This window comes from Carex rostrata, chromosome 5, assembly GCF_964058835.1.
Source record: "Carex rostrata chromosome 5, lpCarRost1.2, whole genome shotgun sequence".
In the NCBI taxonomy this organism is placed as follows: domain Eukaryota; kingdom Viridiplantae; phylum Streptophyta; class Magnoliopsida; order Poales; family Cyperaceae; genus Carex; species Carex rostrata.
The window spans coordinates 3,921,858-3,993,946 of record NC_135922.1 but is presented as its reverse complement, the minus strand read 5'-3'; the positions used below and the strand labels follow the sequence as shown (position 1 = coordinate 3,993,946).

General features: G+C 33.3%; 3 protein-coding genes, 2 long non-coding RNA genes and 1 pseudogene across 5 annotated transcripts; 2 read left to right on the top strand and 4 right to left on the bottom strand.

The window, feature by feature from the left end:
• The first annotated feature begins 21,156 nt into the window (after positions 1-21,156).
• LOC144554332 ((+)-piperitol/(+)-sesamin synthase CYP81Q2-like) lies at positions 21,157-22,863 on the top strand. The gene is made up of 2 exons (XM_078302659.1): positions 21,157-22,085; positions 22,231-22,863. The coding sequence occupies exons 1-2, from the start codon at positions 21,168-21,170 to the stop codon at positions 22,843-22,845; spliced, it is 1,533 nt and encodes a 510-aa protein (XP_078158785.1). The 5' UTR covers positions 21,157-21,167; the 3' UTR covers positions 22,846-22,863.
• Positions 22,864-23,324: 461 nt separating this feature from the next.
• LOC144553723 (3-hydroxyisobutyryl-CoA hydrolase 1-like) lies at positions 23,325-41,515 on the bottom strand. The gene is made up of 11 exons (XM_078301929.1): positions 41,479-41,515; positions 41,273-41,343; positions 27,126-27,194; positions 26,364-26,447; positions 26,143-26,220; positions 25,907-26,026; positions 25,694-25,815; positions 25,401-25,470; positions 25,204-25,302; positions 24,962-25,063; positions 23,325-23,330 (listed from the first exon to the last, which is right to left on the bottom strand). Exons 1-11 carry the CDS (start codon positions 41,513-41,515, stop codon positions 23,325-23,327), a joined length of 858 nt encoding a protein of 285 aa, XP_078158055.1.
• Positions 41,516-45,552: 4,037 nt separating this feature from the next.
• Positions 45,553-46,002, bottom strand: LOC144554651 (uncharacterized). Its single transcript, XR_013511692.1, has 2 exons — positions 45,865-46,002; positions 45,553-45,631 (listed from the first exon to the last, which is right to left on the bottom strand). It is a non-coding gene; the product is annotated as an uncharacterized LOC144554651 (long non-coding RNA).
• LOC144554650 (uncharacterized) lies at positions 45,620-46,171 on the top strand. The gene is made up of 2 exons (XR_013511691.1): positions 45,620-45,774; positions 45,875-46,171. It is a non-coding gene; the product is annotated as an uncharacterized LOC144554650 (long non-coding RNA).
• Positions 46,172-57,550: 11,379 nt separating this feature from the next.
• On the bottom strand, positions 57,551-58,759 carry LOC144554460 (proline-rich receptor-like protein kinase PERK3). The gene is made up of 4 exons (XM_078302778.1): positions 58,727-58,759; positions 58,369-58,528; positions 58,108-58,269; positions 57,551-57,789 (listed from the first exon to the last, which is right to left on the bottom strand). Exons 1-4 carry the CDS (start codon positions 58,738-58,740, stop codon positions 57,730-57,732), a joined length of 396 nt encoding a protein of 131 aa, XP_078158904.1. The 5' UTR covers positions 58,741-58,759; the 3' UTR covers positions 57,551-57,729.
• An 8,373-nt stretch (positions 58,760-67,132) lies between these two features.
• Positions 67,133-67,659, bottom strand: LOC144553722 (RING-H2 finger protein ATL2 pseudogene; annotated as a pseudogene).
• Between the last annotated feature and the right edge of the window lie 4,430 nt (positions 67,660-72,089).

The following is a 72,089-nucleotide window of genomic DNA, read 5'->3' as shown; positions in this document are numbered from 1 at the left end:
TTGTCTTTCTCTATCTCTGCCAGTTCCAGAAGCTGGTATAAATCCTGGCAAGGTAAAAACACAATATCCAAAGGCATAACCGCAAAAAGACTTTAACCTTTTATGGGATCATGGTTTCCCATATAGAATCAAACACATCATTAATCATTCCCCTATACTCTAACCACTGGTAGAAGGACTGGACTGAGAAGACGGAGTTAAGTGTAGAGGGATCAAGGTTAACATTCCTTGGTAGGCGCGGGAGAGCATTCCACTCTATTAAATAGACACCAGTAAGTTGTCTCATAAATGTAATAGATAAATCACAATTGTCAAAAGCCTCAATCACTAACAAATTAGAGCTTGTGAATGTTAAATAAGAAAGGATAAAGATTCTCAAGTGGACAAGCTGATAACCATTTCTCTTTCAAAAAAGAATAGTTTTACCACTTCCTAACTTCTTGCTTAGACCCAAATTCAATATATATATATATATATATATATATATATATATAGAATTGGGCTACGGTGAGTTGCGAAGTAAAGCGACTATTTTACTTCACGCTCACATTTTGCGATTTTGAAGTTTAAAATGTCGATTCAAACCGCTCAACATGATCTCCATATTAAAATGTGCTTGGAGACCAAATTTTACATTTTTTTGAATTTTTTTACTATTTATTAAGCCACTTTGAAAACAGCTGATCCAACTGTGGCTTCTAATTTTACTGTTTTGTTAAGCCACCGTTGGATCAACGATTTTCAAAATGGCTTAATAAATAGTAAAAAAATTCAAAAAAATGTAAAATTTGGTCTCCAAGAACAATTTAATATGGAGAATAACTTGAACGGTTCGGATCGACGTTTTGAACTTTAAAAATTAAAAAATAAATTGGTAGCACCAAAGCTTAGGAACTACCACTTTGATCTTAGCCAACCCCTCTCTCTCTCTCTATATATATATATGAGTAAAGCTAGGGTGTGATGTGCTTACCAAGAGAGTTTGGTGAGCACAACTCCAAAAGTTCATCGGATCGACTTCAAACGCCGAATCCAAACCGTTGAAATCCATGTGCTTCATGAGTGATGCATGTGCATGCAAAATTTTAAAAGTTTCGAGTTCATTTGCTACATGGTCAAGCGGTCAAAGAAATGAACATTTTATCAAGTTAATTTATAAGTTGTTTTATATAGCCAATTTTTATTATTTCTTTGACCGCTTGACTGTGTAGCAAATAAACTCAAAACTTTCAAAATTTTGCATGCACATGCATCACTCATGAAGCACATTGATTTCAATGGTTTTAATTTGCCATTTGAAATCGATCCGATGAACTTTTGGAGTTGTGCTCACCAAACTCTTTTGGTGAACACATCACACCCTAGCTTTACTCATATATATATATATATAAGAACACTCCTCCAAAAGAGTGAGCATTTAATGAAAAGGCCTGAATTTTCATACTTAACAATCAAGATTGTTCCACATCCCTATATGACTTGTGGGTCTTGAAATCTTATCTACCATTTAGTCAAAAAGGTTTGGTTCATTCTTGCTAGATCTAATAATACCCCCAACCCTACTTGGAATTTACTCCAGCAAACACTATTCATGAAACTTGTTAGAAATAATAGAACCGTAAAATATTCAAGATAAGAAATACCATAGTGAAAAGCAATTTTATCTTGGAGATTCCTTTCACGTCTAGTCCTGATAAGCCTTGTAGTTTGTCCAACCCATCCTCATCTTGTCTATAGAATACTAGTTGGAGACACGCCACAGTGATATACTGAACGCCTAATTCACAATAGAAGTACCTAGTACTTGAGATTCTCTTTTCTGAAATTTTTGTTATGTGTTTCTCTATATTCGAGATACTTCAAATGAGAAGTATGTCATTCTATTTATAGAATATGAAGTATGTCACATTGTTTCGCAAAAGGCCACATTCTTTCGCTAAATACCACATCCTTTCGCAAAAATAATCCTTTCGTGAAATGATGCTTCTTGAGACACATCTCTTCATCGAAAGGTCACATCGACATATATCTTTTTGTCACATTAAATAGTTTACATACCAAAAATTCCAACAAACTAAATAATATATATTTTTTTCTTTGTATAACCTTTTTCTCAATTTATCACATTTTTGAAAAAAGAAAGCCTAGGGACTTATTGTTAATATAGAATTTATAAGAGTCAATCTCCCTCCTATATATGAAAGTAATATGGCGATACCAAGGAGTCCCGAATATATGGTTCAAAGAAAAGAGTATTATTTATTCAGTTGAATCTTCGTAAGCCCAAATCACACTTCTCCACATAAGTATACTTTCAAGGTGAAGTTTAACAAAATTAACAAAAAACAATATCATTTAATATTTAAATGCTTCAATCAAGCAAACATAAATTTGATGAAGACTAACACAACGAAAATTAATACATGAGCTACTAGATTCAAATTGCCAAAATACCCCTATGCCGATTCGAATTGCCTTCTCTGAGGCAGTGCATTACAAATGCATTTAGCAAAATAAATAAATTAATAACTAACATTAGAATTAATCAAAACATTATTAATACGCTGTTGGTTTGGGTCAATATGGGCCCATTTATCAGATCAGGAGCTTTCAGATTTTATGCATACTTCTTTGGACCCTTTCAGAATTAGATTAGAAAATTGAGCCTTTTTGAGTAGGCTTTTCTCTAGATTTTGAATTCAAGATATACACAACAACATAAAATTGGTGAAGAAAACCAACACACATGTATGAATTACCAGATTCATTTTCATATAAAAGAAGTGATATTGCTTTCATGAGAGATTTATGAATGTGGGTATTACATATTTATAAGTATAATATTCTGTAACCTATCAATGAATTCATTTTATTAATTCCTCTAGTATTCTAAAAACAAAAACAAAAAAAACACTCAGATACTAATTAAAACGAGAAATCAGAGAAAATTTAGAAAATATATCCCATGGAATATTTTAATAGAAAGCTTAAGATATATAGCTATCGTTGTTAATACATCGTGGTCGAATTTAAATAAAGAAAATTATTTAATATTGCAGTCAAGAAAACCACAATGGAATGCATTGGCAAGACAAGTGCTTTTGAAGATAGCTCCATAGACATCTGAATAAATAACATATTTTTGTTTGCACCATTAGGGACTACATGATGTCACCTCCTTGTTGTTTTTTATTGGAGATTGTAATGATGAATATTGTTTTTCTACTTACTCTCGATTGATAGTTAACAAGCACTGTAATATATTATTAACAACATACCGATGAAAGAGAGTAAAAGAAGAGGAAGTAGAAAAGCAAGCTTCACCAAAGCAATCTTCATCATGCTTTAATTGATTTTTAAATGTCAATTTGGTTGAATATATAATTACTTAAGAACAATTTATTCTAGATTACCTAGAAGTGACTTTTGAACCGGGATCAATAACTCGGAATCTAAGCATTTTTATTTTTTTTCCAATAACACATAAAGAAATATATTAATTTTTCTTACAGCCGCGAAAAATTCGATTTGAAAAATATTGATCCGGGTTATTTGTTGCAGTCTTTCTAATAAAACAAATTATATTGTATTCCATCTATTTTCAAAGAAATATATTCAACATTTCTAATATTTTAATACAAAAAATAAAAACAAAAAAAAATTTTTGTTTTCAAAAAAAAAAAAAAAAAAAAAAAAAAAAAATGCACAAATCCGGTTAACCGTTAACCGGACCCAAACCAAATTTCCGGTTAACGGTTAACCAGACTATTTCAAAGGGTCCGGTTAACCGTTAACCGGAAATTTGGTCCGGTTAACCGTGAACCAGTTTGGGTAGATTTAAAATTTCACAACCGGTTCAGTTAGTTTTTAAAATTCAATTTTTTTTTTTTTGGATATAAATAAAAAAATCGGATCAATTTCTCTCTAATTAAAAATAATACGAGATGGGCCATTACAATCTTTACGGCCCAATTTCTCTTTCACACTCCATTAAATTTTTTCGGCCCAATTTCTTCAAGTTGGTAAACAAGAAAAGCCGTCTCTTGCTGTTATCTCTACGCTGAGTTACGCGGTTGGGTTAACGAACTCTTCAAGACTTCAAATAACTCGCCTCCTCCGTCTCCAGTTCTGGCGATGTGCTTCATGTCCAGTTCTGGCGCTGTGGGTCCCACCCTACAGTGATTCATAAATTTAGCTGCTTCGGTCAACATATTAATGAGTTAGGCTAATATGACACTAGTGTTATATCAAACTAAATAACACCACATCTTAAACCCTTAGATCTGCTTTAAGATTCGTACAAAATTAAGTGCTTGAACAGTAAAAGCGGATAGTACGAATCTTAAAGCAGATCTAAGGGTTTAAGATGTGGTGTTATTTAGTTAATTTGATATAACACTAGTGTCATATTAGCCTAACTCCATATTAATTGAGGGTCCCTCCTGCAGCGACCCGGCCTAGCTAGGTTGCCGCCTCCTTTCTTCTCCACTCCCAATATTTGACTTTTCAAAATTGAATTTAATAGCCCCTAAATTGCGCTGGGATCGTCTTCTCTCCTTCCAATTCTCCTCTCCGCAACTACCGCTGCAAGGTTAGTGCAAGCAATTTATTTTTGGGAAAATTTCTGGTGTACCCATCAAAACTTTCAAAATAGCCAAAATCTCCATCAAAACATCTTCATATCCAATTTACCCATAAAAATTTAACATCCTTTCTTCTATCCCCTTTTACTCATTAAATATAGTATTTAATTATTTAAAATATTAAATTGACAAATATACCCCTTCCTCTTAAATAGAGATGCTCCTTAAAGTTGAGAGCACCATTAATCTTAATAAAATTAGAGAACACTATTATTCTTATTGAATGACCACTGACCTGATTTATGATCTTGGTCCTTAAAAGATAAGGATTAGAAGAAAAATTAAATTAGTCTCCGTCTCTGTACGTCTATTCTTCCTCCTTGTATTGTACCCTCTCTATACTTTATGAATCAGGTCAACAGAGACAATGTCTCAAAAGAAATGGACTTTGAGAACTTACTGAGGGTAGTATCTGCACCTGTGAGTCCTTAGAAGTGACATAAAGAAACCTGAGATCTTTCGGATTCATTGCCAATTTCAAAAAGACTAAAAACAAAATATATAAAAATGAAGGATGTTCTACATGAAAAATTGTATAACACTTTGGGAATCAAATTGTGTGTGCTTTTCAGTGTTTTAAATAACTTTGTTACTGAAACAACTAGCATTAATTATAGAAGATTGACTAATATCGTGTACCAGTCAAGATATCTTTGATCCAGATAAAGAGACGGAAATAAAAGAACAACAAGACCCTCTGTATAGAACTTTTTTATTTTAATGAAAATGTCAGTAGTGAACTTGTTACCCGACCTTCAAAAAAAAAGAACAACAATACCGGGTTTAGGGATCAGGATTGTACCAGTCAAGAGCTTCTTATATTGCAAAAGAAACTATTGTCTCTCATCCTGCAGAGGTGGAGACAAATTTACATTTTCTTCTAATCCCTTTCATTTATGGTATGATTCTTAGCGATCAATCAATAAAAATAATGGTGCTCTTCGATTTTATTAAGATTAATGGTGTTCTCAACTTTTAAGTGACATCTCCGTTTAAGAGGAAGGGGTTATATTTGTCAATTTAATATTTAAAATTACTAAATAATAGATTTAATGAGTAAAAGGGGATAGAAGAAAGGATGCTAAATTTTTATGGGTAAATTGGATATTATGATGTTTTGATGGGAAAATTGGCTATTTTGAAAGTTTTGATGGTTACACCAGAAATTTTCCCTTTATTTTTATTTTTTATATGAGCTCAAGTTGCCTTGCGAAGTTGCAATATGATATTGTACTTGTTTTTATAAACAAGGAGATGCAAAGATGAGGAGAAAAATAGTATTTTGATATGTGTTTTTTTTGTTTGTTACAATTCTAAGGTCCTATATATATTACAAGGCATATAGCCGTTGGAATTTATTGCTACTTTTGGTATAGTGTACCGTTGAGTTATTTTCTAAGATGCCTATTGCACTTCTACAAAAATACTCTTCTATGATGAAATTTAATTTGAGATCATTCTTCAACACACTCTCCCAAGTTAGGATTATAAATGTTGGGTAATTCTTACTTGCTTGGGATTTCTTCAAATGACACTACTAGAATATGGATTATTAGCATGGGTAACTAAACATAATTCTATCTTTAAGTGAATCTCCATGCAATTGATATTTTTTGCATGGGTGCGCAAACTGAATTCTATGGGCTAAAATTTTCGGCCCATGCAATTAGTATTCTCATGCAATTGATATAATCACCCATTCTATTGATTACTGACATACCCATGTAAATATAATTAGTAGTTATTTTAATTTTAAAATTAAAAACTAAATTGTACGAAGAGCCGCCCCCTCGTTTCCTTCTCTTCTCATAATTCTCTCTCTGTGCGAACCCTAGATCTCCTCCTCGCTATTTCCCTCTCTCTCACTCACCTCTACATCGCGTCGCACAGCTCCATACCAGAGTCCCGAGCATGAGCCCATGCTCACGAACCGATGACACTGCTGTGACGCCATTCGAACCCTAGTCAAGTTGCTTCACCCTACCCCAGTCCGAGTCCCGCTCTACGTCGTTGTACCATACTGGTACTGGTTTGATTTGTTTAACCCTTATTACAGGTTCTTTTTTAATTTGTCCTTTCCTCTAATTTTTGTGTTTAATTTATCAATTTGCGGGTAAGAAGATAAATGACAGTAACTTTATACCAGATTGGATTAATATGATAAAATAGACTGGTAATTGAGGATGAATTGGTCTAATTTGTTAATGCTACGGGTAAATTATGGCCTCATAGATCAGCTCAACTTTTTATTCTCTCTTGGTCCTTTCAGATCTTGATTGAACTTAAATTAAATTAACGTAGATATGTTTAATGTTGGAATTTAGTTTAGGTTTATAGCTATTGATGTTCCAATGTGGTCAATATATTAAAGATTGCTTCATTGGTTTTCCCCCAATAATGATTTATTTAGCTTAACCCTAAACCCATGCAATTGATCAACTGCATCGGCCCCATGCAAATAAGGGTTATTACCATGGAGGTCAACTGTATGAACTCATTTGCATGGGATACCCATGCAATTGGCATCAATTACATGGGTAGCGCATGCAAATAAGCATTTTTTGTCCCATGCAAATAATCTAAATTCTAGTAGTGTGATTTTGGATCCAATCCATTAGTGAAAACATATGCTAGTTGATTCTCACTTCGAACAAACAGTGTGATACACCCTATCTCAGGGGAGTAGGCCGTATGTGTGAGATGGGCTTTGGATTGGACTCATCCTGCTCGAGGTTGCAGGCCGAGGTGGAATTAGATCTCCGAGTTGGTGGAGATTGTGGAGATATCAGACTCTAACCTGTAAGATATCTTCTTGCTTAAGCTTGAGTTGTTGAGAATCGACCCCCTTCTGTGGAAAGAAGGACCTTATATAGTTTGCCCTCTAACCTCTAACCGTACCATGTCGGGCGGTTAGAGGATCATGGGGACATGGAGCCGTAAAACCAACGTAGAGATGGTTATCCCATAAGGTGGCATTTAGCCGAATTAGGCTGTGTGAGCTCTGTTTTGGCTTAGCTCGTATTTGTGGAGGCTTTGTGAGGTCTTGTAATCCTGGGAATGGATCATGGGCTTTTTCATTGTTATTCTGGGTTGGTCACTTAACGAGATCCGAATCCTAGCTACATTCATGGCCCATGAACTAGTATTGAGGGCCTTAGGAACATGGCCCTATCAGAGTGTTTCTATTTTCTTTGCTTTATCATTTTATCTAATAAAATGACAATCAACTTATATGTATTTAGTTTGTTCATGAAATACGTGATTTAACATAATGTGACGTGACGAATTGTTATCACAATATATCATCATAGGTTAATCAAAGTTGATCCCGATGTCTTGGAGTAATTTCTTAAGCCGTATCAACTTGCTTTGTTGTAGATGCCATGCCCGATATCCCGTTTCTGCACTTGATTGTGCCACGACATTTTGTTTCTTGTTAATTCATGCGACTAGATTCTCATCTATGAACGTGCAAAAACTAGTGGCAAATTTAATTTCTATCAAAGCTCCCGGCCCAACATGCATCAGAATAGCCACACACGTCGTTAGATTTGTTAATTTTTCATGCAAATTCTCTTTCCGCGATTCCCTTTTAGATATCTCAAAATTATATTAATAGCTTCTAAGTGTTGTGTTTTTGGTAAGTGCATGAACTTCCTAATTTGACTTTTGAAAAAAGATATATCCGGATGGGTAACCGTTAGCTAGGTAGATCAATCTTCCTACAAGTCTTTGGAATTGGTTCACATCTTGTAAGGGTTTACCGTCTTCACTATTTAATTTATACTTTTTAACAATTGAGGTAGAGGTCGGTTTGCATCTTAATTTACCGGTTTATTTTAATATTGTTCGGGGTTATTTCCTTTGTGAAATAAATAGTCCTTTATTTGAAGAAACTACCTCTATTCTTAAAAAATAAATTTAGATATTCTAATTTTTTTATGTCAAAACTTTCTTTTAGTTGTCTTTTAAATTTTTGAATGTGTTCGGTAATTATGATGTTACCTAGATATACTAGAATGAGAGTTGTATTGGTTCCATCACAATTGCTAAATAAAAAATGGTTGGTATTACTAATTTTAAAATTGCAAAAAATAAAAAAAAAATACTAAGTTTGTCAAACCATGCCCATGGAGATCGATTCAATCCGTATATTGATTTATATAGCCTACAAATTAGGTAAGAAATATTTTTCATTTTATGATCGGGTGATAATGTCATGTACATTTCTTCTTCTAAGTGTTCATTGAAAAAAATATATTTTTAACATCTATTTGGTATATGTTCCAACCATTGTTTACGGAAATGAAAAATTCATTTTTACCACCGATGAAGAAGTTTCGTTATAATTTATGCCATAGATTTGTGTAAAACCTTTGGCTACTAATCTTGCATTATACCGTTTTACAATACCATCACAATTGTATTTGAATTTTTAAACTAATTTGCAACAAATGGGATTTTTTTTGGTAATGGAACAACAAGGTCTTGATTTGCAATATGTAGTATAAACTATGAACATTATGCATAGTTTAGAAAATGGAACAACAAATGGGATTTTTTTAGAAAATTGGACTTCAAACGCTTTCCCTTATCTACTCCATAATTTGAAAACTATTCTACTCTAATTTTTGGACTTACACAACTAAAATATGCACACTAAATCTTATTACAAGAGGGGTTTATGTAGTATTCCTAAGGGTATAGCCATGGTGGCTATTTTTAGCTTCACACTTCACAAATAACTCTCCATGAATAGATGGAGGCTATCTATAGCATTTCATGCTGTAAATAACTCACAACAAATAGACTTCCAATCTTAGCAAGCTTGCCACAGTAGTACATTCGTTCTTCTGAATTATTTCTGAGATTTACTCTTTGTATCATTACTTGACTTGGTTCGTTTTAAACTCGAAACATATGAAGATACACACTTCAAGGTATGCATATAAGGTTGATCAATAGGCATAAGATACAATTATCTTAGATATAAATAGAGAAATAGACGTAATTGTTGAACTCTTGTGATCCGAACTTAAGTTAAAAACCTATTGGAATATAGACTTGTAGACGAACATCACGTTCTATAAACTGATGGTGGAGTAATCTTAATTGTTATTATTATGAAAGACATATAGGAAGGACATAACTGTGAACTTGAACCTTTCTAGTCTTAACAATTGAGACTTATTATTAATCTTTGTGCAATTCCTTAGGGTTAGGATAAGGTATCATCAACTTACCAGTCCTACTCAATTAGGTGTTACAACGTAATAGTGACTAACACTAGAACATGATTAGCAACTCTCAGATTGCATTTGATACTAGTACAGGGCGTGTACTGTTCTGGCTAAACCATGTGTGATTTCGACTGGAGTTAAAATCAGCTATGTACAATTTATGCATTAGCATGTGGATGGTGACATAATCGCATGCGATTGATTAAATTTACTTGACAGGTTTACGCAGTAGCATGTGGATGGTGACAGAACCGTATGCAATTGTTCACTACCAGAACCTAGATTAAACGAGTTTGAACGATTTAATCCCTAGAAGTCCCATCTTCTAAACACTTAATCAATTACCTACTGCACTGTTGTAATTGAACATTATAACTAAACAAACAACCAACCAACCAATCAATCAAACAAACATCCAAATCAACCTAAAAGAATCAATAACCTAGACTTGATTTGCGATTAGATTTCTTAATACACCATCCCTGTGGATCGACACCCCGATTTATACTATACGAATTGATTCATGCGCTTGTGAATCGATAATAAAGTAGACAATTAGGCTATATATGTTCTATCATTTCTTAGTCGGTTTGATTATCTGTCAGATCAATTTTGTCTTTTCAAAATAGTGTGGCATTGATGCTCATTGCCCAAAATTCTGCTCATTTTCGAAAAATGACACATCAGCTAACTTGAATGCATAGTAGGAAATATCGGCCAATACCTATCCAGATCGGTCTCGACCGATCCGATACTGTCACAGCCCATAAAATTGACAACTTGCCGTGGCACCTAGGTCAAGTGACTCACAACAGTGCACCCAACTAGATGTCACAAGGCACTAGTACTTAAGGTTATGGCAATACCAATGCTCAACACTGCCAATATTCTATATAGTCTTTCAACATAGATATCATACACATGTTGAAAACAACACACACATATATATAAGTTTACAGTCTTTTCAATATTTAAGAAAGAAACTTCTCGTGAAAATCTGAATAAAAAATAAACTAAATGAGAAGTATCCAACATGCACTGACAAAATGACTGTATAACTAACATATACATATATGTAAAGACTACCAAAATCTGTACAATGTGGCAGCCAATGCTCCTGTCGTCTAGTCCCGATACTGCTACACTTCGCTCCTAAAACCTGAAACCCACAAAGTGGACATATGAGAGATTGTAAATTAACCTCACAGTGCGGTATTTAATTTCTGTCGTGAGATCCTCAGATCCAACAATCAAAACAACATCAAGTATAACAATAATGTAATAAAAGTATTTGACAATTAAATGAAACAATCACAATAAAGATTAGTCAACTATTATATGCTTAATACAACAATATGCCAAGGTTAGGTTCATGAGAAGACCACATAGGTTCAGTTCCAGCATTTTAAAGAATACATTTATGTTTACATACAAGACTTCATTATCTAAACCATACTTTTTATTATCACTTATCCAAAGTCGAGTAGAACCATTGTTCTATGGATGACTTTTCTGGTACATTAAATATGCATCATGAATCTACATGTTCAACTAACACAAAACATAAGTCATGTGCTACTCGAATAATGGCACCTATACAGCCCAGCTATGCGCTACCCGAATATGGCGCCTACACAGCCTTAGCCCAGCTATGCGCTACCCGAATGATGGCGCCTACACAGCCCAGCTATGCGCTACCCGAATGATGGCGCCTACACAGCCCAGCTATGCGCTACCCGAATGATGGCGCCTACACAGCCCAGCTATGCGCTACCCAAATAATGGCGCCTACACAGCCCAGCTATGCGCTACCCGAATATGGCCTTCTAATTTCATACTTCATTTTCAATCAAAGTACATACGAGACATTCCTTATCCAAGAAAATCAAGGTGTTCCATAAATGCAAGTCATATTCACAGTTCTATTACAGTTCCCTTTGATGCATATCTATCAAAAATTCAGCAATGTTCATGAAGAAATTTTAGGCTTCAATTCTAACCAAAGTACATAAAAGGCATTCTATATGCAACAAATCAAAGTGTGCAACCAATGCAATGCATATTCACATTCCTATTCGAGGTTCCATTGATGCAAAGCTAGCAAAATTTCAGCAAGGTTCCCGACAAGTGCATAGTTCAAATCAGGTCATATTATACCATGGACGAAATTTATACATTGAAAGAAGGGTTAGCACAATGATCAATTAAACATGCTTAAAATATAATTCTAAGAATATTGATAAGGCTCCTGCCTTGTAACACACATGCATGTCAGCAATTTAATAGATAACTCTATCAAAGCAAGCGCAAAAGCCCGAATCAGCAGTGATAGGCCAGATACAAGTGTTGAACAGAATCCTGTAACCAAAATAAAACAAAACCGAGTAAATCCGTACCTGACACGTGATCTATTTAATTACCCAGGGAATATCGTTGCTCTAATCAGGTTACTGCTCCTTCATCTTCTTTTATCCCTCTTTCTCCTCCTTGCTGTATTTTCTCCTAGTCACCTCCTTTCCGTTAATTTCCAGGACAAAATCCGTATTTAAGTTTTTGCTTCCCCACCCCCTTTTCAGTTAGCGGATTCCCCAAGAATTAAAGTAGAGGACCATTCTCCTCTTTTGCGTGCAAGCCCCCCCCTGGGATTTGTGGAGTTGGATGATAAAAATGGGTTGTCCCATGACCAACAGGTGTCTCCATGTCATGCTCCCAAAGAAATTAATTTATATATTATATTTTTATTATATAATTATTCTACTTAGTATTCTTATTTTCCATAAGAAGATTTGACTAGCTAAATGAGTTGTCCCATAGCCAACAGGTGTCGTCATCTCATGTTTTCAAATAAAGTATTTAAATATTCTACTTATTTATATAAATGTCCCGCTTATTTACTATTGTTACTTTTATAAAAAAAAAAATTTGACTAACTAATATAATATTCCAAACAAGATATAGCTGAAGAAAAAAAAAGGAATGTTTTTCACTAACCGTTGTTGAATGGATAATGATGAACTGTGTAGGTTAATTTATACTTAGTCCCTCTATTATTTTAAGATTGTAAAATTTGTATTTGGACATGTTATGTTTTTAATTACAAAAATAAATCACAATTTTTTTTTATAATTTTACACTTAAACCCCTCTTTTCATTTATAGTTAAAACTTGACTCCTTATGATTTTATATTTTAAATTTTTAGGATGTTACAGATACCTTGCCGATATTCACAGATTTTGTGTTTTTTGTTCAATTTTTGTCATTCTAGTCCGATTCTGGTCATTATTCGTCTGAAAACTTGAACCCATGATTGATTAAATAGAGTATAAACTATGCACATGCTGAAAACTCGTCACATTTATTGATTAAATAGAGTATGAAGTATCAACTATGCTAAAATAGAGAAAAATGAATTCGTGATTAAAGATGTTAACAATCTTTTATTTGGCTCTACAATGTCTTTTTTTTTTTTTTTTTGTTCTGGACAACAATATCTCCATTTTTATCATAATACAAATGACGATGAAGTGATCCAGCCAGCACGACATAGTTTATGGTAGTGAAATAGTGTGTTTATAGTTTTAAAACTTGTATTAAATTGTATTAATAAATTATTTGATTGTAGTCATTTATCTAAACATAAATTATTGACAAATTATTTTTTTTATGAATTTTTTTTTTTAGTGTAAAACAAGCTTCTAATCCGAATTGGCCGATATCGGCCAATTTGAAATTGTTAAAAATAGTCAAGACATGTATGCATGTGATGCTTTCATATGGAATACAATATATATGTCGTTGTCCCACGTCTATATCAAGTTCGTTTATTGTTGGACCGAAAACATTCAATTATTTCCCCTTTGAAAGAACAACAGAACTTAATTATGAAGTGACAGTATACCTAAAATACAAATGAGCAGTTGCCAATGAGTTTGATTGAAAATCCATTTGCACTTATTAAGATGTCAGGTATATATGAAAACAAAAAGGAAGAAGCAATAGATCATTGTAATTCCAAGTAAAATCCCTTAGTTGTAAATCTAGACGAATTTCACTGGGCTCCTCCAAATGCTTGGATTGGGCTACTGTACGTGGACATGCGTTAATTTCTTCAAAATCAGAATCTTAAATAGAAAGTAAAAAAAGGCGGAACAACGACTTTGAGAGTCCAAACTTGTCCGAGATTACTGTTTAGTTTGATTATAGAAACTAAACTAGTAATTTCTTTACTAATAATCATTCATTCGTGTATTTATGCTTTCAGTTGTATGTTGTCATGTGAGACCTTGTCTCACGTCTTCTCTTCTCCCAAATCAGATTATCTCAAACCTTTGCCGCTTCTATCAGATCAGATTCTCTCAAACTCTAGCAGCATCTCCTAATTTTGGTATTTCAAGAGCTTGGTAAAGGAAGTCGATTTAAGCGTCGGTTTTATAACTTACAAGGATTCTTTATCTATTTTTTTTCTTTCAAAATAGTGAGACATTGATATTAGTTGGTATAATAAAGGTAAGGCTATATATGTTCTATCATTTCTTATTTCTTAGTCGGTTTGATTATCTGTCAGATCAATTTTTTCTTTTCAAATAGTGTGGCATTGATGCTCATTGCCCAAAATTCTGCTCCTTTTCAAAAAATGACACATCAGCTAACTTGAATGATAACGTGAGTTTCAAAAGCATCTACCGGGTACGTCAAACCCGAACTGTCCGGGGGGGGGGGGGGGGGGGTACATATGAAACAAGAGGAGCTAGGGTTATAATACCCCAACAGTTTTTACCCCCAAACATATCCCATCATCTGAGTCGCACATCTAATTTTAGATCGACCCTCCAGATTATTTCTACTCCAGACCTTTCAACTTCTCAAATGTCTCTCTCCTCTACTGTTGCTACTGTTCGCTCCCCTCTTCTCTACTGAATGAAACTTGGCCCAAAGGAACTCAAACTCACTTTCTTCCCAACAGTGAACACGAGCGGCTCTTCCCTTTGAAAGTGAGTGAATTTGTTAAATCACTAATTGATCATGGAATTGGTTTATGAATTTGTCAAATCACTAATTGCTCATGGATTTGGTTTCGAATTTGGTATAGAATTAGTTTTGTATAGCTTGTATAATTGATTTCTGGCAGTACCAATTTGAGCATTTTACGTTAAATTGTCCATATAAGCTCATTATTTTCTCTGTATTTTCCAAGTTTATTGAAGCGTTCAATTAATGAGTAACGATGTAGCGATACTGTTTTCTTTAATCACTTTTGTTAACCTAATTCATACATATGCATGAGCTCTCTTGGGAAAAATTGATGTGGGGTTGGTTAACAAGCTAAATAATATTGAACTAATTCAAACTGAAACTGAATTTTTATTCAGTTTCAAGTTCCTTCTTTGCTCTTATACTTTCTTCCATCTCTCTATGGCCCCTAACTCTAGCTTGTAAATTGAACAAAGAATGATTTTGTGACTCAAGAATTAAAGGGGCGAATTTTTCTAAGATCGAAATCTAACTACTGAAAAGAATTTAGGAATCCTCCTGATTCTTGTTCATTTGAAATTTAAAAGTGGAAGTTTCTTGCAAATTTCAAAAAAATATTTTTTTCCAAAATTATGATATGAGTAGTAGTATTCTATTTGTTCTTTTTGATGATATATATATGATCATGTATTTTGTAGATACACTATGAAACAACTGGGCCCGAGATCTGGCAAGGAACAGCTGGTAAAATAGATATTCTTTTATCTGGCATCGGAACTGGTGGTACCATCATAGAAACCTTTGTCCAAGCACATGACGGTTATCTTGAACCATATATGTCACTGTTATCATTATTATCACTGGCGGGGGGGGGGGGGGGGGGGGGGGGGGGGGGAGGGGGGGTTTGCACATATGAAACAAAAGTTGGTTGGTGTGTCTATTAATAACAATAAAAACCAAGCCAAGCGCTTAGCACCAACTATTTCTTAAAACTTTATCTTCTTATGCCTTGTGATCTCCTGGTTCAGGAGCAGGTCGGCAAGGGATAAAATACTACGGTTACAAGAGGATCGGGTCCCATAAATGCCCTGTACCAATTTGAAAAATGTTAAAAAAAGTCCACACATGTATCATGCATTGGCATAGTAATAGAGGCAAGGGATAAAATACTACGGTTGCAAGAGGATCGGGTCCCATAAATGTGTTGTACCAATTTGAAAAATGTTAAAAATAGTCAACACATGTATGTATGTGATGCTTTCAGATGGAATACATTATATATGTCGTTGTCCCATGTCTGTATCAAGTTTGTTTATTGTTGGACCGAAAACATTCAATTATTTCTAGGGCTGTCAAAAAAGCTCGCGGCTCGCTCGTGGCTCGCCTCTAGCTCGCTCGGTAGTGGACCGAGCTGTTAACGAGCCAGCTTGGCTCAGGCTCGGGCCAGCTCGGCTAGTTAAGCTACAGTGAATTTAGGGTTTAGTCCCGTATAATTTTAAGTCCAGTCCCATTTTTAAAGGCGCAATTATGCAAAATTGATGTATTTTCGGTTTGGGAAAAAAGAATATGGCTTTAGTTGCTTGAAGATGTGCCTGCTGGACAATTTTTTAAATTTTTTGAATGAGATTTTTTATTTTTTTATTTTTGAATTTGTATAATAACAGCCCAATAAAGCCCAACGAGCCAGCTCATCAGCTCGTCAGGCTCGGGCTCGGGCTTGTCACAAGCTGAGCCAGGGGCGAAACATAGGTGTAGCTGGGGGGTGCTAAGCTACCCCAACTTAATTTTTTTTTTATTACCAAGTATATAGAAATTGTATTATATAGTTCATTTTACATGTATAAGCCCCCCCTATAAAAATATTTAAAATTAGAGGGACTCAATGTAAATTTAAAAAAATATAATTAAATTCATTTCTATTTGGACTAGTGGGCCTTCCGTCTTTGCGCATTGGAAGATGGCAAAAATAAAATCCTTTTCAAATTAGAAATTACAATAAACAAATGGTATTTTATTATAGCACCGACTAATCAGACAATTCCTAAATTGAAAACAACAATTTCATATTATAAATTATAGCATCGATTCCAAAAAATAATAATGATATTATTTAGCACCCCCTATACTCAAATTCTGGTTCCACCCCTGGTTTTGGCTCGGGTGACCTAGGTCCAGCTCGCTCGGTCTAGGCTTGGGCCAAAATAAACGAGCTGAGCTGAGGCCCAGCTCGGCCCGAGCCAGCTGGTTTACAGCCCTAATTATTTCCCCTTTGAAAGAACAACATAACTTAATTATGAAGTGACAGTATACCTAAAATACAAATGAACAGTTGCGAATGAGTTTGATTGAAAATCCATTTGCACTTATTAAGATGTCAGGTATATATGAAAACAAAAAGGAAGAAGCAATAGATCATTGTAATTCCAAGTAAAATCCCTTAGTTGTAAATCTAGACGAATTTCACTGGGCTCTTCCAAATGCTTGGATTGGGCTACTGTACGTGGACATGCGTTAATTTCTTCAAAATCAGAATCTTAAATAGAAAGTAAAAAAAGGCGGAACAACGACTTTGAGAGTCCAAACTTGTCCGAGATTATTGTTTAGTTTGATTATAGAAACTAAACTAGTAATTTCTTTACCAATAATCATTCATTTGAGTATTTATGCTTTCAGTTGTATGTTGTCATGTGACATCTTGTCTCGCGTCCTCTCCTTGCAAATCTGATTATCTCAAACCTTAGCCGCTTCTATCAGATCAGATTCTCTCAAACTCTAGTCGCATCTCCTAGATTTTGGTATTTCAAGAGCTTGGTAAAGGAAGTCGATTTAAGCGTCGGTTTTATAACTTACAAGGATTCTTTATCTATTTTTTTTCCTTTCAAAATAGTGAGACATTGATATTAGTTGGTATAATAAAGGTAAGGCTATGTATGTTCTATCATTTGTTAGTCGGTTTGAGCGTTGATTTTAAAACTTACAAGGAATACTGTCAGATGAATTTTGTCTTTTCAAATAGTGTGGCATTGATGCTCATTGCCCAAAATTCTTCTCCTTTTCGAAAAATGACACATCAGCTAACTTGAATGATAATGTGAAAGCATCTACCGTGTACGTCAAACACGATCCGTTTTTCGGGAACCTTTGTCCAAGCACATGACGGTTATCTTGATCCATCTATGATACTGTTATCATTATTGTCACTTGGTGGGTGGGTGGGTGGGTGGGGGGGGGGGGGGGGGGGGGGCGGGGTCACATATGAAACAAGAGCAGGTTGGTGTGTCTATTAATAACAATAAAAACAAGAGCAGGTTGGTGTGTCCACTCCGATTACTTATACCTTGTTTGGACAGAGAGTAGAGGAAGGAAGGTAGGGGTGCAAACGGATCGGATAGTGGTAAAACTATATCCGTATCCACTTTTAATTTTCGGATACAGATACGGATCGGATATTAAACGGATACATACGGATACGGATCGGATATCGGATATCCGTAGATATATACATAAATATTTTCATAATTTATGATAAACTATATGGAATACATCTATTATTCGGATACAAATAATTAAAATTCAAAACCATATCTATTATTCGGATATCGGATATCGGATATCCGTATCTAATTTTTGAATACGGATACGGATACGGTTGGATAATATCCGACTCGTTTGGGGGAGGTGAAGAATAGAAGGTAATGGAATGAAATATAAATGAAGATTAACATATTTAACTTATTCGTTTGGATGATTAATGAGAGAAAATAAATTTAATTTTTCTTTTCCCCTGATTTCTTGTTTGGAGATTAATGAGAAATTTTGTGATTGTTGTAGCTTTGCAATAAAAAACTTGTATGAGAATTATATTGGTAAGATATAGAGTTAGACATTTGTGTTATTTTTTCTAAAAATATTTGCTACAAAATTTCTTTCCATATGTTATACCCCAAATTGGGAGGAAAACCAATTCTATTGATTATAATAATATAAGGTTAAACCTTTCACCTTCCGTACTCTTCACCTCTGACATAATTTTGTCAACCAAACATGCATGATTTGACAGAAAGTTTTATTTTCTTTCCACTCCCTGCCTTCCTCTACTCTCCATCGAAACAAGGTGTTAAGGGTACAACTAGGAAATCCAATTGTTCTTTAACTTTACACGAATCTCAAAACGGACATTCTACACATAATTTCTTTTTGCCCATCATAGATTAAATCCAAACCGTTTATTTCCTATTTATACCTCCATTTAGCTGTGGATATATTATATAGATCTGAGATTCCGAACTAGGGCCGAGATTTTTATTAATACCCTAAAAAATAAAAAAATATCAAATATGCCTCGCATTGAAATTATTTTAAAAATGTCCTGACTCCAAACGTGGGACGGTCAGCTTTTTCTACCAAACCGTCCCGCATTGGATTGGCCAGCTTCTTTTTCTTTTTGACCAAACCACCTAGAGGCGGGGCGGTCTGATACAGTGTTTTTTTTTAGAATAATTAATTCTTAAATTAAGATAAAAATAAAAAAAATGGGAAAAAAAATTATCTCATATTTCACTTTTAAATCAAAAAATATTGTACCCTAAAATATTGCTAATTAGTCAATCCTGATAATTAGCAATTTTTAAAATATGCCTGGAGAATGCCAAACTACATAAATACTCTCCAAGATGAATAAGGAATGGCATATTAAAATTCATAGTATTATTCTACATGCTAAACTATGAATTTTGATATATTGCATGGTCAGAATCATGAAAGGACCAATATTCTATAACTTAAACAATTTATGGATGCAGTTCTGGGTGTAAACAGTGGGGGATACTTAGGAAATAAACCCTGCAAGTCGCTCTGGGTACAAGTTGGAGCCGCAAAGCAAAGCCCCGGTAATAGGGGCCCACTTGTCAGTGGTCCAGTACAAAATTTGCTGAACCTGAGACATGGATGGACCCGGTATATGGACTCAAGGCTGTGTGAACCAAACGGCCGGTGCCTCGGTCTACGCTAAATCCAGTCTACCCAGATCTTACGCTCGAATTAAAACCAGGCGCTCACTTTCAGCTTGCATACACCCGTATCACCATGAGCCATGTTGTAGGCTGTGCACGGCCCATGAAGCACCAAGCGCAATCGAAACGAAGTGAGTTTAAAACAGAATGCTGACGTCAGCTCTCTCTCTTCCTTCTCCAATCAGCCGCGCCAAGGAGGAGATGCCAAAGCCTTGGATGGTGTTCCAAGTGTTGAGTGATTATGACTACTAACAGGTTCGAGTCGCTAAATAATTTCTTTGAGTGCATCTCATCAGTCACTAGTTGCCAAATTTAGTCGATCACACATTTTACAATTGTGTCCAATAGTTGCCAAATTTTACAATTGGGCGAAGGTCAGATATGGTCGGCACGTATTCAGTTTACCTATGCTAATTTCACATGTTGTGTCATTAATAGAAGTGAAATAGACGTGGAATACAGATGCCAAAAACCCTTCTCTTCTCTTATATATCAACCAGAATAAGCATCCCTATTTGTTCTGGACAAACTTGGATTCAACTTGTTCTGGTTATGAATCACGACATCTGGACAATACTGTACAACCAAAAAATAAATTTTGGGGGATGGGTACAAGTGATGAGTCAAAATTGAATTACTACTTTTAAATATTTATAAGTCTTAATTTCTACTTACGTTAAGATCATAAGCATATGATCCTACCGTGTAATATGATTCGGGTGTCGATCCACATGGATAGTGTATTAGATTTTAAACAGTTTTTACTAGTCTGAGGATTCTCGTCTGATCTTCCTACAAAAATACTCATAGCCAACAGGTTGATGTAGGAGTTCTAGATGTCGAAATTGTCCACCTCTATGTCAAGCATCTTGACGCTATTTTGATCCTTCAGTTAACGTGGAAGGGCGAAGTCCTTTGATAGCGGTAAAACATATAGGATTTTTAGTACCTTGAACCTCAAAAACTAAGTCAAATTCCTCCTATATAATATATCTTATTTCATATTTTTATCTATTTTTATATTAAATTGTCAAGTTCTAAGTTACTGCTGAATTATGAACTTAAATACAGATTTGGAGCAAAAACAGTCTCTGTGCAGCCACACGGCTGAAGAAGAAAAGCTATTATGAATGTTATTATCTTTTAACAAATCCTGTAAAACACTTTTAACAGTCGAATTCCTCAGCCCAGTCTAGTCTCTTGCAACCATCATATTTTAAGCCGCCTATCATGTCCTATTTATAAGCCTCTCATGATGAATTAATCATTTGCTCAAAATCATACACTAGTCAATGTAACAATGATTTCCTTGTATTTACTGAGCATCCTCCTCTCCACTGCTCTTCTAATTGTCTTTGTAAAATTTGTTCTCTCTTATACCCACAAAAGGATACTGCCTCCTAGTCCTCCGGCACTGCCCTTCATCGGCCACCTCTATCTTTTCAAAAAGCCCCTCCACCATACTCTGGTACGCATATCCCAAAGATATGGCCCCATTACCTTTCTTCGTTTCAGCTCTCGGCCGGTCCTTGTCATCTCCTCTCAGTTATTGGCTGAAGAGTGCTTCACCACCCATGACTTGTGCTTCGCAAACAGACCCCAATTATTATCAGTTAAACGCAGTGACGGAAACATCGTTGGAATGGGTAATGCTAACTATGGTCCCTATTGGCGTAGTCTCAGGAAGATTGCAGCAGTTGAGCTCCTCTCTCCTCAACAGATAGATGCCTCGTCAGACGTTCGCGCGAGAGAGGTTGAAGACATGGCTCGCCTGATCTTCAAGTCTTGGAATAAGACTTGTTGTATCAGATCGAATCGCTCAGATGGCATGAACAAGTTGGAGTTGAAAACACGTATATTTGAACAGTCGCTTAATGTGTTGATGACAATGATTGCAGGTAAGAGGTTCTATGGAGATAAGATAGATGACATGGAGGAGACAAAGCAGTTTAGGGAAGCAGTGGGGGAGCACATGGCCTCGAGTGGGGCATCTAATATAGAAGATTTTGTACCAGTTCTTGGGTTGTTGGATCTAAATGGAGTGATAAAGAAAAGGGTACACTTGGTAAAGCAGATGTTAGAGATGATCCAAAAGCTAATTGATGAGCACAGGACAAATAGAGCTGAAATAAAGAAAACAATGATATCTCATTTGCTTGAATTGCAGAGAAAGGATCCAGAGGCATACAGTGACCAAATAATTCGACGCATCAGCCTGGTATGTTACATCTGAAGCTAATATAATATTACATGAATATTGGAAGCAAGTACAACCGAAAAATAAAATAAAATATAAGATTATATATATTTTTTCAATTAAAAGTGAGATATTGTTTTAATTATAATTCTCCTTTTAAATTCAGAACATCTTCCTAGCTGGAACAGATACCACGGCTAACACAATAGAATGGGCGATGGCACATCTACTCAACAATCCCCAAGTACTAAAGAAAGCGGCAGCTGAAATAGACAAGAGTGTTGGGAACGAGCGGTTGATAAATGAGTCGGACATGGATCAGGTACCCTACCTTGGTTGCATTATACGTGAGGTACTCCGACTTTACCCAGGCGCCCCACTTCTTTTGCCTCATGAGTCACGCGAAGATGTCACCATTGGGGGCTACAAAATCCCACACGGAACGATGCTGTTAGTGAATGTGTATCATATCCACAGAGATCCTGACATATGGGAGGAACCTGAGAAATTTATGCCGGAGAGATTCGACAATGGGAAGGCCGAGGGTAAGTTCATGATACCATTCGGGATGGGTAGGAGAAGATGCCCGGGAGAAGGACTCGCCATGAGAGAAGTCGGGTTGATATTAGGTACACTGATTCAATGTTTCGACTGGGAAAGAACAACGAATGATCTTGTTGATTTAACGGAAGGTTCCAGTCTTGCCCTTCCTAAAGTTGTTCCACTTGAAGCAATGTATCGGCCTAGAGAAGCTATGATGAAGATTCTTTCTGGGTTATAAATTTTTTATCGATCTCCTTGCGACTGCGTAGCTAGTCTTATTGTCCTTTAATTTTCTGAAATTTATTTTCCTTAGTGCGTGTAAAAAAATTAATAAATCATGATTTTCTTCATACATATTTCACAGAGCTGGATTTCCTCAGAAAAATCATGTATAATTAATACGTATAAGGCATTTCTCTGTTACTCTCTACTAGTAAAAGGCTGAACTAACCATTACTAATTTATACAATAATTAAGTCGCTGCATGGGGCATTATAGATTTCACTTTAGACCGATTTATGGGTCTGATAGTAACACCAATAAGACTAAACAATCCAATAAGAGCCCACGACTAAATCAACAACATTAGACCCGGAGAGATGAAACTGGGAAATTATTATGGGACTCAGAATTCAGTCAATAATGGGGCCTATTTTGTGAAGCATAGTTTCGGAGCCACATGTGGTTGTCATTTATTTTTTTAACAAAAGTAGGTAATTACACCTGTTTCAAAACATATTTTATTCCTAGTTAATCAAAATGTCCACGGAGTTGCAGCTCCAAGTAATTCTACTAAAAAAATGTCTTTATGTGGAATACAACAATCAAAGTATCATAAGTCTTCAATAGTTTCACAATTAAAATAGAATCCATTATCACATGTGGTTGTCATAATTTATCACAAATGCATTATTAGTAATGGCTCATGTTTGATTGTGACATAAGTCATGAAATAAGTGTCTTATTCGGTACTTATGCTCTCAAATTTGAATAAAGTTTGATCAAATATTATAAAATAAAAAGGCACTTATGCCGTTATATAAGTTAACCCACCTAAATTGGTGGATTGACTTATTGAGCAATGTTATTGTTGTTAGCATCATTATTGTAATTATTATCTTTGTTATCATCATCTTCATTATTTATTATTATTATTACTACTACTAATACTACTACTGTTGTTGTTGTTGCATACACGAATCTTTTGTGGAGACCGTGTAAATAACTCTTATTATTATACACAGTTTCTATGACTGTGTAAAATTCTCCTATGTCAACAATCTCTTTTTGGAAGATCTGACATGGTTCGCTTATACGAACTGTGTATGTTAATACTCCATAAATTTTATTCTGCAACCGTGTACAATGTATCTACCGTGTGTCATTAGCTTTCTTAACTATGCACGGTTGTATTTTCTCTAGTAGTGCGTGAATAAAGTACGCATTAATTTTGCTGCTGATCGAACAATTTAGATGGAACATCACACCAAACTATCTGACCGCCCCCACTGCAGTATCGATCTTTACCTATTCATCCTTGATAGGGGTGTCAATGACACCTGTTTACCCGTTTACCCTACCCGTATCGTATTCAATAAGACGGGTATGGGTAAGGTTATTTTTTCGTTAGTTTATTGGATATGGGTATGGGTAAAGATTTTTTTTCGTTATAAACGGGTATGGATACGGGTAAAGGTTATTTCGTACCCGTTGGATAACGGATAATTATATGAAATATATTATATATAAATATACCAATATTATATCCAATTTATTTATTTTTCTTCTTTTCATATTGTTGTATGCCTGTATCAACACTGGAGACATATATATTAACAAATTCATTTCCTTGTTTTCTTCCTTATTCATCGTTATTACATTTTTCTCAATTCTACAAATGAAAATATTTCATGTTTCAAAGAAAATATATCCTCACCTTATTTTCTGGCAATAATGTATTGTTTGGTCTAAATAAGTAATTCATTAATGTCAGCTCAGGTGTTAGCGTCTGAATTTTGTATCACATGTCAGCTTTCTCAAGGTTATACTATGAATAATTGTATTTAATAATTGAACGAGATAGAATGAAATGTTAAAATAAAGAATGTAACAAGTGACAAAATTGACCCTATGATGTCCAAACCATTATATTAGTATTTTCGTTATTTGCCACTACCGTTTCGTTACCCGTTAATCATAATGGGTATTTTCGTTATTCGCCCAGCTTTTGGGGATCCGGTTTTGTCAATTAATTTCGCTGCTACACTCTGCATGCAAAAAATAAATGTATGCATGTAACTATAAAATCCATGAGATATTAAACAAGCAGAGTGTTTGTGCCAAATTTTAATCACCTCAAATACATCTCCAGTAATTGTTCGTCTCATGGCATGCGAAAACATAACAAATTCCCGTTGTATGCATTCCTTATAGGTTTGGTTCCTGCCTTGTCTGATCTGTTCCATATGTATACAATGAAACATCAAACCAGTTTTAGTTAATAATTCATAAAAAGAAAAAACTGACCAATGCTGGGCTAAATTTTTTTTTTTTTTTTTTTTTTTTTTTTTTTTTTTTTGTGCATATGAGACTTTACCGATCTCAGAAATAGTTTGAGATTTGTTGGGGATCCCTGTTTCATTTTCTTAATTGCAGCAGAGATCCAATCTTTCTGGTCAACTGCAACCTTTTGTTCCTAATTAGAAATTTAGGCATATAAAACATTATAGACTGTCACATTTCGGAGGGAAAGAGAGAAACTTTGTGACGAGAAAACTTTTTGGTTGTGCTTACCAAAGAGGTTATGATTTCTTCAACTGATCCTTCTGAAAAGCATTTGTTGATTGTGTCTGACCTGTAATAACTAATTTTGTTTTTGTATCATAATCATAGTCTAACAAGCAATAATATTTTCACAAATATTCTTTTTTGCCCAATTTTAATAACTTATGGCTCAACAAGTGAATATTCAGTTTGTACTTTGTAATTGATATATATATATATATATTTTTGTGAAAAAAAGGCAATGTATGCCGGATATTCATTAGCAGTTGTAACTGATATGCTAAGCTTTAATAAAAACTTACTTCAGAAGAGAGCATCCTTCCCTCAATGATGGGTTCTCTGCATGCTGATTTATTGCCATGTTGATAATGCTTGGTTCATCCGTATTTATCTTGTTCAATGATTCTTCTAGCTCCCTTAAATTCTATGGAAGCAAAAAAAAAAAAAAAATTAAATACAATTTAACTGAAGTGGAAAAAAATTCATATACTTCTCGCCAAATATCGCTCCAATACCAATACAATGCAATGCTTCTTGTGAACAAGTTTCTCCGCATGTGCAACAGAAACATGTACCTTGGAGGAAACAAATTGTGTTGCCAATCCACAGGCTACCATCTCGATACCATACAATATCTTGTACCAGTTAAACCAATGTATTCGCCTAATTTGGAGATTTTATTATTGTTGATTCTTAACAAAATGTGTTGCGCAATTAGATTTTCCAAAAGTAGAAGTTAAATGAAGATTACCGTAAAAACCTGGAAGTCTGGAAAGAAAGTGCCAGCATCTGGAAAAAGGCCTATTTGTATTTCTGGCATCGCAAACACCTACATCATATCACATGATTGGATATAATAATATTATAATCGCAAATTATTTGATAATAAAATATGTTTTTTTCAAGTAAAAATAAGGAACTTCTAAAACAGAGATCTTGTGTGTTTTCTGCTACAATTTTTTTTTAACATACCGTATTTTCTGTTATGATACAGAACCTTCCATTCATGAGAAAACCAGCTCCCATTCCCATTAGAATTCCATTTGATATAAACACCTTTCACAAATTATAATCCATCAGTTAAATTTTTAAGCAATATAAATCCTGAAAATAGTTGATACTGCTGGAAAATATGTATTTGCAGAACTAACCGAAGGCAGTTTGTATGTTGACATGATATGATTTAACGTAACGTACTTCTTGTAGTAATAGCTTCCAAAACTCCAATCCCCTTTTATTTGAGAAAATTTTAGTCAAAAACTAAATTTATGAATTTTGACATGTATTTGATATATGCACCGCACATCTAATATAGTACATCTTTTGGTCTGGCAGCTTTTTCTGATTTGGTGTTTTCAGCATTTCTGTTGTTATATTTCCTATTTCAAAATGGTAAACATCGTGATATGGAACAAAAACTCCAGTGAACAAAGTGAATGCCGGTACCATTATTTGCGGGGTAGTCAAATACTGTGTACCAGAAAAGTTTATCAGACAAAACCGGCACTCATGTTATGCACATATATAGATATTCAATAGATCTTATCAATGGACTAATAAGAATTGTAGATATCTTTACTGTTTATTAAAATTTAAATTATCAATCCGATTGCTTTTGAAGAACTCTAGTAGGAATTCAGATGATTTATAAACCTTTACTAATTGCAGTTGTTGATGATTAGCATGGGTCAAAAGCATCTGAATCAACTAGAGATGAGTCTGAATAATTGTTACCTTTACAATTAAGATCTTGAAATTGGGTTTCTTCTCCAGTGCTAGGAGCTCATCTGTTAGCTGGGAAATCTAAATCCAAAAGTAATTAAACAATTTGTTTCAATGAATTTCTCAAGTAAGATATATAATTATGCTTTCATACATAAATAATACATATCTATTTTTGTTCCTTCCAAAACAATTAACCTTACTGATGACAAAATTGCTTATTAATTTGTAAATAATTTGATTAAAACACGTACCATTTGGTATCCCATAACATTTAATTTGGAGGCCCTGTTGAGTACTATAACTGTCCGTGCATGTGAATTTCCATCCGCAATAACCTGGCAAATCAGAAATGTATGCAACTTTGAATAATTAATTTTTTTTATAAATCTAATTTTTTATTTCATATTTTTCTTTTTCTTTTGGAAAAAAATGACCATGCATGGGGTCACTGTGTTGTGCTGTTCTGTTTCTCACTCTAAAATTTTCATCTACCTCATGGAGAATTATATTATACAAGTTACAAAATAGTAACAAGCTAACCTGGTGTTGCTCATCTAATACTCTTGAATAGCTTGGAGATATATGCCATATTTTTCTCTTTTTCTATTTCTCTCTCTCTCCGAAAATTTTTTGCAACCTCTATTGCAATACGGAAGGCTTCAGTAGAAAAAATTGGTAATCTATCTTCTGTAACGGATACTTATGAGTAAACCTTTTTTCTTAGAAGAACAATTTTTTGTTTGCCTTTTAGCAGCTGGATTCCTTATACATGTACATCGATTCCATCATTATTTTTTGTTAAGATCAAATTCCACCATTTTGACTTACTAGGTAGTGTTTATTGCATAATTTATTTGGCTGCACATTATGTCGTGTCAACATCTTCACTATTGTCATTAAATTGGTTGATGTGTTTCGTTATACGAACAAAAAAAAAATTACTATGATAAAATAATTTATATATATGAAAATATTTTGGGACAGACAAACAAAATGACACTATTTTTCTTAAATAACAAAGTCATAGATCAGGGGTGGAATCAGAAAATTTATATAGAGGGACTGCAACGTAAAAATGCCAAAATCTTTAAATTGTTATGAGCTAGATTTTACCTCAAGTCTTGGCAACTATATAATGTGAAATTCTAGTCATTAAACTACAAGCACAAATTTGATATTCATAAGGGGCTGAACTATATTAAAATTTTAATATATATAATTTAAAAAAATTAAAAAGATTGTTAAGAACCTTTAGGTTGCATTGATATTTGGATATAGATCTGGAGATTAATACATAATGGAGTGTCCTCCGTGTGAAAAATTGCATTTTAAAATCTAATGTACTTTATAGCTAGTATAGGTGAATTGAAAAGACTTTTATTATCATCTTATCATGTTAAAAAAAATGCACAATTACGACAAATTGGAAACAATTTATTGCAGTGTGCAAGTTAATAATTAAAAAATATTAAACGTACCTCAATCTCAAACGTGGATAATTAAATTTATGTGTTACTTCCCAAGTGTTATATTATTTGAGAAGATTCTAGGTCTAATTCCCACTTTATTATGTACATACTTTGCCAATGGTAGGACGAATGTCGGCATCAGCAATAATATATATTTATTATGTGTGTGTGTGGGTGCGCGCACATATATATATAGATATATAGAGATATACAAAGACTAACTAAGCTTAAAACGCTTGTTCCTAGCCTCTAGAACAAATGATTTGGTAGTTCAATTTTTATAATTCAAATAGCCGATCTAAGTCATTAGATGTTTAATCTATATTAAAATGTGCTTCGAGACCAAATTTTGCATTTTTTGAAATTTTTTATTATTTATTAAGATGGTTTGAAAATCGTTGTTTTAATTAAAATTCTGCACCATTAAATAACAACGATTTTGAAACCATCTTAATAAATAGTAAAAAATACCCAAAAAATAAAAAATTTGGTGTCCAAAAATATTTTAATATAGATTAAATATCTAACTGTTTGAATCGGCTGTTTGGACTTTAAAAATCGAAAAACCGAATTGTTTATTCCGGAGGCTAGGAACAAACGTTTTGAGCTTAATCATTCTCTCTCTCTATATATATATCAACTAAAATTATATTATTTATGTTTGTCAAAATTATATATATTGTTCAATATTCTAAAAATTATGTTTAATTTATGTTAATGTATAAAAATTTACGAGGATAATTATGCCACTGTTTTATGTAAAAGGAGAACTGAATTGATGTAAGTTGATCTGATGAAGAATAATTCTTGCGCTTCGCCAAAGTCATTATTATGAGTTTATGACGCAATCAAGAGATGTGGAATTTTATGTATTTCACAAAAAGAGTAAATTAAATACATCCAAAATAAATTTGCCTTGTTAACATAATAACCACTTACTTTTAAAAAAATAAAAATAAATAAGTTTCTTAAAAATGACAAAAGTCTCAAACTTCTCTTTCATAAAATAAACGCTAACTGGCATGGTGTTGATCATTTAATACTCTTGCAGAGCTGTAAATCATCCAAAATAAACGCTAACATGCTAAGTCTCTCTCTCTCTCTCTCTCTCTTTTAATCTTAACAAATTAAAGTTGCGATGTGGTGAGAAGGGTTTGATCTCTCAATCTTTGAAAATCCAACAATTTTAGAACTCTTTTCTAACCAACTATGCTACCGCCCCATTCTCAGAAGCCATCCTCTCTCTCTCTCTTGAATAATGTTAGCATAGCTATGCCACTCTCTCTTTCTCTCTTGAATAAGTCTTTGCAGAGGCTGCGAAGTGTCTCCCTTGTCTCAAGAGATCAACGCTTGCAAGCTCATAAAATAATATTCTTATTCTCTTGATAGGTGGTAGTACATCTGTACATGCATCATCTGGGTCCCTTAGATAGTGCATGGTCCTAAAATATGATCATATGATTCATGAGTTTGTTTTTTGTTCTTCTTTTTCTTTATTTATTGTGGTTCCCACTTGAAGCGTGCATCACACGTCTTATAAAAAATTATAGTACTGATATTAATGATAAACGTTTCCAATTGTCATTATGCAGGTTGATGGACCTTTTAAAGTTTTAAGCAGCAACAATATGGCTATGATAAATTAATGACAAAATGTAATTTAGTAAGTGGTAACAAATTCTGATAGAGAAAATTCTAAATGTAAGACAATTGTAAAAACTATAGAAGGCAAAATCGGCCGATACCAATTCGATTTCTAATCGAGTTACACAATAGGTGATTTTTCGTCAAATTTTGGCCAAAACGGTCCGATTTCAGTCAAATTTGAGTCGAAACGTCTCAAATTATGAAAAATATTCAAATTAGAGAGGTTGGCGTGAATTCAACCCAGCCGTCCAAGAAATAAAGATTTAGCACCAAACAAATAACCACTGTACTACACATTTCTTTATTTTATTTGAGCACATTTTGACATCTTAGCTGCGAACTTAGCAGTTGCTAGTTTTTTTTCTTTTTATTTTTCTTTCACCTCCTTGTCTCTTTTACCCATTCCGAACTTTTATTTTTATTTCTGATTTGTTTTTTTATTTTCTTCATATTTCTTCTTTGTTGTTACTTTTGTTAATTATTAATGTCATTAGATAAAAAATATCTCCTTTCTATTAATACAAACGATGACGAAGTAATTCAGCCATCGCGACATATTTTTTGGCAATAAAAGAGTGTTTTTAGTTGTAATGCTGTATTTTTAAATTATTTGAGTGTAATCATTTGTCTAAACATAAATTATCGACAAATTAATTATTTTTTTCTTTTTTTCTTTTTTTTAGTACATAACAAGCTTCCGATAAAAAATTCCGAGTTTCCGATATCTGATTCAACCAATTCCTACCAATTCACCCGATTCTGGTTCTACTGTCAAGTGACCGATTCCGATTCCGATTTTTCCTTCTATGATAAAAAGTACTTGATAATCTCCATGAGCCATAATTAATTACCAATTAATCATATAATCACTCCTAGAAGTAACAAGGTATCTAATTATAACATTTCCGTGGGCCACCGGACACTACTACAGAAAAGTACTTCACCATCGGTTCAACTCGCAATCCTCTGAGGAGAGTGGAATAGACGATACTTCTCTCAACAAGAGCAAGTGATACAAACACTAAAAAATGATACGGCACTCAAAATCCTGCTGCGAGGAGACTTTGCAAGTGCTTATAGTGCATTAATCTGTATACTATTTCCTATTAATTTAGTCAAAAACAATAGTTCAGGAGAACCACGTGCACCTGGTATTTGTAAAATATTTATCATAATTTAAACATATTGATTTTGTGATTTTAGAGATGGAAATGATGGATAAAAAATTGTAGTATCATTCTGATTCTATTGTTTACAGTGGAGCCTATTTATAATAATACGAAAAAGCATTGTTAAAGAGTAATTCCAACGGTTCTTTAATCGTTAAAGAACCGACGTGTTGATTAACTTAATTGCACGAGTGGTTCGACTTAACGACTAGATGGTGTTACTCATTTTCCTACTACCGTTAAAATGGTAATAACATATGTTATATTGAAAAGAACCGATGGCGTTGAGTGAGAATTTCGACGTTTGAATGAACCGTTGGCAAAAGTCGAAAATTCTATTATGATTTTTCTTTTTTGAGTAGGTGAATGATTTCCACCAGATCTGATCTGATCTGATCGTTTTTCACCTTTGTCCCCTTCCTTTCTTCTATTGATCGAGTTCTGATGCATATTCTAAATTTCTTAACACAGTCTTAATTAGTCTCTTAGCTAGATTTACAAGACTTCTTCAAGCATTAAGCAACAACCTGTGCCTAGATGAACCCTTAATCAATGTTAATTTAATATCTTCAATATTATTAATAATAATATCCAGCCCAATAAGACTGGAGCCCATAAACCGTACCTGGCCCAAAGCCTGGAGCACAAGGCTTCTTCTCGATTTATTTGGAAATGAAGTATTGCAAAATGCTCAATTAAAAATAATAGATAACCGATGGAGATCTCCAGTACTGATATTACTGGACAACATGACACACGAGATTAGTCAAGGCCTTAGATTCTGTTATAGAGATGTATATTGTTATGATTTAGTTAGTATGAGTTAGTTAGTGAGCTGTTAGTGGTAGAATTGTAATTAGACAAGACTCCATGTATAAAGCATAGTTGTAATCAAATTAAAGATGAATCGTACAATTTCATTTCTATTTTTCTTTCTAAAATCCATTATAAAAAAGATATAACTTGATAGTTTAATATAATATCATATTTCTTCAATGGTGTGCTTTATTTTATTTTATTTTAAATAAAGGTTGGACGTTAAGTCATTTAACTTATTAATATATATTAGATATTTTTCATTTGAATTTCGAACCGGTAACATTCCACACAATAAAAAAGTAGGTCCAATGGATTCGATGGGTAGTGCAATTGTCTGATTTATTTCAAGATTTATGTGCACTTGATCCTCACGAAAATTAAAGCAAGCGTGCAGAAATATTAAAGCGGTGTGCACGGATTTTGAATCAAATCGGACGAAGTGCTATCATTCGAATCAAAATTTGTCTCCGATGGACATTGGACTTGCTACTCCCATTTCCACACAGAGAGTCGGGTATTATCTTTGTTACTAGACAAAAAAAAAAATAGCTAGTTCTTGTTTTTACTTTTATATTTTATTAAATTTTTATTGTGGGTTGTTCTATTATTATTATTATTATGACTATAATTTTCGTTACAATTTTTCCACCGTGTGACCGACGTATTTGTCAAGCATTTGAAAGTCTTTGAATCTAATGGTAGCCTGGGAGGCACGCACGCGGAAACTTTCTAAAAGACTGAAACACTAAATTACAAACATCTCTTTCAAAAAAAAAAAAGAAAAGAAAATTAATTACAACAACTCTTCCAACTAAAGAGTCAAGGTCTACCTCCTCCGGTTACTTAAGTCCAGATCCTCTAAACCTAATTTTTTAGCTTAGATCTGGTCCGTCCGATTCTAATTCGGACCAATATGGATAGAGATGGAGCGTACGAAGCTCAAAACTTGAGTCACTTTAGATCCGAACTCCCGGAGACTTGAGGTACGGATTCCTTAAAATTATTTAAAATTTGTGTTTGAAACCGGACTGTTTTGAGCAGATCATTCCAATCAGAAGCAGAACTCATGATATTCCTTGAATATTCATGCAGATTTTGATCAAATGGTTCCGATCCAAACCCAAAATTTGAGTTTAACGATACGAATTCGGTGACGAGCGCCCCTTCTTTTCTATTTGGAAACATAAACGACTTTGGAAAAAACTTTAACGAACTAAAATTATATGATTCGTGTTAAATTCGGATAGACAATTTAAATTTACATGATCATTTAATTTTATTAAATTTTTAATTTATTTGCACAAATCTTAATGCAGATCGATTATTTTAAACTCTGTTATGGATAAAATTTGTCTCATTTTTTTATAACAAAATTCAACTACGTACTTAAAAAAAATAATAGGAAAGCTTGCTTTCTTCCTTTCGTTTTCTTTCAACACAACCCAACCGTTACGAATACACATTCTTTCTCTCTCTTTCTCTGATGCTGACTCTTGGCTTCCTCCTTATTGAAATATTAGGTGCTATAAATATAACACAAAGACTTCCATTCATCCATGTTTTGAGCTCAAAAACAGTAACCCAATTCAAAATCCATACAAAAGAGATACATAAGTAAACATTTTTCAGTCCGAAGAACGCACAAAAGCCAGAACGATCTTACATAATCAAATCCATGGGCAAGCCAGATGACGCGCCGCACCGTGATCATGAATTGGTACAAGCTCCACCAAACTACGCTATATCAGGACAATTCATCTTAATCAGCCTCTTCATATGTTGTGTTGTATTGCTTATATTTTCCATTATATATAATTGCTTGAGTCATCGTCATAGAAGACGTCGCCTAACTCACTGGCGACAACCTCGATTAATTTTCTCCAATTGTACTGAACCTAGCCCTCGCCGCCTTGACCAAAACATTATTGCCTCGATTCCAGTAATCGAACTCTCTTTGCAAGGAGATAACAAGGTTTCTGAGTTGTGCGCAGTGTGTATCAGCGAGTTTACAGTTGGAGAAAAATTGAGAGCTTTGCCGCAATGCGGTCATAGGTTTCATTTGGAATGCATCGACATGTGGTTCGCCTCTCATTCTACTTGTCCTTTGTGTCGTGCCGATGTCAATTCTTCATCTCCCAACTCAGACCAACAAGTGCAATTGGGAGAGAGAGAGAACAAGGAAGTATGCACTATTCATCAGTCACCTTTGGATCGTTTGGTTTGATAATTTGTTAAATTTTGCAGCTCTTATGTTTTTATAGTAATTTATTATAATGTTTAGCACATACTTTTATATTATAAGGATATTTGTAATTGATTATTTTGAGCTATTATGTAATTAATAAAGGATTGGGGATAAATGATATTTACAGCGGAGTTTGGGCTTTATGCATTGCACATATAATAGAGTCAAAACAGTGTTGTATATAACACATATACTACGTGAACTCAAAACCCAGTTGTTAATATCTTTACCTTAGACACTACTAGAATCTGAACTTTTGCCATGGACATGATAAGGCTTGTTCCGTGGGTTGAATCTTGAAAAAAGTCCTAAAATTGTTATTTCCGTGCGCTACTCTCGGAAATACTACCATCACAAAGAGCCTCAATGGAAATACTATTTTTCTGACCTTTTCCGTGGGCTTGCCCTTGGAAATACTATTTTTTGACTTTTTCTATGAGCTTTCCCTTGAAAATACTACGGTTGGAAATACTTTGACATCCGGCCCATGAGCATATTTTTTCCAAGAGCAACACATGTGGGTCCCAACAGGTTATTTCTAAGGGCAGTGCATGTGAGACCCACCGTAGTATTTCCAAGAGCAAAACATGTGGGTCCCAATAGGTTATTTCCAATGGCAGCATATGCGGGACCCACCCTATTATTTTCAAGAGTAGTAACTGTGGGACCCACTGTTACGTTACGAAATTTTAACAATTTATTTCTGAATATCTTAAAAGCAAGAATAAAAAATTTTGCTAATAAAATGGAAATTTAAACCTTAATTAAGGTTCCTCTAAATAAGTAAATTAAGTATGAATCGAAACCGCGTCGAAATTTCGAAGTTCTAAACCTTTATAGGTCCAGTGCGTCCGCACTGGTGGTGAGTGCGGATGGTTGATGGGCACTGGCTCCAGTTTCCTTGTTAATTATGTTCTGAATCATGCCAGTGCGTCCGCACTGAGGTTGAGTGCGTCCGCTCTGAGGAATTTTGTATTGGCTGAATTTTCCAGAATCTGACTTAGAAATGAGTGCGGATGGGTTGACCCGCACTGGATATTAGTGCGTCCGCACTCATGATCTTTCTGTGTTGATTGAAGTCTCTGAAATTCTAAGTACTGAATGCGGGTGACTGATCCACACTGAAATTGAGTGCGTCCGCATTACGCTCAGACATTTCCTTTGTTCAGTGCCGTTTTCATGAAAATTTGACTAAGTATGGAGTGCGTCCGCACTGATGGTGAGTGCGGGTGGATGACCCGCACCGACACCTGTTCCTTTCCTCTGGAAGGCGCTGGAAAGCCCAGCCAAGTGCTGAGTGCGTCCGCACTCAGATCCAGTGCGATTTGAGGGTTTATTTGCATAATTCCTGCTCTCTCTCTCTCCCACATCATTCCCTCACTCTATTAAGTGAAATTTCTGCCAAGAGAGAGGAAAAAGAGCGAGAGAGTTTCCCATCCCTCTCAAACCCCCGATTGTTGCGAGGAATCGAAGCTGGAACCGAGTAAGCGCCCGTGAATCTCTCCTAACTCTCCGATTCGGTATTGTTTTCTCTCCTTCTCTCTTTCAAAACCTTGAATTTTCTCGATTCCTCAGATTTTCATTTTAAACTCGAGATTTGTGTTCGAATTGCTTGAGGATTAGTTCCTCTACACTCCTTGCTTGTTTATTTGTCAATCTTTTTCCCGATTTTCTTCCGATTCGTGGATTTTAATTTCTAGGGTTTCGTGCCAAAATTGAAATTGGGCATAATCGTGAATTGAATAGTTTAATCCAACCGATTAGACTTGTAATCAGTAGGGTTACCTCTTGATCTTGGATTTCTAGAACGTTTAATGGTTAATTTGAGGTTTTGACCAAATTAGGGTTTAACCAATCGGTAAATCGAATTGTTACGAGAACCAAAATAGTGAACTGATAAGTGAAGTGTTACGAAAGTGAAATTGTATATGGCTAGAGGGCCTAGATGCAAATGTGCGCAGTTATAGAGATGGTTAATAAGAAAGAAGGAACCGACAAGAATCGAATCCAAAGCATAAGAATTGATTTAGGACTGTATAAACTATTAGTAAACTAAAGTAAACGTATAGACCACTGAACCCAAATTAAACTAGGCCTACTTGTCATATAGGTGCAGACTCGGTCGAGCAAGACTTTGCTGGACATTTCGAGACGTCTGAACCATAATTTAAGCGGTACGCTCGTCGTAACCAGGTGCGAGATTCTTGGACTTGTTTGATACTTTATTTTCAGGAATTAAACTGTGTATTCGTTTGTCATGTTGAATATCATTGATTGCATCATTGAATTGTGTAAAGCATTTGCATAGTCCAATCAAATTAAACTCGAATTTATGTGACTTGAGTGATTTGCATGCTGGTATGGTTGTAGGTTGTGTCGATCTATTATGATTTGATTTTGATTGAAAGTCACCACGAACCATGTATGTGAATGGATTTACGAAGTTAAGCACTTGGATCCAATGAATTTGCAAAGTCGGGTTGTATGCTGACTTTGATTCCCAGGATCCTAATGGCCTTAGGTGAACGGCCCTCAATGTTTTCCAGTACCGGTTGGGATGAGAGAGGGTGATTATGTTATGATATGTGATTTGAAATCATGGGTGACATGAGTAACGTCTGTGGCTCGGTGGCATTCTCCTATGTGTTAATGCATTTGGACGGTCAATTGAATATTATGAATATTGAAAATGATTCCAAAGAAAATTTTCTTTATGTGACTTGAACCAGACCTTAATAACTGTTAAGCCAAGCGATTGCAGATGGGTGTCAGATAAAGGGTCCAGCTCGGTGGAACATCGGTAGGTATCAGTAACCCTACAGACGAGGGTTTGATAAAGGGTCCAGCTCGAAAGAACATCTGTAATTGCTACAAGCCCTAATGAGTCGAGTTAAGCCAAATATGTGTTGTGTTTGAAATTTATTTTGGAAATTCCGTTAACTGTGATTCATCTGATTAATTGTTGTCGAGCATATGCATTCCTTTTTATTATGAATATGAATTGATTTGAATTGTTGTGTATGGTTTCATTTTTGAATATGAAGTTTGATTGGAACTCCAATAGTCTAACTGTGGCAAATTCGCACTGAGAATTTATTCTCACCCCCACCCTTTGGGTTACTTTACAGGTACTGGTGCGACTGATTCTGGAGAGGCACGAGAATAGTAGGCCTTAGTAGCTTACCATTACATGACCCTAGATATGTTTTGTTGTATAGATTTAGGGTAGGCTTCATGATTGGTATCCGGATGAGATACTTTTGTTGTATTATTTTCTGTCCAGACTGTGTACTCTGATTATATATTAGAAATTTGTTTTATATTGCTTGTTGTTTGGATTAAATTGTTAATTGCCTTGTAAGCATACACGGCGTTGTATGCTTACGGCGGGGGACTGTTACGACCCGTGGCCGCGGGGTGTGACACCCACACTATTATTTCCATGGGCAAATTGTATTCGTTGTTCCATGAATATACTCATGGAAATAACTTGAATGACATTGTACATGTAAGCTCTCATGTACAATCCTCCTTGTACCAATCAGGTACAATCATCCATGTACCAATCAGGTACTGTATTACATTCCCCACCAATTCCCATTGAAATAAATCAACAATAAAACATTTATATATAGATCTATGAAAAGCATTTAATAAGCATTAGCATAACATAGTCTTCATACATTGTACCAAAATATGTGCAAAACACATTACCAAATTAGAATTATATGGTACTTGTAAATAAACCAAAATATACCATATTGTACTTCTAACTATACCAAAATATACCCACAAGTAGTTAACCAAAATTTACAAGATAACTTACCCCAAGATTGTTCATTTGTTAGAACTTCTAAAACATATATTAAGCCCTAAAATGTGTAATTTTCTGCATTATAAGGGATGGTTCCCATTGTAGGCAAAATGCCCGCACCATGGGCCCATTGTAGCTTCATTTTTGTGTACCCATCTATTCTAGCATTAGCTTGATTTAAGAGTGATTGGAATCCCTTATTTGACAGTATAGAAGGAGCATTACCCTATATATATCACATAGAAAAGAAACAAGTGATTGTTATGGACGTGAATTTTTCATATCCACCCTAAAAAATTATTGGTGAGAATTCATTAATTGACTTCTCAGATATAGTCAGTCAATCATAACGGCACACTAACACTACTGTAAGCATATATCATTAAATCAATCAGCTGCAACAAGATTTGTTAACTTGTATTTGTAACATATAAAAGATTAAATTAGAACAAATTATAGATTAGAACGGTAAATGCAAAAACTAGATCAGTTTTGGAGTATATCTAGACCTGTACTAGTAACATCAGCTGCACAAATTTTTATATTCAAGTTAGCTTTAATAATACAACAATACGAGTTATGAGATCTAGACCTGTACTAGTAACATCAAACCAAAAGATACTGTATGTATCTTAGCAAGAGTATGAGTTAACATATCACCAAAGCAGAGAACCATACAAGCTGAAACCAGCAGCGCCTCACCTATGATGGACAAAAATGCTCAAATCAGTGATTTTTCAAACTGACCAAAAGATTAGAAGTACGATGAGAAGGACCACATGAATTAGACCAAGGTTATAATAGATATAACAGTGGCCGACTGAGCATATGACATACATGCTTTTCTGCTTCTTAAAGTAGCTCCACCGTCCATCATACTCAAATTTGGATTCGATGGGTTGTGCTTCCGTCTGATTTGCTTCAAGATTCGTGCACGCTTGACCCTCACAAATATTAAAGCAGGCATGCAAAATTTATAAAGTGGTGTGCACGGATTTTGAATCAAATCAGACGAAGTACCATCATTCGAATCAAAATTTGTGTCCGATGGACTGTTCATCAGTGACCTTTGGATCGTTTGGTTTGATATTTTGCTAAATTTTATGTTTTTATAGTAATTATTTATAATGTTTAGCACATACTTTTATATTATAAGGATATTTGTAATTGATTATTTTGAGCTATTATGTAATTAATAAAGGATTGGGGATAAATTAAATGATATTTACAGCGGAGTTTGGGCTTTATGCATTGCACAGATAATAGAGTCAAAACAGTGTTGTATATAACACATATACTGCGTGAAGTCAAAAATAGCTTCATTTGTGTGTACCCATTTATTCTAGTATTAGCTTGATTTAAGAGTGATTGGAATCCCTAATTTGGTAGTATAGAAGGAGCATTACCCTATATATATCACATGGGAAAAAAACAAGTGATTGTTATGGACGTGAGTTTTGCATATCCACCCTCAAAAATTATTGGTGAGAATTCATTAATTGACTTCTCAGATATAGTCAGTTTGTCATAACAACACACTAACACTACTGTAAGCATATATCATTAAATCAATTAGCTGCAACAAGATTTGTTAACATGTATTTGTAACATATAAAAGATTAAATTAGAACAAATTATAGATTAGAACGGTAAATGCAAAAACTAGATCAGTTTTGGAGTATATCTAGACCTGTACTAGTAACATCAGCTGCACAAATTTTTATATTCAAGTTAGCTTTAATAATACAACAATACGAGTTATGAGATCTAGACCTGTACTAGTAACATCAAACCAAAAGATACTGTATGTACCTTAGCAAGAGTATGAGTTAACATATCACCAAGGCAGAGAACCATACAAGCTGAAACCAGCAGCGCCTCACCTATGATGGACAAAAATGCTCAAATCAGTGATTTTTCAAACTAACCCAAAGATTAGAAGTACGATGAGAAGGACCACATGAATTAGACCAAGGTTATAATAGATATAACAGTGGCCGACTGAGCATATGACATACATGCTTTTCTGCTTCTTAAAGTAGCTCCACCGTCCATCATACTCAAATTTGGATTCGATGGGTTGTGCTTCCGTCTGATTTGCTTCAAGATTCGTGCACGCTTGACCCTCACAAATATTAAAGCAGGCATGCAAAATTTATAAAGTGGTGTGCACGGATTTTGAATCAAATCCGACGAAGTACCATCATTCGAATCAAAATTTGTGTCCGATGGACTGTTCATCAGTGACCTTTGGATCGTTTGGTTTGATATTTTGCTAAATTTTATGTTTTTATAGTAATTATTTATAATGTTTAGCACATACTTTTATATTATAAGGATATTTGTAATTGATTATTTTGAGCTATTATGTAATTAATAAAGGATTGGGGATAAATTAAATGATATTTACAGCGGAGTTTGGGCTTTATGCATTGCACAGATAATAGAGTCAAAACAGTGTTGTATATAACACATATACTGCGTGAAGTCAAAAATAGCTTCATTTGTGTGTACCCATTTATTCTAGTATTAGCTTGATTTAAGAGTGATTGGAATCCCTAATTTGGTAGTATAGAAGGAGCATTACCCTATATATATCACATGGGAAAAAAACAAGTGATTGTTATGGACGTGAGTTTTGCATATCCACCCTCAAAAATTATTGGTGAGAATTCATTAATTGACTTCTCAGATATAGTCAGTTTGTCATAACAACACACTAACACTACTGTAAGCATATATCATTAAATCAATTAGCTGCAACAAGATTTGTTAACATGTATTTGTAACATATAAAAGATTAAATTAGAACAAATTATAGATTAGAACGGTAAATGCAAAAACTAGATCAGTTTTGGAGTATATCTAGACCTGTACTAGTAACATCAGCTGCACAAATTTTTATATTCAAGTTAGCTTTAATAATACAACAATACGAGTTATGAGATCTAGACCTGTACTAGTAACATCAAACCAAAAGATACTGTATGTACCTTAGCAAGAGTATGAGTTAACATATCACCAAGGCAGAGAACCATACAAGCTGAAACCAGCAACGCCTCACCTATGATGGACAAAAATGCTCAAATCAGTGATTTTTCAAACTAACCCAAAGATTAGAAGTACGATGAGAAGGACCACATGAATTAGACCAAGGTTATAATAGATATAATAGTGGCCGACTGAGCATATGACATACATGCTTTTCTGCTTCTTAAAGTAGGTCCACTGTCCATCGTACTCAAATTTGGATTCGATGGGTAGTGCTTCCGTCTGATTTGCTTCAAGATTCGTGCGCACTTGACCTTCACGAATATTAAAGCAGGCATGCAAAAATAATAAAGCGGTGTGCACGGATTTTGAATCAAATCGGACGAAGTACTATCATTCGAATCAAAATTTGTGTCCGATGGACATTGGACTTACTCCTCCCACTTCCACACAGAGAGTTGGGTATTATCTTAATTTGTTACTAGACAAAAAAAGAGTGATGCTTCTATGGACATAAGGACCTATTTGTAAAATGATCACACTTTTTATTTTCAAAGTTCAAACAGTCGATCCGAACCGTTCATTTTGTTTTCCATATTAATATGTGCTTGGAGACCAAATTTTACATTTTTCTAAATTTTTTTACTATTTATTAAGATGGGTACAAAAAATATCAAATTCAGACCATTGAATTTTGTACCCATCTTAATAAATAGTAAAAAAATTCAGAAAAATGTAAAATTTGGTCTCCAAGCACATATTAATATGAAAAACAAGATGAACGGTTCGGATCGACGTTTTGAACTTTGAAAATAAAAATATGTTCATTTTACAAATAGGTCCTTATGTCTATAGAAGCCTTTGCCAAAAAAAATAGTTAGTTCTTGTTTTTATTTTTATATTTTATTAAATTTTTATTGTGGTTCTATTATTATTATTATGACTGTAATTTTCGTTACAATTTTTCCACCGTGTGACGGACGTATTTGTTAAGCATTTAATAGTCTTTGAATTTAATGGTAGCCTGGGAGGCACGCACGGAATCTTCCTAAAAGATTAAAACACTAAATTACAAACATCTCTTTCTAAAAAAAAAAAAAAAGGAAAAACAAAAATAATTACAACAACTCTTCCAACTAAAGAGTCAAGGGTCTACCTCCTCCGGTTACTTGTCCAGATCCTCTAAATCTAATTTTTGAGTTTAGATCTGGTCCGTCCGATTCTTATTTGGACCAATCCGGCTAGAGATCGATGGAGCGTACGAAACTCAAAACTTGAGATCGATGGAGCGTACGAAACTCAAAACTTGAGTTACTTTAGATCCGAACTCCCGGAGACTTTGAGGTATGGATTCCTTAAAATTATTTGAAATTTGAGTTTGAATCCGGACTTTTTGAGATCATTCCAGCTGTCTGAAGCAGACTCACGAGATTCCTTTAATATTCATGCAGATTTTGATCAAACAGTTCCGATACAAAGCAAAAATGAATTTGAGTTTAACAGTATGAATTTGGATAATTCGAATATTAGACTAGTTTAGAGGATTTTATGAGAATAAAAAAGAAGATTAAAAAAAGGGTCATTTGACTAATTGTAAATATGTTTTTATCAATGAAATTGTTAGTAGGTATTTAAAGCGACTAATCTTAAAAAAAAGTATGAATTTGGAGACGCTCCTTTCTTTTCTATTTTGAAAAATAAACAACTTTGGAAAAAGCTTTAACGAAATTAAATTATTTGATTTGTGTTAAAATTCGAATAGACAGTTTAAATTTATATTACACGATCATTTAAGTTTATTAAATTTTTAATTTATTCGCACAAATCTTAATGCAGATCGATTATTTTAAACTTTGTTATGGATAAAATATGTCTCAATTTTTTATGATAAAATATGTCTTAATTTTTTATAACAAAATTAAACTACTTACACCTTGTTTGGATGGAGAGTAGAGGAAGGGAGGTGAAAGGTTTAACCTTGTATCATTATAATTAATAGAATCGGTTTCCCTTTCAAATTGGGGTGTAACGGATGGTAATAATTTTTGTTACAAATATTTTTAGAAAAAATCACACAAATACTCAACTCTATATCTTACATATATAATTCTCATACAAGATTTTTTTCTCAAACCTACAACAATTACCGAATTTCTCATTAACCTCCTTAATTTTAATTAACCAAAAAAGAAATAAGACGGAAAAAAAAATTAAATTTATTTTCTCTCATTAATCATTCAAACACGAAGAGGTTAAATAGGTTAATCTTCATTTCTATTCCATTCCATCCCTTCTATTCTTTACCTCACATTCCTTCCTCTACTCTCCATCCAAACAGAGTGTTAAAAATAATAATAGGAAAGCTTGCTTTCTTCCTTTCGTTTTCTTTCAACACAACCCCACTTGTTCCCCCTCTTTCCCTCCCTCTTCCTTCTCCCTATTTACTCTTATCTATTCTTTGCTTATTTAGAATATACAATTGTGATTTTATTTAAGTTTTGAATAACTTTTATTTTTTATGTGTATAAATGATTTATAATAAAAAAATTAAGTGTTAAATTTTATTTACTAAAATCAGAAATTTTATTAGTGTATCTGTAATTTTTTTTTTTTTGGTTTTGAAAAATATATATATGGGTCTTTTTAAAAGTAATTATAAGACATGGTATTAACTTATTTGATCAAATCTAACATATAAATATTTTTAACGGATGATATTTTATTGAGTTTATTCCACTACAGCAAAACGGATTTTCTGCGACCGGTATCAGCGACCGGTTCTGACGCCGGTCGCAGAATATTTTTTTTTTCAAAAAATAAATAAATAACTAATTTCTCTGGCAACCAAGAGTTTCTGCGACCGTATCAGCGACCGGTGCAATTACCGGTCGCAGAAATTTTTTTTTTTTTTAATCACTGAAATCTTAGAATAAAAAAAATAAGGCGCTAGACCCTTCTTTTCGTCTCCGTCCGCGCGAATCCAAACCCAAACCCAAACCCTTCGTCCCTGCGCGAACCCCAAACCCTATCTTTCCGTCTCCGCTCCGCCTCTCCCAAACTCTATTGAATAGCGCTCTTCTGTTGAGGTTGGTGTGTTTCCGCCTCTCCCAAACTCCTCCAGAAATTTCTCCTCCGCTCTTCTTCTCAGCAGTGATCAAGGGTTGGTGTGTTTCTATCTCGAAACTCTATTGAATAGCGTTGCCTCCACTTAATTCTTCAACGAATCGGGCTTTGTTTTTCTGTTGAGGTGTCTTCTTCGATTATTGTTCCTATTCTACGGTGAGGTATTTTCTTCAATTTCTTATCTAAACTGATTTCACTCTTCACCTGATTTCTTTCCTCTCCCGATTTAGGGTTTGCTGATTTTTCTCAAGGGGAAGCTGCAACCAAATCCCCGCAGCCCCAACATCTGTGTAGTATCTTAAAAGGTTATACCTTTTCAATTTGATGGTCTAATAAAAAATTCTGATGTAACCCAGTAATTTTTTTTTCTCTCGATTAAGCAGCATTTTGGTGATTAAGCAACAATTCAGAGATTTTGATTCTCCACATCACTCTTTCTATTAGTGCTAACTGCTAAGGTACTCTTTATTATTTCTAAGATTTTTTCCCTAATTCAATTTAAGACTTCTTCTGCAGTGGTACTGATCTCCTTTAGCTGAATGTCAATTAGTAAATTTTGTACTCATGCTTGGTCAAGTAGTACCAGTGCAGAAACCAATTTAGACTTATTTTTGCATTCTAAAGTTTTCAATTCTTGAGTATATGCATAGCAGCTACCAAGTTTTACTTTTTTCCCTGTGGTCGTCGAAGAACTCTGGTTTACAATTGTTATTCAATTTAGGCTTAACTCTTTGTGTTAGTACTTGAATCAGATAATGGGTTTCATAAAGCTATATGATAATTTATCATACATATGTTTCTTTTATAGGTAAGATTTGGTTTAGCTCATGATTCAGAGGCTCTAACTCTCGTTTTTCAAGACTGGATAGAACAGCAATTAATGCTACCACTGAGCCCAAAGGTAGTTTTAATTTTTATGATATACCAGTTTCTCTGAAAATGGAAAAATTGTATGGTTGATGCAGTGAAAACTCCTGAGAACTGGGAGAAGTTTCAACAAGGGATAAAGAAAATGAGATGCTCAGAAGATGAAAAGGTAGTTGTGTCATTACATAAATATGCATGGGCAATTTGCTGAGTCCGAAATGTGTGTATTTTGCTTGGTAGTAAAAAAAATAAATCAAAGGGGAAAGATGAGGTACTTGGATTTGAATCTCTGTCTAAACCCTATAGGAGAAGCTGCAAAAGCTTCTACAAGCTAAAAGCATTAAGCTACTTGGATTTGAATCTCTGTCTACCTCATTATGGTCACATACTTTGTCTTTGTATTAGTTATAAATTATAATTTATCAAATTAAAAGTTTACCTTAATTGGCATAGGAAATACAAGATATCTGATGTGCCATATTCAGTTCTCTGTTCTTCTAAGACTATAGGACCAGTATGCTACTTTCGAAGCTGTATATTGTTTTCCAAGTATGTTATTTTATGGAATTAAGAACCATTGCTTCAGTTACTATATGTAAATTACACCATTTTAGGTTGAGACTATCAAGGAAAAGAATAGACTGGCTGTGCATTTTTTATCTATAGGAAATTTCAATTTTCAAGAAGGAAATTAATATGAATTGTTCTATATGCTGCAACAAAGAGTACTTCAACATTAACTCTCAGCAGCTGTTTTGTAATTTATTACTTCCATGTAATAATTGCATCTATGTATATAGAATTATAGATAATAGTTGCACTATCCTTTTATATTTATTAAATTCTTGAATGTTATGTTGTACAATATCTGAAATTTTGAATGCAATTGCATCCTATCACATAGCACGATGTATGCCGAAGCAAAGCGAGGCATATTTCTAGTTTGATGTAATGTTGTATGTTTTCTACCTACTAAATATTATGGAGAAATGTAAATAACAAAATAAGCAAAAAAAAATGCTGGTAAAAGCATCTGTGACCGGTTTTTTGGATATCAGCGATCGGTTTTTTGGTCACAGATACCTTTTCGTGACGTCAGCAAAAACAACAGCGACAAAAAAAATTGGTCGCAAAAAAAGTTTCAGCGACCGGGTGATGTCATTCAGCGACCGGTGACGTCATCGGTTGAGTATTTGCGACAATGCTTTCAGCGACCGGAGTATCAGCGACCGGAATCGACTTTCTGAGACCGGAATCACTATCAGCGACCGGCGCTTAAACTTTCAGAGACCGGAAAACCGGTCTCAGAAAGTTTTTTTTGCTGTAGTGTTCAGTATTAAATTTCATATTCCTGATTATCACAATTATAAGAATTTTATCAATCACAATGTTAAGAATAATTTGGTGAGGTTCTTATGCTTCAATAAAAATATACTAATTATGTATATGACATAAGCTTAAGAAATTAAGAATATAAATAACAAATGCAAGAAACAATTTCAGCAGCTTTGAATAAGTTACAATGTAAGTAATACAACTCGCCAGTAAATACAATATGATGAAAAATTAAAAACTAAATCTTGCTGAATCTGGTAATTAATCGGACCAGATATGCACTTCGAAGGTGTAAAAAATGTATCCCAAACCATCTACACCACTCATTGTTATAGTATTCGAACTTGATATTTTTTGCATTGGATATTATTTCTTAATTTGTTAAGATTATGTCATATAAATAATTAGTATATTTTCATTGAAGCATTAGCAACTCACTAAATTTTCTTAGAATGTGATGTTATAAAATTCACATAGTTGTGAAAATTAAAAATATGAAATTTTATACCAAACAAATTAGATAAAATGTGTACGTTAAAAACATTTATATGCTAGATAATTTTTTTTTATAAAATAAGTTATATCATGTTTATAATAATATTTTGAAATATTCTACAGATACACAATACTATACTTTATGATGTTAGCAAATAAAATTTCACACTTAATATTTTTATTCTAAATCATTATACATATAAAAAATAAAAATTATTCAAAACTTAAATAAAATCAAAATTGCATATTTTACATATGCAAATAATAGATGAGAGTAAATAGGGAGAAGGAAGAGATAGGGAAAGAGAAGGAACAAGTGGGTCCACAAGAGCATTTTGCTAAGAATTTAAAAGAAGAATATTTTGTTTTATGTTTTTCAAAAAAATGACACTTTCTAAAATTTTCCCATTCTCTGTCTCTTTTTCTGATGCTGACTCTTGGCTTCCTCCTTATTGAAATATTAGGTGCTATAAATATAACACAAAGACTTCCATTCATCTATGTTTTGAGCTCAAAAACACCAACCCAATTCAAAATCCATACAAAGAAATAAATAAGTAAACATTTTTCAGTCCGAAGAACGCACAAAAACCGATCTTAATTACATAAACATATCCATGGGCAAGCCAGATGACTCGCCGCATCGTGATCATGAATTGGTACAACCTCCACCGAACTACGTTATCTCGGGACAAGTCATCTTAGTCGGCCACTTCATATGTTGTGTTGTATTGCTTCTTTTCATTATATATAGTTACTTGAGTCACCGTCATAGAAGACGTCGCCTAGCTCACTGGCGACAACCTCGATTATTTTTTTCCAATCGTACCAAACGTAGCCCTCGCCACCTCGACCAAAACATTATTACCTCGATTCCGGTAATCGAACTCTCTTTGCACAGAGATAACAAGGTTTCTGAGTTGTGCACAGTGTGTATCAGCGAGTTTACAGAAGGAGAAAAATTGAGAGCATTGCCACAATGCGGTCATAGGTTTCATTTGAAATGCATCGACATGTGGTTTGCCTCTCATTCTACTTGTCCCTTGTGTCGTGCCGATGTCAATTCTTCATCTTCCAACTCTGACCAACAAGTGCAATTGGGAGAGAGAGAACAAGGAATTATGCACTGTTCATCAGTCACCTTTGGATCGGTTGGTTTGATATTTTGTTAAATTTTGCAGCTCTTATGTTTTTATCGTAATTAATTATAATGTCTAGCACATACTTTTATATTATAAGGATATTTGTAATTGGTTATTTTTAACTATTATGTAATTAATAAAGGACTTGGGATAAATGATATTTACAGCGCAGTTTGGGCTTTATGCATTGCACGGATAATAGAGTCAAAATAGTGTTGTATATAACACATATACTGCGTGAAGTCAAAACTGAGTAGTTAATATCTTTATCCAAGACTTGGTCAACGCAAAAATTGAAAAGACTTTGATATCGCTAAAAAATTCCTGGTTTTTATGAATTGCCCTTGATATTTTGTTCTTCTTATTTACCTAAGAAGTGAAGGCAAACTATATATATTTTGTCAACAAACAAATGATTCCACATTTATTGTACATTTATGGCCATTAGTACAAAAAAATGGTAGTTGCCGTAAGTCTTTACTTTGATTACAATTGCATTTTAATAAGATTGACACTCTACAAAACAAATTTACATACTATATATGTTTGAATTAATGAACAAATTTACATATTAATTGTTCGTCCTTGAAATTTATTATGTCAAGTGTATACTTTGTGTAAAGTTAGTAGTACTAATTTGTTAATATGTAAAGAAGTGCCAACCATGTTTTAAATCAACATAACGCAATTAAAATTTAGTCCGATAAAATAGAAGTAAATATCAAGAAAGTATAATTTTTCATATTAGATGGACAAATTAGCATAAAAACTTTTGTAAAGATTATCTAACATCATTAACAAAGAGTGAGAAAATAATGTCTTCTTTTTTGAGTCTTTAGTTACCAAAAAGTCCTTTCAATTCACTCTACTTCAAAAGAATTCGCGTTGAGGAAGATGGAAAATGTCTTAGAATTCCATACTTTTGAAATTGCTGAATATTTTGGATGGGATGTAACCAGGCTTCTTAAGGAAGCCGGATTAAAGACTCTCTTTTATTTGCAAATGCAATGGTTACATCTGGTTCACCAATAATTATATCGTTAAGCATTTCAATACTGGCTGTAACACCACTTGCTGTAGGCAATGTCATAAGTGATACTAAAAATAAATTTTCATGGAATTAAAAATTTCATAAAATTAAAGATATTTTACTCATCTGCATTAAGCTGAAACTTCATCGCACATTATACCGAGTCTTCAAAGGTGGTGTTAACTTGGGTCTGGATGTGGACACCTGGTAAGTTTTGAATTTCTAAAAGTACAGTGTTAATGTCAGAATTTTGAAAATTTAGGATGATAACTAAAAAAGTTTTGAATTTCTAAAAATGCAGTGGTAATGTCAGAATTTTGAAAATTTAGGGTGATAACTAAAAAAGTTTTGAATATCTTAAAATACAGTGGTAATGTCGGAATTTTGAAAATTTAGGGTGATAACTAAAAAAGTTTCTGGGAGATACGTATTCAGTAACTTATTTGCAATAAAAAAATATATGAAAATAAAATATGTATATTATGGATGCCAATTTGATTCACCTTTATATTCCACATGCTGTGTTGCTCATTCTTCCTTTACAGCTTATCAAACAAAAATTATTTAAGAGGGTTAAAATGCCCCATGTCTTCATGGACCATCCAAAAATAGTGATTTTGTACCTATTTAAAAAATAGTAAAAATATTTCAGAAAATATAAAATTTTGTCTCCAAACATATTTTAATATGGATATGATGTTGATCAGTTCGGATCCACTGTTTGAACTTTGAAAACAATGATAAAGAATGTTAGACATAATAAGACATGAAAGACTTACATGAAGTATTTGGACTTTGTGATGTTATTCGTCGGAATGATCTTCTTGGCGAGTTATTAGCCCCGTGTGTATGTTCGGACAGAGAGGTTGTAAATTCTCAGGTAAAATTATTACAAGAACCTGTAGATATACTACTTGATATTGGGGTCCACAAACCAAGTAAGGATGATTTTAATATAGATAAAGTTTACAAAAAAAATTTCATCTGGTCATAAATATACAATAAATGTGGAATTATCCTTGTTGACTAAATATATAATTAGCCTTCACTAATTTGGTATAATAAGAAAAAAAATATCAAGGGCAATCCGTAAACACAATGGACAAAAATCCCTATAATATAATAATATGTGCCAGATACTAATTACGGCACAAACTGCAAACACGCTAAACAATTCCTTAATCTTGGTTTCCCGCAATTGCACCTGTTGATCTGAATTTGGAGATGAAGAATTGACATCAACACGACACAATGGACAAGTAGAACGAGAGGCGAACCACATGTCGATGCATTCCAAGTGAAACCTATGACCGCATTGCGGCAAAGCTCTCAATTTCTCTCCATCTGTAAACTCGCTGATACACACAGCACACAACTCGGGAACCTTATCGTCTCTGTGATGAGAAAGTTTGATCACCGGAATCGTGTCAATAATGTTTTGCTCAAGGCGACGGGGGCTAGGTTTGGACCGATTGGAGGAATATAATTGCGGTTGTAGCCAGTGATCCAGTAGTCTTCTGTGACAATTATGCAAAAATCTATATATAACAAAAAGGAAAAAGAATATGATAGAACATATAAGATGGCCAATAAGTATCAATTCATCTAGATAGCCCATAATGAATTTGTTTATGAAAGATCGTATTGGCTTTTGTGCGTCCACCATACTCAAAAGAGGTTTGGATTTTGAATTGAATTGTGGTGTTTGAGGTGAAAAGATGGATGAATGGAAGTGTTGGTGTTATGTTTATAGGAGAGTAGTAGTAAGGAAAGAAATGCATATAGTTGAGGGAAGACTATTCAAAATAGAAAAGTAGGGACTAGTCTCAGGAACCCATATCCAATATTTGAGTTTGGATCCGGACTGTTCAATCATAATCCTGTCCGAGGTAAAAATATATAGTTAGTATGAGTTAGTGAGCTGTAAGTGGAAGATTTGGAATTAGATATAAGACTATATATAAAGCATATATAGTTGTAATCAAAGATGAATCAATGAAATTCAATGGCGTTCTTTTTATATTAATCGTTCTTTTAAGTAAAGATTGGATGTCAAATCATCTAACTTGTAATCTTTCACTGCAAAAAATTTAAACCTGTAATCTTTCACTGCAAAAACTTCGGTCCAATGTCCATCAGACTCAAATTTGAATTCGATGGGTAGTACTTTCATCTAATTTGTTTCAAGATTCGTGCACACTTAATCCTCATGAATATTAAAGCAGACATACACAAATATTAAAGCAGTATGCACAGATTTTGAATCAAATCAGACGAAGTGCTATCACTCGAATCAAAATTTATGTCCGATGGACATTGGACTTACCCCTCCCACTTCCACACAGAGAGTCAGGTATTATCTTTGTTATTGGACAAAAAAAAATACCTAGTTCTCGTTTTTATTTTTATATTTTATTAAATTTTTATTGTTGTTCTATTATTATTATTATTATGACTGTAATTTTCGTTACAATTTTTCCACCGTGTGACCTACGTATTTGTCAAGCATTTAGTAGTCTTTGAATTTAATGGTAGCCTGGGAGGCACGCACGCGGAAACTTTCTAAAAGACTAAAAGACTAAATTACAAACATCTCTTTCAAAAATAAAAATAATTACAACAACTCTTCCAACTAAAGAGTCAAGGGTCTACCTCCTCTGGTTGAGTCCAGATCCTCTAAACTTAATTTTTGAGTTTAGATCTGGTACGTCCGATTCTAATTCGGGCCAATCCAACTAGAGGTGGAGCGTACGAAGCTCAAAACTTGAGTTACTTTTGATCTGAACTCCCGGAGACTTGAGGTATGGATTCGTTAAAATTATTTAAAATTTGAGTTTGAATTCGGACTTTTTGAGCAGATCATTCCAATCTGAAGCAGAACACGATATTCCTTTAATATTCATGCAGATTTTAATCAAATGGTTCGGATCCAAACCCAAAATTTGAGTTTAACGGTACGAATTTGGGGACGCCCATTCTTTTCTACTTTAAAAAATAAACGACTTTGGAAAAAGCTTTAATGAATTTAAATTATTTGATTCGTTAAATTTATATTACAAGATCATTTAAGTTTATTAAATTTTTAATTTATTCGCACAAATCTTATAGCAGATCGATTATTTTAAACTCCGGTTTGGATAAAATTTGTCTCAATTTTTAACAAAATCCAACTACTTAAAAATAATAATAGAAAAGCTTGCTTTCTTCCTTTCTTTTTCTTCCAACACGGCCCAACCGTTAAGAATACACATCCTTTTCTCTCTCTTTCTCTGATGCTGACTCTTGGCATCCTCCTTATTGAAATATTAGGTGCTATAAATATAACACAAAGACTTCCATTCATCCATGTTTTGAGCTCAAAAACAACAACCCAATTCAAAATCCATACAAAAGAGACAAATAAGTAAACAAATCCATGGGCAAGCCAGATGACTCGCCGCATCGTGATCCTGAATTGGTACAAGCTCCGCCGAACTACGTTATCTTGGGACAGGTCATCTTAATGAGCCTCTTCATATGTTGTGTTATATTGCTTTATCATTTCATTATATATAGTTACTTGAGTCACCGTCATAGAAGACGTCGCCTAGCTCACTGGCAACAACCTCGATTATTTTTCTCCAATCGTACCAAACCTAGCCCTCGCCGCCTCGACCAAAACATTATTGCCTCGATTCCAGTAATCGAACTCTCTTTGCACGGAGATAACAAGGTTTCTGAGTTGTGCGCAGTGTGTATCAGAGAGTTTACAGTTGGAGAGAAATTGAGAGCTTTCCCACAATGCGGTCATAGGTTTCATTTGGAATGCATCGACATGTGGTTCGCCTCTCATTCTACTTGTCCTTTGTGTCGTGCCGATGTCAATTCTTCATCTCCCAACTCAGACCAACAGTCACCTTTGGATCGTTTGATTTGATATTTTGTTAAATTTTGCAGCTCTTATGTTTTTACTGTTATTATAATGTCTAGCACATACTATTATATTGGCTGTGGCTAATTTGCTGCCGGCAGCATTTCTGCCGGCGGTGCTGCCACTGTTTTTTCTAATTTTTGTTGTTCAAATGACAAATCTAAACCATTAGATGTTTAATCTATATTATAATATACTTGGAGACCAAATTTTACATTTTTTGGAATTTTTTTACTATATATTAAGCTGGTTTGAAAACCGCTGATTTCAATGCTGCAGAAATTTACTGAAATCAGCGGTTTTCAAACCAGCTTAATATATAGTAAAAAAATTCCAAAAAATGTGAAATTTGGTCTCCAAGTAGATTATAATATAAATTAAACATCTAACGGTTTGGATTTATTGTTTGGACATCACACGGCTAAATATAGCCCCGGCAGCACCTCTGCTGAAATGCTGCAGCAACAATTTAGACAGACCCCTATTATATTATAAGGATATTTGTAATTGATTATTTTGAGCTATTATGTAAAAGGAGTTGGGATAAATGATATTTACAGCGCAATTTGGGCTTTATGCATCCCACCGATAATAGAGTCAAAACAGTGTTGTATATGACACGTACACTGCGTGAAGTCAAAACTGAATGGTTAATATCTTTATCCAAGACTTGGTCAACGCAAAAAATGGAAAAACTTTGATATTTTGTTTCCTTATTTTACCAAACTAGTGAAGGCTAACTATATATATTTAGTCCACAAAAATTGATTCGACATTTATTGTACATTTATGGCCATTAGTAGAGTAACAAGAGTGAAGGTTGCCGTAAGTCTCAACTTAATTTGAATAAAATTGCATTTTTACAAGATTGACACTTGACAAAACAAATTTACATTAGAAAATTCCCGCTTCATGCACTTGTAATTTGCATACTATATATATTTGAATGAACAAATTTGCAAATTTTTACTCCTTGAATTTATTATGCCAAGTCTAAACTTTGTATAAATTAAGTTCCTATATATAGTACAAATTTGTTAAATATGTAAACAAGTGCCAAGCATGTATTAAATCAACATAATGCAATTAAAATTTTAGTCGGATAAAAATAGAAGTAAATATTAAGATGGACAAATTAGCATAAAAATTTATGTAAAGATTATCTAACATCATTAACAAGAGTGAGAAAATATATAATGTCTTCTTTTTTGAGTCTTTAGTTACCAAAAAGTCCTTTCAATTCACTCTACTTCAAAAGATTTTGCATTTGAGGAAGATGGAAAATGTCGTCGAGCCTTCTTAAGGAAGCTGGATTAAAGACTTTCTTTTATCTGCAAATGTAATTATTGCATCTGGTTCACCAATAATTATATTGTCAATTATTTAAAACTAGTTGTGACACCATCTGTTGTAGGCAATGTCATAAGTGATACAAAAATTAAGTTTTCATGAATTTAAAAATTTCATAAAATTGAAAATATTTTATCCATCTGCATTAAGATAAAACTTTCTCACACATTATACTAAGCCTTTAAAGATGGTGTTAACTTGGGTCTGGATGTGGACACCGGGTAAGTTTTGAATTTCTAAAAGTACAGTGTTAATGTCAGAATTTTGAAAATTTAGGGTGATAACTAAAAAAGTTTGGAATTTTTAAAAATACAGTGGTAATGTCGGAATTTTGAAAATTTAGGGTGATAACTAAAAAAGTTTCGGTGAGATACGTATTCAGTCGCTTATTTGGAATAAAAAAATGATAACAAAAAAAATATATGAAAATAAAATATGTATATTATGCATGCCAATTTGATTCACCTTTATATTCCACACGCTATGTGTTGCTCATTCTTCCTTTACATCTTATCAAACAAAAATTACTTAAGAGGGTTAAAATGCCTCATGTCTTCATGCTTTACTGTATCTCACATGTATAATTTATTTCCATTTTCAAAATCCAAACAATCAATTCAAGCTGCACAACATAATCATCATGTTAAAATGTGCTTGAATACCAAATTTTATATTTTAAAACAAACAAATTACTATTTTTTTATATAGGTACAAAATCACTGCTTATGGACCATCCAAAAATAGTAATTTTATACCTATTTAAAAAATAGTAAAAGGTTTCCAGGAAATATAAAATTGTCTCCAAAGATAAAGAATGATAAAGAATGTTAGACATAATAACACATGAAAGACGTACATGAGGTATTTGGACCCTTCTCTGGTCATAAATATACAATAAATGTGGAATTATCCTTGTTGACTAAATATATAATTGGCCTTCACTAATTTAGTATAATAAAGAAAAAAAAAATCAAGGGCAATGCGTAAACACCATGAATTTCTCAGTTATATCAGACACATTCCATTATTAACGTTGACGTACCAAGTCCTTTATTGCTTGACACAATGGACAAAAATCCCTATAATATAATAATATGTGCCAGATACTAATTACAGCACAAACTGCAAACAGGCTAAACAATTCCTTAATCTTGGTTTCCCCCAATTGCACCTGTTGATCTGAATTGGGAGATGAAGAATTGACATCAACACAACACGACAAGTAGAACGAGAGGAAAACCACATGTCGATGCATTCCAAATGAAACCTATGACCGCATTGCGGCAAAGCTCTCCATTTCTCTCCATCTGTAAACTCGCTGATACACACTGCACACAACTCAGGAATGTTATCGTCTCTGTGAAGAGAAAATTTGATCACCAGAATCGTGTCAATAATGTTTTGCTCAAGGCGACGGGGGCTAGGTTTGGACTGATTGGAGGAATATAATTGAGGTTGTGGCCAGTGATCCAGTAGTCTTCTGTGACAATTATTCGAAAACCTATATATTATGAAAAGGAAAAAGAATATGATAGATCATATAAGGTGGCCAATAAGTATCAATTCATCTAGATAGCCCATAATGAATTTGTTTATGAAAGATCGTATTGGCTTTTGTGCGTCCATCATACTCAAAAGAGGTTTGGATTTTGAATTGAATTGTGGTGTTTGAGGTGAAAAGATGGATGGATGGAAGTGTTGGTGTTATGTTTATAGGAGAGTAAGGAAAAAAATGCATATAGAGTTGAATAGATGTTGTTGGAAGAAGGAAGAAGAGTTAGGAAAATGCACAGGAAGTAAGACTATTCACATTAGAATGCGGTTCGAGGTAAAATGCACAGGAAAACTATTCAAATTAGAATGCGGTTCGAGGTAAAATGCACAGGAAGACTATTCAAATTAGAATGCGGTTCGAGGTAAAATGCACAGGAAGGCTATTCAAATTAGAATGTGGTTCGAGGTAAAATGCACGTACAAAAAGACTATTCAAATTAGAATGCGGTTCAAGGTAAAGTGCACGTACAAGAAGACTATTCAAATTAGAATGCGGTTCGAGGTAAAATGCACGGAATCCATTAATATTCATGTCAAAGCAGAATATTCGAGGCAAACTCAAATATTATGTTGACTTAGGTGATATGAATTCCTAGTCATTGGGGGAAGAAGACTCTTGACATTTTACAGGAAGACGAGTTTTAATTTAGCCCTTTTAATTAGTTCCTATAGGAAAGTTACTTCACAATTTAAGTTCAGAGTCTATTTAATGCTTGACAAATACTTGCCAATAACGGTGGAGAAATTGTAACGAATTTACATGCTAAAGTAAGGGGAAATTGTTGGTAAATATACCCATTGAAAATTAAACCGTGATTAAAATGAGTGTTTGACATGACTATGTCATTAAACCGTGATTAAATTTAAAATTAAAAGGTGACTATAGATAACTATGACACCATATATATATATAGTCTCCATATCTGATTAAGATAAAATAGTGTTAATCACATGTCATCTTTGCATGCATGTCTCTTGGTTATTAATACAACAAATAATTAGGCCTATTATTATAATACCAAATGCTCAATTTTTTATCAATGGCATGGATCATAGGAGGAACCTATCCATTTAAATGTAAAAATAAACTAGTAGAACAACACTACAACGGCATTATTTATCTCTCTAAAACAGAGCATTATTTCTGGTGTAAAATTAAGTGTAAAACATTGTACAAGGTCCCTGATTCGTAGATGGACTAATAGAACAACCACAAGAAAGATTAAAAAATATATATATTTAATGATTTCTGAACACCCTGTTTAATCTACAAGGCTTCTACAAACCTGAACCAGCAGCTTGTGCCTAGATCAGCACGGGTGAGGCGAGCTAGGCCGGATGCTCTGTTCTCCAACTGTTATGTGGGGGTACTAGTTGGAATACTTGAAATAGCTATTAGCATAATTATTACTTCTCTTGGTTTTATCTTTTTAAACGAATGAAGCTATGTTTGAGGCGTTCGGACTAATTTGGTGCACATAGAGGAACTAGAAACATGATGTATTAATACATACAGTATAAATAAATCTATTTTGTAAGAAGAATTGAAAAGTATTAATACATAAAATTATAAAATTTAATGGACAAAATTACAAACTTTCAATTATAAGAAACATATACCCCCTTTGGTGTAAAAGAAGAGTGAATTTCAGTTCATTTCAATCCAATAAAAAGATCATCAGGAGATGCCTGCCCCGCTAAGACTAGTACCACCTGCTCCCACAAAAAAATAAAGGTACATAAATTGAAAGTGATATTTGATAATACATTTTTCAGATATTTCACAAATTCACTAGTCACTGTTTCTCAAGTCAAGGCAGTTTTTAGTAACAAAATTGACCCTTATTTTCTCTGTTAACAATTGTTTGAGCATCAGCTGTTTGATATATTATCTCTGTCAAAATTCCATGCCTGCTTGGGTTGTTGAGGTTTGAAATATTGAAAAAAGGAATATGGTAAATGAGAAAAACACAATTTTTCACATTAAACAGGGAATATTTTCACTAATTATTGAATTCTAGTTGTACATACCTTACTCATCATCGGCCGATTATGTGGTGATAATCGTACACAAGCAGCTGCGCAAGCTATCATTCGCTTCATCTCATCATAGTTATATATATTACATAACCGTGAATCTACCAGAGACTCAAAATTACCATTTTGTAATGCTTCTGTAAGCAACGGCCTCGCTTGAAAAACGATCCATGTATACATGTTTTTTTACTCCAGTTAATTACATAACTTCGTAAAGCTTTTGATGATTAGAAAAAAAAAAAAAAAAAAACATACCCAATTTGCTAGGGTTTCATGTGGATTCGAATCTTCTGAGAAAACGGAACGATTTATTATTGGCTTTTTTCCAGTAATCAGCTCAAGAAGCACAACCCCAAAAGAAAAGGTATCAGACTTTTCTCTTATCTCTCCCATAGAAAACTCTGGTGCCAAATACCTATTATCCTCACATGATCAGCAATCATAGTTTTAGAAACTCTCAAGGAAATGAAAAAGATTGTTATTACTCAAGGAAATGACAAGTCTAACTAAACTGCTGTTGCTCATAAATTTTCTGGTAAATGTACAGTAGAGCTGATAATTTAATTGTCTACATGGTAAAAAAAAAAAGATATAGTAAAACTTCACATCTTACCCACAGGTACCCATGAGGCTAGTTGCAACAATCAGAGATGCAAATATGGATTAGTTTGTTAAGCATCAAACTAAGTACCTTTGCTTCAAATGAAGGATCTAGAAGAATATTAGCTGCCTTAATATCTCGATGAATAATCCTAGGTTGGCCTGGCACAGAAGTAAATTAAGGAAAATGGAATGATGATATATATTGTCAAGTTGTAATAAGAAATTAATAGGAATAAATTACATTCTTCATGCAAATATGCTAGTTCTTTTGCTGCTCCAATTGAAATCTTTAGCCTAGTATGCCAACCTATGGTGCCTTCATGCTTACGTGATGATATATACACAAAAATGTTAATAACCATATAACATGGATTAAACACATCTACATACTACATTAGAAGAAAAATATGTTTCATTTACCATGCAAATGATAATCCACAGTTTTATTTGGCATGTATTCACAGACAATCATCCTTTTATTATGTTGTGTCATGCAACATCCAAAATATTGCACAAGGTGCCGGTGATGAACACGACTCAATACATCTACCTCTGCTTTAAACTCACGCTGACCCCACGTGTTGTCACACTTTAGCTGCTTGATCGCCACCTCCCTTCCATCAGACAAGATACCTCTGTGCACACAACCGAACCCTCCTTCCCCAAGAAAATTCTGAGCAGAGAACCCATTTGTTGCTTTTACCAGCTCCTCATATGTGAACTCACCCTTGGAGGAGTCGATGGTAATGTTGACGGGTGACTGTGAATCTACTGGCTGTTGCAAAGGCATTTGGCGATTTGCTGTGTTGCCGTATCGACTGATTGGTATTTGTGCAGAGGGCACCTTCATTGGTAATTGATTTTGTGAGTCGGAGTTTCTTGATGGGTGCGAAAGGGATCTGACATGCTGATCTGCATTACAATTTACAATACTTCATACAAAAGTCCTCTATGTTCTATATAATTTTTTTGAAATATAAACAAAAAAATTCAAAGCAACAAACTTAAATAGGGAGAAAATGCTAAAGTAAAATCTATAGAGAGGAAAACATGTGATTTTACCATTTATATTTAAACACATCAAGCATCCAAACACTCTGATAATGGCCTTGACAAGCCAACCAGCAACAACCAATAGTCCATTCATGAAACACTTGCCGCAGCAGCAGAACAAGAGAACTCTCCTGAAATCATATAATAATCATCTCAGTCTAGACTCTCTAAACTATCCCAAAAAAAAAAAAAAAATTGGGAACAAAAGGCGAAATTAGTGATTACCCTACAATCGCTACAAGGCCAAAGAAAAAGGCGATCGATTGAGAGCATAAAGAATAAACATGATTGGAAAGATTAACAATAACATCTTGGTTTAGCTAGAAATAAAGTTTGTTTTGATCACACTCCAGTTCCCTCTAATAATTCTTTAGCTTTAAAAATTATTGTTCTTACTACATTTTGGTGTAAATCTAAGTTAGATGAATCTTTTTTTAAATTAACCCTGATTCTACTTATGGATGTTAGTGTATTAAATCAAGCAGCTACTCTAATAATACCTTCAGACTCAGATACCTACGGAAGGGTAAACAGCCCTTTTAACTCAGAGGAAGATCTAACTCCTGAGTTAGAAGGGTCTGATACTAATGTTTTACTTCTAGGTGATACTGGATTAGTATGGTTTTACACTACAGAGGCTATATCTTCTCTTGACAATTCAACTACTATTGGCTAATTTTTTGGTTTAGACAATTTCTTTTTTGTGGGTTGTAATAATTATTTATTTCTTGCAAATTTGCCTAAAGGCTTTTCCTTTAGTGTGATACTTATGTTTTAGTTTTACAAGTACTTAGTGATATAAAAACTGTGTTGTTTTGTAATGAAATTAGTGGGGACTCCCCACTTTATTCAAAAAAAAAAAAACAAGAACATCAATGGGTCCTTTACACCATGGTACTTGTTCAGAGGCATTTCAATTTTGTGATATGCTTCCTTCCCTGAGAAGAAGCGCTTAATTTATTCAGAAGATATTTCAATATTAGAGGAATATAAACCATATATAGAAGACTGCCGATTCTATTTCCTCCCTTGGTTCTTTGAGACTAAATATTAAGAATAATTATATTCATCCTTATACTCCTGTTACTTCTTTATCTCCGCAGCAAAATTAAAGGAAATTGTATTATATTGGTCCCCACTAATTATATATGGTCCCATTTTCAGTCTCCACACTCGTCATGCGTCAGTTTTCATAAATATAAATACTTGGAAGATAATAAATTAATATTTGCAAACTAATATGTTAATACTTGTATGCGTAACTTGATATGACTACTCCCTTTTTCAATCTCTCAATGGTCCCCGCATCAACCTTCCGCTAATGAAATAGCGGGGACCTCGCATCCCTGTATCAAACTTTCCCATCATCTCTAAGTCAACATTTCTCTAACAAAAATAGTTGACCACACAGGTATAAATACTTCAATGCATAGCTATAAATACTTGTAGCACTTGATATTAATACTTTTAGATGCCAGCGAATGCTATATGTAAAAAATACTTGCAAGTATAGGTATAAATACTTGTACGATAAGATATAAAAACTTGTGTGACGACGAACCCAAAAGTATGTCATCATGGTTCTCATTTGAAAAATAAAATTGCATAGAAGACGTTCGTGGTTTTAGATTCGCAAAATTCATCGTAGATCATTAGAAATGAAGATGAGATTGAACAAAGCAAAAAAAAAAACCACTTCTAAAAACATATATAATCCCTTCAGGTAGTTTGAGTAATTTCCCTATATAATTGGAGAGAATTATTTATTTAAAAATTGTTTACCTTATCAGTATAAATATTTTTTTATAGGTATAAATATTTTTGTGTATTAATATTTCAGAAGAAAAAAAAAAGTTAGTACTGAAATTGCTCCAAACAATTATGATAATTATGGTACGGAGATAGTGTAGGAATAGATGTGCGGAGACAATTATAAGGATTCAAAAATTAATCAGTGACATTCGCTAAGCACCAACCAGGCCGGTAAACGCGCGTACACATTAATGAGTGACTTTTGGCTTTTACTTCCCAACCGGAACGCTAGTGATTGCTAGCCATTTTTCCTTCTTTCATTTTTGTCGCATGAGAAATATTACTCTAGAATTATTTCGGTATCCTTATAGAATGTCAGCTTTGCAACGGAAGACTCGTTAATTCTACTACATACATATACATATATATACATATATATATATACATACATAGAGTACGGCTAACGCGCTTCCTCTAGCATATGGGCCGAAATACTTCTGGTGGAAATTTAAAATTTCAAAATCTAAAAAGTCGATCTGAACCGTTCATCTCCTTCTCCATATTAATATCTGCTTGGAGACCAAATTTTACATTTTTCTGAAATTTTTTACTATTTATTAAGCCACTTTGAAAATCGCTGATCCAACGGTGGCTTAACAAAACAGTAAAACCATTGGATCAGCGATTTTCAAAGTGGCTTAATAAATAGTAAAAAATTTCAGAAAAATGTAAAATTTGGTCTCCAAGCAGATATTAATATGGAAAAGAAGATGAACGGTTCAGATCGACTTTTTGGATTTTGAAATTTCAAATTTTCACCGGAAGCATTTCGGCCCATATGCTAGAGGAAGCGCGTTAGCCGTACTCTACATACATATATATATACATATATATACATACATATATATATACATAGATATATACATACATATATATATACATACATATATACATACATATATAAACATATACATATACATATACATATATATATATATATATATATATATATGAGTAAGGCTAGGGTGCTATGGAGAGCATAAGGTCATCCGTGCTACGGCTTTAAAAACCTATCGTATAAACTTCAAACTTCGATTTAAGTAATTCAATAAATTAGTTATATAATAAACTTTTAGAATACTAATTTTGACTATCTTTGGAATTTTTTTTTACTATTTTTGATGACTTATGAAAAATGGAAAAAAAATGACACCAATTTATTGAGTTATTTAAATCGGAGTTTGAAGTCTATACGATAGATTTTTGAGGCCGCAGCACGGATGACCTTATGCTATCCATAGCACCCAAGTCTTACTCTATGTATATATAAATATATTTATGAGTTGGCTACGGTGCTCCGCATAACATAGAGGACCTCCGTACAACGGCTCAATATTTGAGTTTTCAAAATTCTAACAGTTGATCTGAACCGTTCAACGTGATATCCATATGAATATGTACTTGCTAACCGAATTTTATACTTTTTAGATTTGTTTTACTATTTTTCTAGATAGGACGAAAATCACTTCATTTGAATATCATTCAGATCATGTGATTTTCTACTTATCTAAAAAAAATAGTAAAAAAGTTCTAAAAAAATGTAAATTTTGGTTTGCAACTACATATTCATATGGATATCATGTTGAATGGTTTGGATCGACCATTATAATCTTGAAAACTCAAATATTTAGCCGTTGCATAGAGACCCTCTATGATATGCGTAGTATATTATCATTTTTCTCTCTCTCTCACTCTCTTTTTTTTTCGAAAATGACTTGATAGAGACTACCAAGTTATCTCTCTCTCTCTTTTTTGAGAAATACTTGATAGATGCTACCAAGTTTTGTATTAATTAAAAAAGGTTTACATCAAAATTACATCCATTGATATCTTGTATCAATGCTCACAGCAGTCTCATCCTGATATTTTTCTAACTACTACAGCTATGTCCTAACAACTGCATCCATAGCTACCTCTATTTCCAAAACAGAGATACTTAAACAACAACAAAACAAAACAGTGATGAGAAAAGAAGACAAAAAAACAAAAAACTGGAAGAAATTAAAAGATTAATCTCTCTCTCTCTCTATATATATATATAGAGAGAGAGAGAGAATGACTAAATTCAAATCGTTTGTTCCTGGTCTCAGGAACAAACGACTCGGTTCTTCAATTTCCGAAGTTCAAATAGCCGATCTAAACCGTTAGATATTTAATCTATATTAAAATATGCTTGGAGACAAAATTTTATATTTTTTGAAATTTGTTTACTATTTATTAAGATGGTTTGCAAATTGTTATTTTTATTAAAATTCTGCACCATATAAAAACAGCGACTTTCAAATCATCTTAAATCAGTGCCAAGTGACTTGACTTCGTGCCTCACCTTGATTTGTGTAAACCCCCTTCATATGTGATGCTAATTGGTGACTGGTACCAGTGTTTTGGTAAATGGTACAGTCCGTACCAATGTAATAAGAGTACTGGTACATTTCAAACTGTCAGAAACCGAATTACAAAAATTCAAATTAAGGAGGTTGATCTGTAAACTTAAGAGCGTTAATAAATCCCTCTCCTCAGAGGGACTGAATTGTTGGCCTCAATTACTCAATCAAGAAAACACAGTGCAATTCACAGAAATAGAGTGTGTCATATTAGGAGGAATTGAAGAAATTATTAAAGAAATTCATTACCATTTTTGTATTAATTTGCTTCTCGTGTAGACAATTGCATTTTAATTTGCTTTTTAATCTACTTATGTTTCACTTGATCTCCATTCAATTCTCACTATCTCCATTTGAAAGGAAGCGAATATTTGTCATTTTTTACTTTTAAAATAACAAAATAATAGATTTAATGAATAGAAGGAGATAGAAGAAATAATGTTAATTTTCTATGGATATATTGGATATTAAGATGTTTTGATGGAAAAATTGACTATTTCAAAAGTTTTGATAGGTACACAAGATATTTTCCCTTTGATTATAAAATTTAATTAGCTTTTTATGCTAAACAAAATACCACACGTTATAATTTTAGAGTAGATTCTAATGATAAATTCTAGCGAAATAATTATTTACCCTACATGGCTACATTCCACACAACATTTCAAAGACTATTAAATGCTTGACAAATACGTACGTCCGTCACACGGTGGAGAAATTATAATTAAATATACTTTTTTTCCTTCATATTTTTTTACTTTAATAACTTAAAATTTGAAATTTAATTTCAAAATATTATTTTCTCTATATACTTATAATATATTAATTATAACATTTCAATTTTGTTTTTATTGTTTATTTAGATCATGTAAAATATATTAATATGGATAATTTATGGATGTTGATCATTTTTCAATTGATTGATTCATATAAATGCAACACTTAAAATTGGTAATCTTTTATATGTATATAGAGAAAAGAACATACATCATTTAATTTCTAGCTATTTTATTTTGACATAAAAGTTTTAGAATTTTTGTTAATAGAAAATTTAAAAATGAAAGCATAATGAATACACAAAAATAATGACATTTAAATTATCCTATAATAATGATGAAATAAAAATATAGTTTTTTAAATCATACTCACCCCCACTTACTCCCTTTTTCTGTGAATCCGAATTACCTGAAATAACTCAAATTTTGAGTTTAGATCTCGACCGTTTAATTAGAATTCAAACTAATCTGGTCCAAATTATAGAATGCATGGGAGCCCGTTTAATATTTCATTCCAATGATCTAGGATTTAGAGTTTTGGGTTTAGAGTTTGAAATTCAAAATTTATAATATCAATGCAAATGAATATTGTTACGGTTCGGATCCATTGTTATTATTATGTTTAGATATTAACTGGACAAGTGTTTAAAACATATATAAATTAATTAAAAGTTTTGAAAGAACGGTGAGAGATTATTGTCTACCTCTAAGGCTGTTAAAGAATATAAAGTCATATTCCAATAATCCGATGGAAATATGTATGAATGAATCTTCGCACTAGTAAAAAAAATCTCTACACTAATTCTTCAAATACTCTTATATATACTGACTGTTATTGATGCGTCAGTGACAGCACTGTAAATATAGATATATCTTTACTGACGGATAAAAAACAGTCAGTGTAGATTCTTAACACCGACGGTTTATTAAAACAGTCAGTATAAATCATCAACACCGACAATTTAAAAACAATCAACATAGATCTCCAACACTGACGGATAAAAAACAGTCAGTGTAGGTCTCCAATACCGACGGATAAAAAAAATTTCGATTCATACGATCGTATGAATTGCAAATATTTATTATGACTGTTTATTGGACCTGCACGTGAATTATATAAAATGACACAACTAATTAATAATGAAATGAATGCTCATTTTAATCTTGTAGGATCTAAATTCGAATATGAATTGAATAATAAAATAAATAGAACAACAACAATCAAAATTTCAATGTTTCTTTGAATGTTTTTTTAAATTAAAGATTTCGATGTTGTCAAGAATATTATTTTTTTTTTGTTGTTGAAAGAATAAAACTTCAGTGTTGTCGAGAATAAAATAAACATCTCCGATTTTGACTTCAATTGAAAATTAAGTTGGAGTAACCTTCTATATCTCATGCATCATGTTCCCACTTGAGTCCACAGTGACAAATTAAACGAACAGTTCGGGTTCAATTCGACAGAATCAAAAATTCGTGATTTGGGTATAATTCGGAAATGATTTGGTACAATAATTAAGGAAGCAAAAAAAAAAAAAACCAAAAAATATCCAAAAAAAAAATGTTGACATTTTTCTCGTGAATAATTTCATGATTCACGTTTTATTCGCATATAAAATGTATTATAAGTTTTTTTTGTGTTCTATTCGCAATTCGGTTCGAAAACGTAAAAAAAAATAAATAAAACACGAATTATTTACGAATTATTTGTGAATATATCGCATATATTGCTACTATGCTTGAGTCGGTATGCTAGGAGATATTTTAAATATTCAGTTTATCTAAAAGCGGATAAAAAACAAAATTTCCACACTTATCCGGAATGTACAAGTTTGTATGATATTGTACTTCGAGATTTGTAGAAAAGAATTTGAACGGTCTATATTTTTCACAGATTAACTACAAGTTTGAGATATCTCAAAGATGCGAATTCATTCCCAGTCCGTTACAACTGGAAATCTTTTCTATTTGTTATATATCCTGTGTTGACCTCTCTTTTTGCAAGTTGGAAGCAACTTTTTTTTGGGGGGGTTGGAGAATTTCACAATACCCCTCAAAAACTTCAAAATTATGTATCTGGTTTATGATCCATCCGATTGGTATATATCTAGAGTGCAATTAGTTAAATAGTAAATAATATTTATCAATTTATATTATATTATGTCTTTTTATTATTATTGCATCATTATTATTATAGATAGTCTTCACTAGTTTGGTCAAATAAGAAGAAAAAAAATATAAAGGGCAATTCAAAAACTTAACACACCATGAATTTTATAGTGATATCAGACATAATAGCTCAAAATAATAAATAGCAAAGATCCCTATAATATAATAATATGTGCCAGACATTAATTACAGTAAAAACTGCAAAATTATCAACAACAAAAATCAAACCATGCGATGCAAAGGTGATAATTCCTTATTCTCGGTCTCCCCCAATTGCACTTCTTGGTCTGAATTAGGAGATGAAGAATTGATATCAGCACGACACAAGGGACAAGTAGAATGAGAGGCGAACCACATGTCGATGCATTCGAGATGAAACCTATGACCACATTGCGGCAAAGCTCTCAATTTCTCTCCTTCTGTAAACTCGCTGATACACACTGCACACGATTCTGAAACCTTGTCATCTCCGTGCAAAGAGAGTTCAATTATTGGAATCGATTTGATTATGTTTTGGTCGAGGCGGCGAGGGCTAAGTTCAGTACGATTGGAGAAGAATAATCGAGATTCTTGCCTGTTAACCAGGCGACGTCTTCTATGACGGTTACTCAAGCAACTATGGATAATAAAAATGAGAAGCAATACAACAAAACATACGAAGATACCCATTATGATGAATTTTCTGGAGTTAACGTTGTGCCGCGGAGCTTGTACCAATTCATTATGATCGGCATGGTGCGGTGGGTCATCTGGCTTGCCCATAGATTTGTTTATGAAAGATGGTGATGACTTTTGTTTATTTGGTATTTGGAATTGGGTTGGTGTATTTGAGGTGAAAAGATGGATGGTGGAAGTGTTAGTGTTGTGTTTATAGGAGAGTTGAGGGGGATTCAAATCTGCTCATTTTCTCAAGAAAAGGACCACCCTTGTGTTTTTTAATTCGAACTGTTTAAAATCGATTAAACGATTCTAATTACATCTAATTCATTTTAATAAATTATATTGATATAAATAAAAATAATAATTGAAGTCATTTGATCAACTTTTAACCGTTCAGATTGAAAAATAGGAGAGTGCTCCTTTTCTCCTTTTCTTTTCCTGAGAAAAGGAGCAGATTGGAATCCGGGAGGAGAGCATTGAGGTACAGAAAATGACTGACATTGAGGGCATTGAGATTTTCCACAAAAAGTCACGCACCGTATGAAATATCTCAGAGCATGCGCTTTCTGAGTACTGTTCTGAGTCTTGAGACAGTGAAAGACGCGTTGTAATTATTATTTTTATTTTTAAGAGTTTTCCGAGTGTGTGTACCACTGTACCTACTTTGCAAAGAACATTTCAAACACTGTTAATGCTTGACAAGTGACAAATACGTCAGTCACACGGTGGAGAAATTCTAACGAAATTTATTACATACCAATAACAATAATATTTTTTTATTATAAAAATATACTATTTTTTTATGAAAGAAATAACAATATAATATTTACATAGGAATAACAATAATGATGATAAAATAAAATTTTACTATTTTTTTAAGAAAGTAATAAAAATACTAGTATTGTGTCTGTATATGTTGTAACGGGAGCATATATTATAAGAAAATAAAAAATATTTCATACAAAATAACATATTATCATAAAAAAAAGACTAAATGACAAATAACATTTCTTAAATAACATATTAAATATAATCTACATGTAAATACCATTCTTAAAATGACATATTAAATACTATATTAGATGACATATTTTTTTTATCTTTTTAACATATTTTCATAAAAAAAAATCTCAAATAAAATGACATATTAAATGACAAATAGCATTCCTTAAATAATATACAAAATAGAAATAAATCAAGACATTTCTTGACCAATCAATTATCAATATATTCAAAAATTAATTAATGGCATTTAAAAAATGACCAATAAAAAAAAATGTTACAATTTGTATGTGGAGAGTACATGTGGCAAGTACGTGTCTAAATAAATTTGATTGAAGAGCTGATATTCAATCTGAAATTTGATCTTTTAATCAAAGTTATTGACAGATCATGATATCTACGTACTTAATATAAGAATAAAGATACTATTTACATATGCATAACATTAATTATAGTAAAATAAAATTATACAATTTTTTTAAGAAGGAAATATGAATATATACTATTTACATTACATTAGGCATAACAATAATGATGATCAAATAAAAATTAATATACTTTTTTTTAAGAAGGGAATATATAAATACTATTTACATAGGCATAACAATAACGAAAGTAGAGTAGAACTAGGTGTTCTTAAGTTCACCAAATTTCTTGGTGAACTCAAGTCTAAAATCCATCAAATCGACTTTACATAATGAATCCAAACCGTTGAAACTCGTCTACTTTACGAGTGATGCGTCTACTGATGGAATTAATTTCAATTAATTACAACATATGTGGGCTTATATGTAATATAAATATATATTGAAAAATAGACTGTCAAAATTAGACCCGTTATGAAGTGATCAAATTAAGTATTATTTATCGGGTTCAATATGTGTCATGAGAAGTAGGGCCTTTAATGTGTAGAATGCGTATTAATAACTTTATGATTTAGTGATGGTCTAAATTATATAAAGTTTGGTAATAATACATTTATGCTATTGGTCCCTGGAGAACACAATCAAATATGGCAATGTTCCATAAATAAGAAAATACCCAATAAGGCAAGTTCTGAATTCAGACCCACTAAGGATGCAATAAGATTTAATTAATTAATTAATTAATTGATTAATTAAATAAAGGCTAAAGGCGCCTATATCCTGTTTAATAATTTTATGGCGCCTATTGAAAGATCGAATCAATGAAAAGGGTCTGTATCCTTTTTAATTTGAATCGGTCACGTCTCTGCCTTTCTCACTCTACTCTCTCTCTCTCTAAAGAAAACTGAAAATAGATTAATATAGAGTGATTAAGAAGAGGAGTTTACATTCAGAACTTGAATCGGGTATTGGGTATCTCTCCTTGTGAAGAACGGAACGTTGCTACTGCCGCCTCTCTCGATCTCTCCATCGGACTTGAGAGGGATTGCTAGGAAATCTAAAGGCTTCCGGTGATCAACGGTGATTGTGCATCCCTGGAAGACCATGGCTACCGATCAAGGTAACTTTAAATTTCAGATTATGGTTCACTAGAGGATCGTGGCATATCTAGGGTTTATATATGCAATACGGTTCTGCATAGTAATAAAACCAACATCTACATGTAATTTTGAAATTAATTTTGCATAGAATCAAAAGGTCAAAAAAACGTTCAAAAACTAATGTATTAAAATTAATTTATTAACCTTCTAATTTTGACCGCTTGACTTTATACTAAATTAATTTAAATGTTTAAGATTTTCACATGTAGACGCATCACTTATAAGGTAGACGGGTTTCAACGGTTCAAATTTGTCATTTGAAGATGATTTGACGAATTTTAGATTTAAATTCACTAAAGAACTTGATGAACTTAAGAACGCCCTAGTTCTACTCACGAAAGTATATCTCTTGAACCATATTTCCACCCGGGTACAAGTCGAAAATCCTCTCCATTTATTATGCTGACTTGATCTCTCCTTTTCGCAAACTAGAAAGCAATTCCAAATACTAATTCTATGTGCGGCCATTTTTTCTAATAACCTTAAAAAAAAAATTTAAAAATGCTCTCCGATTTGATTCTTTTTTTACAATGTCCCGACCGCCTAGGTCTGGGGCAGCACAAAATATCAAGCGGACCGCCCCCTGCAGGGGCGGGTCACTCCTCTACCAGACCCCCCCCCCCAACGGGCGGTCCGCTTTATTTGTTTTTATTTTTTTTTAGAGATCTTAGTATTTTGATTTAAATAATTTTGTGAAGAAAAAGATTTCTTGTTTAGAGTGTATGCCAAAAAAATAAGACATTTGATATATTTATGAAGTGATGTTGTAACTCTTTATAACTTTGATTTTATTTTATTTTATTTTTTGGTGAACTTTGATTTTATTTGTCAGTTGGATATCACAAGTCTAAATATAACACATATACATATATACATATACATATATATACATATACAGATATACATATATACCTACATACATACATATATACCTATATACATACATATATACATATATACATACATATATACACATATACATATATACATACATATACACATATACATATATACATACATGGGTCCGGCTAATTTGCTGCCGGCAGCATTTTAGCCGGAGGTACTGCCACTGTTTTTTCTATTTTTTGATGTTCAAATGACAAATCTAAACCGTTAGATGTTTAATCTATATTGTAATCTACTTGGAGACCAAATTTTACATTTTTTGGAATTTTTTTACTATTTATTAAGCTGGTTTGAAAACCGCTGATTTCAGTAAATTTCTGCAGCATTGAAATCAGCGGTTTTCAAACCAGCTTAATAAATAATAAAAAAATTCTAAAAAATATAAAATTTGGTCTCCAAGTAGATTATAATATAGATTAAACATCTAACGGTTTAGATTTGTCGTTTGAACATCAAAAAATATAAAAAACAGTGGCAGCACCACCGGCAGAAATGCTGCCGGCAGCAAATTAGCCACAGCCTACATACATATATACATATATACATATATATATATACACATATACACATACATATATACAAATTTTTTTTTTATAAACTCATTTTTTTATAATATATGTAAATCTATATATATAAATATATACATATACATATATTATATATTATATATATAATACACATATATATACATGTATTATATTATATATACATATATATACATGTAGAGTAAGGCTACGCTACTTCGCAAATTAAACGTTGTGTTTTAATTCGCGCTCATATCTCTAGTTTCGAAGTCCAAATAGCTGATCCAAACCATTAGATGTTTAATCTATATTAAAATGTGCTTGGAGACTAAATTTTACATTTTTTTGAATTTTTTTACTATTTATTAAGATGGTTTGAAAATCGCTGTTTTTTAATGCCTACCGTTGAACGAAAACTTAAACTGCATTTTTGAGGCACTAAACAACGTTTTTTTTTAAATTATGATGCTTCGGATACGACGATGCACAAGGTTCCCCCAGCAAAATCGGACCTGTCTCATCCTCGCCTTCCCAAAAAGTGCTGATACGCTCAAATCCGACT

Bases quoted from the DNA above. Each gene is read 5' to 3' on its own strand.
- LOC144554460 (XM_078302778.1), bottom strand. The intron at 58,270-58,368 runs GTATGTTTTTTT...ATCGTTTTTCAA, and splicing joins ATGAAACCCTAGCAAATTGG to GCGAGGCCGTTGCTTACAGA. The intron at 57,790-58,107 runs GTATGTACAACT...TTGTGGGAGCAG, and splicing joins ATCGGCCGATGATGAGTAAG to GTGGTACTAGTCTTAGCGGG.
- LOC144554332 (XM_078302659.1), top strand. From the start codon at position 21,168: ATGATTTCCTTGTATTTACTGAGCATCCTCCTCTCCACTGCTCTTCTA. The intron at 22,086-22,230 runs GTATGTTACATC...TTTTAAATTCAG, and splicing joins TAATTCGACGCATCAGCCTG to AACATCTTCCTAGCTGGAAC.
- LOC144553723 (XM_078301929.1), bottom strand. From the start codon at position 41,515: ATGGACAGTGGACCTACTTTAAGAAGCAGAAAAGCAT. The intron at 26,027-26,142 runs GTAATCTTCATT...AACTGGTACAAG, and splicing joins CAGACTTCCAGGTTTTTACG to ATATTGTATGGTATCGAGAT. The intron at 25,064-25,203 runs GTAAAGTCTCAT...CATATGGAACAG, and splicing joins TCAAACTATTTCTGAGATCG to ATCAGACAAGGCAGGAACCA.